Source organism: Pristis pectinata, chromosome 2, assembly GCF_009764475.1.
Source record: "Pristis pectinata isolate sPriPec2 chromosome 2, sPriPec2.1.pri, whole genome shotgun sequence".
Classification (NCBI taxonomy): Eukaryota; Metazoa; Chordata; class Chondrichthyes; order Rhinopristiformes; family Pristidae; genus Pristis; species Pristis pectinata.
This window is the reverse complement of record NC_067406.1, coordinates 81,464,240-81,536,328: the sequence shown is the minus strand read 5'-3', so window position 1 is coordinate 81,536,328 and position 72,089 is coordinate 81,464,240. Positions and strand designations below refer to the sequence as shown.

Here is a 72,089-nt window from a genome sequence, read left to right as displayed (position 1 = left end):
GGCATGGTGTTATTCTGACTGGAGGTCTGTGACCAGTTGCGTTCTGCAAGAATTGGTGCTGGGACCTCTGATATTAATGAATTCAATGAAAATATATATGAGTAGGTTAGTAAGTTTGCAGATGACAGAGATTGGTAGAGTTGTGGATAGTGTAGCGGGCTATCAAAGTTTACAGAACAGTTACAGATATGGGTGCAGAAATGGCAGATGGAGTTTAATCTGAGCAAGCGTGAGGTGTTGCACTTTATGGATGTCAAATGCAAGGGGAAATTATACAGTTAATAGCAGTATCTTAACAGCATTGATACATAGAGGGATATTATGGTCCAAGTCCATAGCTCCCTGAAAGTGGCTATGCAAATAGATAAGGGTGTATGGCATGCTTACCTTCATTAGTCAGGGCTTTGAGTATAAGAGCAAGGAAGTCATATTGCAGCTATATAAAACTTTGCTTAGGACACATTTGGAGTATGTGTGCAGTTCTGGTTGTCCCATTACAGGAAGGATGGATGCTTTGGAAGGGATGCAGAAGAGGTTTGCCAAGATGCTGCCTGGATTAGAGGGAATGAGCTACAAGGACAGGCTGGACAAGCTTGGGTTGTTTTCTCTGGAACATCAGAGGCCAAGGGGAGACCTGATAGAAGTTTATAAAAATAATGAGAGGCATAGATGGAGCAGACAGTCAGAATCTTTCCCCTCACCTCCACAAAACACACATGGTAGAAACAGCAAATACTAGAGGACATCCACTTAAGGTGAGAGGAGGAAAGTTAAAAGGAGGTGTGCAGGGCAAGTTCTTTTTTTGTCTCAGAGTAGTAGGGACCTGGAACAGGCTGCCAGGGGTAGTTGTGGAAGCAGATATGTTAGTGACATTTGAGATAGACACTTGAATATGCAGGGAATGGAGCGATATGGATCATGTGCAGGCAGAAGAGATTTAGTTTAATTTTGCAAAATGTTTTGTGCATTGTGGGCCAATGAGCCAGTTCCTGTGTTGTACTGTTCCATGTTCTATAATTCATCTGCAACTTGCCTTCAAAAAGCAGCTTGTTAAATGTAAACAAAAATTTCAAAATTTCTGATTTACAAGTGCACACCTGGATAGAAGAGAGCAAAGGTGTTCTGTTACTAATGTAGGAGAGTTATTTGTTGCAATTAGGCAGCTACAGAATTACAATTGTGCAATTTCCTTGCATGGATCTTTCACAAGGAATTTTAATCTAATTTAATCAATGTGTTTGCTGTCTAAAAGTTGATTTGCTAATTGTCCAGCTGCTGGACAGTAGAAAGTCCTGACAGCAGGAGTCTAAAAGCAATTGGCTCAGATTGTAAAATCTAGAGAAACATTTACCATCAAGTATGCAAAATCACCAATTCAATTTCAATAAATTGATTTAAAACTAATGTTCACCTAGCAGACTAGGTTAATCCATAGAAGAGATACAGGCCTCAAGTGCAAACACTAATTAGCCCTTCCTGCAGGTTGAAACACCACAGCAGGATTATGTCTTCTAATCCCAAAGGCATTTAGCTCAAAACCAAGCCACAGAAAATTTGCCTACACAATGAAGATTTCTTGTAGGTTGCATTGCAATTACCTAGAGATTTTAGGATGCAAGATGCAGGTTGTACCAATGCAAGCACTGCTTTCCAATAAACTGAAGACATCTTAATGCTTTTTACACTATGACTTGCAACAGCAGCTCTGGACAGGGAAGGAATTACCTTTTTACTTCATATAGTCAATTTACTACACTTCAATTCTAAATCAGTGTTCAATTTTTACATCCATTCTATTACTCACATTTTACTTCAGAGCAAAGTAATTCACCATGACTGCAAAACCACTGATTCAGTTTTCAGGTACAAGGAGTGACTATGCAACATTATATTTAATGCAAGTTATTTAAAACATATGACCCGATTGCAGGAGATAATCACAATGACTTCAAACATACTTGTACATCAAAATTGCCTGCATTCTGAAGAAAGCCTGCAGATTTCATACAAGTTGTCATCTAGATCACAGGTTGTGTTTTCCAGACATGCAAAAGTATCACATCCCATACCTGGTACATAGTGCAGAGAGCTATTTATTTGAAATGTTGGAAGCAAAATAGTTCTCAGTTATTGAACCACAGTACTCAGTAGTAGATAAACAGCTTTTAAAAATGGCTTATTCTTCTATTATAAAGATCCAAAATACTTGTTTGAGTTCTCATGTAACTGCCAAACTCTTTATGTAGAAAAACTGCCAATTTGGGAGCCTTGAGTATTGTGAATTGTTACAGCACAGGAGCTGGCACTTCTCTGGAACCAGTGCCAGAAAGAATTTTGTGGTATTAGAAACTGTGCTCAGTCCCTTAAATTGATTAATCAACATGTAAAATCTTTTATTGAAGTGCTTGCTTTTCTTTTTAACTGCAAGTATTCCTATATTAAAACATTAATAAATGTTCATTTTCATGGGATTCCCCCCAATGGGATTCCTGTAGTCCTTGCATCTGTACTTTGCAGTACAGATGCAAGGACTACAGGATGAGCAGGAGAGGGGGAAACTGGGTGGTCAAATTAGATATTCCTTGCCAGATACTCATCGGTATTAGGACGATATAAAATTTGTCACTCCCTCCACGCACTGCAACTCATTAATGCCAAATCAGACCATTAAGCAAAGGGAACTCTGAGCAGGTTCCTGGCCAGATTTATGAACCACTTCAGGGTGTGCTTTTTAAAAAGAAGCATCCCTTCATGAAGACCAGGCACAGTTGGAGGCCAAAAATGTTGATAACGGAAAACAACCCAAATTTGCCAGTGGCATGGGATGTTTTAGTTTATATTATCATTTAAGGCAGTTTCCCCATCACAATCTTCTTGGAATAAGGTTACTTCCCAATCTACTCCTACCATCCCTGATTAAACAAATTTGAATGGTTTGAAAACAACACCAAATTGAAAAGGAACCAATACATCAAGTTTAATAGACTGAAGTTGTATAAGCAAACACTTGTACAACATCTTTTCCAGTTCTTCAATCAATCTGAAAATAAGGTAATCAGTATTCAAGATACATTTTTATAATAGTAATCAAAACATTCTATCCTGGGAGATTAGTGATATTTGAAATGAGGATTAGTACTAATACTAATTACTAATTTCATAAGTCTTGATCATGCAGGTGAGAATGACTTCAAATTACTAACACCAGACATTTATGATCACAAGATCACAAGATCACAAGATAAGGGAGCAGAAGCAGGCCATTCGGCCCATCGAGTCTGCTCCAAGGAAAAGGGAAAATGAAATGGGGTGGGAAAAAAGAGAGAGAAAAAAAAACTATTCTAATCCCATTTGCCAGCCTTATCCCCATATCCCTTGATACCCTGACTATTTAGATATCTGTCTATCTCCTCCTTGAATACCCCCACTGATCTGGCCTCCACTGCTGTGCGTGGCAAGGAGTTCCACAATTTCACCACCCTCTGGGTAAAGAAACTTCTCCTCATCTCTGTCTTGAAACTGTACCCTCTAATTCTAAGATTGTGCCCTCTGGTCCTGGACACGCCCACCAAGGGAAACAGCCTAGCCACATCTACTCTATCCTTACCTGTCAACATTTTAAATGTCGCTACGAGGTCCCCTCTCATCCTTCTGTACTCCAGCGAGTACAGTCCAAGAGCCGACAAACGCTCATCATACTTAAGCCCTTTCATTCCTGGAATCATTCTCGTAAATCTCCTCTGAACCCTCTCCAACGTCAGCACATCCTTCCTAAGATGCGGGGCCCAAAACTGCGCACAGTATTCCAAATGAGGCCTCACTAGCGCCCCGTAGAGCCTCATCAACACTTCCTTACTTTTATACACTATACCTCTCGAGATGAATGCCAACATAGCATTCGCTTTCTTAACCACCGATCCAACCTGGTGGTTAACTTTTAAGGTATCTTGTACGAGTACCCCCAAGTCCCTTTGTACTACCGCACTATCAATCTTCTCTCCTTCTAGATAATAATCTACCCGCTTATTTCTACTTCCAAAGTGTACAACTGCACATTTCTCAACATTGAATCTCATCTGCCATTTCCTTGCCCATTCTCCTAAACTGTCTAGGTCCCTCTGCATTCTTTCTATTTCCTCTATGCTCCCTACTCCTCCACTTATCTTGGTGTCATCCGCAAACTTAGCCACACAACCATTTATTCCATCATCCAAATCATTGATGTACAAGGTAAAAAGGAGAGGCCCCAACACCGACCCTTGCGGCACACCACTAGTAACCGGTAACCAACCAGAACGAGATCCTTTTATTTCCACCCTTTGCTTCCTGCCAACCAGCCAATTCTCCCGGACGGCAGAGGAAAAATGGAAGAAATTTCTACAGGAAATAAGGACAATGCAGGACAGATATATTCCAAGAAAAAAGAAGGTTTTGAATGGAAAAAAGGCACAGATGTGGATAACGAGGGAGGTGAAGGATAAAATAAAAGCAAAAGGGGCGGCGTACAAAGTAGCAAAAATTAGTGGGAAAACAGAAGATTGGAACGATTTTAAAAATCTGCAGAGAGAAACTAAGAAGGTCATTAGGAAAGCAAAGATGAGTTACGAAAGGAAGCTGGCGGACAACATTCGGAAGGATTCTAAGAGTTTTTTTAAATACATAAGGAATAAAAGAGAGACACGGGTTGACATAGGACCAATTGATAACGGTGCAGGAGGTATTATAATGGATGATAGTGAGATGGCAAGGGAATTGAATGAATATTTTGCATCGGTCTTCACCGTGGAGGACATAAGCAATGTGCCCGTTAGTCAGGAGTCTCACGAATTGGAGCTGAGTTCAATTGAGATTAATAGGGAGAAGGTGCTTGGAAAACTAAAGGGGCTTAAGGCTGATAAGTCTCCCGGACCGGATGAGGTGCATCCCCGGGTTCTGAAGGAGGTGGCTGTGGAGATAGCAGAGGCGTTGGCGATTATTTTTCAGGAATCGATAGATTCTGGCATGGTTCCGGAGGACTGGAGGGTAGCGATTGTTTATTAACCTGTAGTTGTGCCACTAGGTCATCTACTTTATTCCTGATGCTACGTGCATTTAAATATAGTATGTTTAGACTGGTATCTGCTATTGATTTTATTGTACCTCTATTGATCAGCAGATTATCCTGACTTTCTACCTGTCCATCCTTCTTACTATCTTGGCTACCTACTATCTTAGACATGTTCGTGTAGACCTCATCCCCTATCCTAACATTCGGTGTGTTTAATTTAGTTGTAGGGGAGGGTTTAAACTGATCTGGCAGGGGGATGGTAACCAGGATGCTAGGTTACAAGATGCTAAGGTGAGGGAGAAAGTGTATAGAAACGAATCCATTGAGGATGGCAAGAATGACAGGCAGGTGATAAGTCAGGATAATTTACTGAATAATAGAAGTACAACAAATCCGGATGTTAGGATACAGAATGTTAGGATCGGGGATGAGGATGTTCGGATACCGAATGTTATCCAGCTCATTAGTTTTCTCATTTCCAATAGTGATCATGAGTCATATTGTCATCTCTTGGATCAATTCCTTCAGAAGTAGATGGCGGTGTTGTTTTCTCCGTTCTGATACAAGAATCTTGCAATAATTGCCTCAAAATGCTAAAAGATGAACCAAGTCGAGATTGTAGACGACTTCTTATGGCATCAGTAATTTTATTACCACAGTCAAACAGGACCTTCACATATTCCAAGTATGCCCTGTTAAATACAGGAATTATGCATTATTACATTTGGACCAGACAATTGCTGGCAGTTGCAATGGTTAAGTTGAACCATGTAGGATAATTTATTAATAGACTTTGCAACAAATCTGACAGTGAAGTCTTATCCATGTCTGAGATCAACATCCAGAACTCCCATTTCTCTCAAGGCAAATTCAAATTAGCCACATTGCCCACATTTGTTTGGCTTCGAAACTAGGCACCAGGACCCCAGTATGGGGGTAGGAAGGGTGGACAGAAATTCCATGTGGTGGTCCTTGTCAGTAACTTGGCCCCAAGTATAGTTGTCATGGACAACATTTTTATTACTTCAAAGCTCTGCACACAGTCCTTCCCTGAAGTCTTAGGAAGTTTGTTCAGCTGAAATTGTTAATGAACTGTATGAAGCCAAAGAGGCTCCAGTTAAACCAAACTGGGACAGAGTTGTGCATTGCATGGTTTACAAGAATCCTGGTCTATTGGGAATGTTACTCTCTAGAATTCCAAGAATTGAAGTTCCTAGGGCTTTATTCCAAATTTCACCTGAGATTATTTGATCAAAGTTCTCAGCTATGGTAGACAGACCCTCCATTGGTTGAAAATCAGGGGGAACTGCAAAGCTTAGACCTGAAATGCTGGTCATTTATTATGTCTGAGGATTTGCAAGTGGAATTGTTGTCATAAGTTGCCCAAGAATTCAAGAACTCCCACTTAAATTTCACATTACAGTTTAGGAGGCCAGTAAGCAAGCAACTTAGTGGTTGAAGTTTCTGAAACTGCTTATTTCATACAATGGCCAAGGTATTAAAATTTCAGTGGAAATATCCGGTGTTACCTGTAAACACACTTCCTAAAAATGTTTTCCCTGACCCTCAAAGTATACCATCCTATCAAATGATGTAGGACAGGATGAAGCAAGTTCTAGACAATAGTACAATTCCAAGAAACTGATATAGTGCTTGGGTGATTTAAAGCAGTGAATATATGCAATAAAATAAATATTTACTCTCCTATTTAAGAGCATTTCTTTAATATCAATCATCTTTACAAAAGCATCAACATTGCTGTTTGCTGCAGCACATATGTTATGTTCCTGGTAACATTTTGCTTGCACATTAGAAAGGATCCCTTGCATTGCGGCACATCTGGTAACACTGCAGCTGAAACTAGACTTAATCCCAGTGGTGCTGCACTTTAGTAAATCTTTGATAAATTGTTTTCCCTGGAAGGGGACAAAGTACACAAGTCAAGGCATTCCCACTTACTCTTGGTCAGTTACTACTTTATACACAGGTGTGAAGAGCAGCAGCACATTCTAACCATATCCAAATATCAACCAAGCTGAGTTTGTGATAAAGTGCTCAAAACTGACCCAACCAAAAATCCTATGATCACATGCATGTGTGCCAATTTTACTTTACATGGGCCTAGAAAATGATTGAGAAGAATGCAAGTTTTAGAACTGACTGGTTACTTTATAGCTGTTGAAGGACAAATTGTTTGATGTGACAAGTAGGCAAGACTAACCAGACTTTTTCTAGCTGAAATGGCTTTAATAAATTAGATAGTTACTATTCCAAATACTGTCAGCAGATTACATGAAAACTGAGGGTTTGATAAATCAAATTTGAAAAGCCAAAATCCCATGATGCATTTTGAGAACAAGAAGTTCAATTCAGAGTCAGCTACAATCTACCATCTGGAAAGTAACCATTGACAAACCATGCCCAACAGCAGATCTGATTGGAAATTAAACCATTGGCTCTGGAGGACCTGGAGCATTTGCTACAATTACTGCTCAAGATTGAAAAGTCAGCACAATGCACACAACCACAACCAATTTACAGCTGAAGATACTGCCGCTTGTTCATCAAACTGCCGCTTGTTCATCAAACTGCTCCTGACCATGATTGAAACAGTGTTACTGACAAAAATCAGTGGCCATGACACTTGGTTACTTCACTGTTGTAAACATTCCAGATCAGCTTTTTATAAATTATACCCACAAGTTTCCCCAGAAATATAAAGTCTTCACAAATTCACTTCATTTGTCTATCCTGGCTCCTTCCACATGTCAGTGTTTAAGAACACTTATGGAACCATACATTAATTGGGATTAAATAATTAAAGCTCAGGCAATGCTTGAAAGCTTTCAAGTAGAATACTTAGGTTAGGGAGAAAATTCCCAAATAAGGCAGAGACACCAAAGATGCATGTGCAAGAGAACCAAATAGGCATTGTTGAGGCACAGATCACAGGTAGGGGACAAAACCAAGAAGTAATTAAAAAGTGCTGGAAATACTCAGAGCACCAACTCTTTCCACCAATGCTTCTTGACCTGCTGAGTGTTCCCAGCAGTGTTATTTCCAGGATTTGCAATTTGATAAGAGAACTAAACGTTCAGGTACTGTGAGACCAATGTGGACAAATTGTGCAAGACAGAATTTTTTCTTTTAAAAGCATTTCAGCTGACAAAGGAATGCAGATTAAAAAGCTAATCATGGTTAACTGAATCAGGGGGTTACATGAACAACATGGTAGTTTGGGAGTCATGAGGGATTTCTTTGAATGGCACCTGACAACAGGAGCCAGAAAACAATGGGCTCAGATTGCAAAATCTAGAGAAACATTTGCTTCTGAGGATATAAAAATCAGCCACTCAATTTCTATAAATTGACTTAAAACTAATGTCCACCTAGCAAACCAGGTTAATACATAGCAGAGATACAGACCTCAAGTGCAAACGCTAATTGGCCCTTCCTGCAGGTTGAAACACCACAGCAATGTTATGTCTTCTAATCCCAAAGGCACCCAGTTTAAGACAAAGTTGCATAAAACTTGCCTAAATAATGAAGATTTCTTGTATCTTTAATTATAATTACCCAGAGACTTTGGAATGAAAGATGCAGGTTGTACCAATGTAAAGCACCATTTTTCAATAAACTGAACACATCCTAATGCTTTCTCCACTATAATTTGCAATAGCAACTCTGGACAGGGAAGGAATTACCATTTTCCTTCATTTAGTCAATTTACTACACCTCAGTTTTAAAATTAGTGCTCAATTCTTGCATGCATTCCAGAGCTCACTTGTGGCAAAGTAATTCATCATGACCTCAAAAACCACTAATTCAGTTTTCAAGTCTAAGGAGTGGCTATGCAACATTCTATTTAATGCAAGTCAATTAAAACAACTGACCTCATTAGAGAAGCTAATTACAATGTCTTCAATCTTACCTGTACATCAAAATTGCCTGCTTTCTGAAGAAAGTTTCTGCAGAGTTCATACAAGTTATGAAGGGCACAGCTTGTGTTTTCTAGACATGCAAAAGTATCACATCCCACATCTGGTACATAGTTTAGACAGGCATTTATTTTGACTGTTGGAAGCAGAAGAGTTCTCAATTATTGAACTAGAGTATTCAGTGACAGAAAAACATCTTTAAAAATGGCTTAATCTTCTATTATAAAAATCCAAAATACTTGTTTGAGATCTAATGTACAAGTCAGCAGGGAATAGGGATAATACAGTAATCTCGATGGCAAGAAGTTGAACCCAACTGGACATGATAAATCGACAGTAACAGAAGCAAGACAACGTATCAACATGAAGAAATGTCATTCAAGATCTTGAGGCAAGGATTAAATGATAGCCTTATTGTAGAGAGACCTTCACAGATACTGAAACAGACCTTCAATCTACCAAGCTCATGCAAAATATCAAGCCACTATCTGCAATAATCCTTACCGAATCATTTTATTGACTATAATTGATAGAATTTTACACTAATGTCGAAAGTGATGTAGTTCAATTCAGAATGACAAAGGCTGAGGGAAGGTTGGCTGTAATACCAGAAGGTATGACAGTGGCGAGGCAATGGTGAGCATTCAGAGAACAATTTGCAGCAAAGTATTCCTTAGGTACAGAACCAACACAAAATATAGTCCATACACAACTTACAGGATCAATTAAAGATGGTAATAAGTCCAAGGGAGAGATTATTAAAGTTGCCAAGGACTGGGAGCATTTTGGCCCAGGACTAAAGCACGGATAAAAAACAAGATAGAATACAAGAATAAACTGGCTAGAAACAAAAGACTCAGCTCTCATTACTATATAAAGGAAATGACAAGGGCAAATGTGGGTACATTACAGGGAAAGGAGAATAAGGAATTGGCAGTGGAATTAAGCAACTGTTTCTGTCTTAACTAAAGAAAATCCTGCCAAAATTACCAGAGAACTAAGAGTTGAATGAGAACAAGGAACTGAAGGAATTAAATTAGGTAAATCTAGAAGAGTCAGCAAAGTTAAAAGCCAGCAAATCCCAAAGGCCCATGATAAGACAAATAGAAGAAATGAAGAGGAGCCAGTGGATGTGTAGTGGATTTTCAAAAGACCATCATCAAGGGCCTGCAGAGGAGGCCAGTTGACATGATTTGAGTGCACAGTTGAAGACAATATACTGACATGGATTAAGTGGCTCAGACGATGCAAAATGGTGATAAATCTCAGACCAAAAGGCTGTGGCTGGTGGGGTAGAGAAGAGAATGTGAGGCAGCTATCAATCTGTATTAATGATTTAGCCAAGTGACCAAGTGTTCTTTTTCCAGATTCTTTGATACAAAACTCAGTGGGATTGAGAGTCAGGAATGTAGAGGCTTCAAGGGTATATGGACAAATAAAGCAAGTGACCAACAAGAACAATACAGATACAATATAATGCAGAAAAATAAGTAGTTATCCAGTCTGGCTCATAAAATCAGATGATTTTTAAGTGGAGGAATTGGCTAATATTCCAAAGAATCCTGATATCCTTGTACCCAAGTCACAAATAAATATGACTTACTGCAATTATATGGTGTGGGGAAGCTTGGTGAAACAGCACTCAGAATGTTGTGTGGAGCTTTAGTCACCTTACAAAAAGAGAAATAGACTAGCCATACAAAGTGTAGCAAAGGTTCACTAGAGTGCTTCCAGGGATGGTAGGTTTGCCATACAAAGATTAAATACACTCAGCCTATATTCAAGAGTTAAGAATGTGGAGTGGTCTCAATAAAACTTTTGATAGGGCTCAACAGGTTAGATGTAGGGAGGATGTGTCTCCTGGGTGGAAATTCTAGAACCAAGAGCTGGCCATTTAAGACAAAGATAAGAAAAATTCTTCTCAGTGCTAAAGCTTTGATATTTTTCCAAGTGGAGTATCAGCCATTGAATTCACCCAATGTTTTCTCTGCAGCACAGGATATAAGGATAGAACAGGAACATGGTGCTGAAGTAGATGAACAGCAGAACAGGCTGAAAAGGACCAAAAAAAAACACGTGCACTGATGTCATTTGATAAGTTTTGATACACAGAGCATTACAAAATAAGACTGTTTTGTTGCATATCAATGAGGATGTCAGCATCATTAGAAGTGGTGCACACCAAAATATGCAGATACTGTACTTCTAATAGTCGGGACTTCCGTCGTGAAGTAACACCATTAATGAGATAAACCCTAGTCATCAAGCAAGTCTGATTCGACCATCCCGCCCTTATTTGCAACAAGTCTGTATCCATGCACAGATCAAGCACATGGAACAAAGGGCGAAATATAGACAGGTGGGCAAGGAGAGGTCAAACGTTAACCAAGTTTCACCTTCCTTCCCACTCCTCAATGTGGAAAACCAAAAGCAGACCCATGAACACATCTCCTGCCTCAGCTCCCGCAAACCCCTGCAGCATTCCCCAGCTGTTGCCCAGTCCGTGTCCAGGACAGCCTCTGCCCTCCGCTCACCTGCACGTTGCACGTGCTGTTGCTCTTCCCCCGGGGTGTCAGCAGAGCTGCTCTCCCCCAGCGGCTCAGTCGCATCAGCTGCAAGCAGACAGCGCAGGGTGAAAAGTAGCAACAACACGCGAGACTCCATCTCCATGGCAGGGTAACACTTCAGAGAGGCTGGAAGGTTAAGTTTAGCAAAGTTTATTTTTAATCCCGAGAAGCACCCGAACAACCTATAACGTTGAGTGTTCAGGTAAGACATTTTATACTATTCCACTAAATTGTTTTCTCTGCCCCCAATTTAACTGAACATTAAAATGTACACGTGTCACTTTCAGGAACGTTATGTCTTTTAAATGACTCCCAAGGATAGCCCCAGCTTATATCGCTTTTTGGCAATGTTGTGATTCTCTTTAATGGATTCCTCAGATCTTGAGCAATCAGGGATGGGGAATAAATGCAGGCAATGCAGGTTATTGCCACATCCCTGTGAATGAATAAAAGGAACAAAGATGTCGGCTCCTGCCAGTATCACCAGTGAAGACTGTCTAATAAAAGTGGCCCTTACACCGTATTTCAGATGTGCTCTAACTAGGATTTTATCTCATTGGTTACTGATTTATTATTGTCACATATACCAAGATACAGTGAAATGCTTTGTTTGCATGCAATTGAAACAAATAATTCCTAATGTAAGTACATCGAGATAGTACAAAGGGAAAAATATATCTGAATGCAGAATTTAGTGTTACAGTTACTGAGAATGTGCAGTGCAGATAGAAAGTTAAGGTGCAAGGGCTATGACAAGGTAGATTGAGAGATCAACAGTTCAGCTTTATCATTCAGGAGGTCCATTCTGGAGTCTTATAACAGGGATGGAAGCTGTGCTTCAGCCTGGTGGTACATGTTCTTAAGCTTTTTTATCTTCTGCCGAATGGAAGGGATAGAAGAGAGAATGACGGGGTTGGGAGGGGACTTTTATTATGCTGCCTGCTTTCTTGAGGCAGTGGGAAGTGTCAAGGGAGGGGACGGTGGTTTTCATGATAGAAAGGGCTACGTTCACAACTCTCTGCAATTTCTTAATATCTTGGGCAGATCAGTTACCATACTAAGCTGGATGCATCCAGACAGGATGCTTTCCATGGTGCATCTGTAAACATTGAGGAGGGTCAGTGGGGACATGCCAAATTTCCTTAGTCAAATTTCAGAAGGGTTGATCATGCAGGTGAGAATGACCAAATTCAGTAACAGACGTTTATGGTAAACACAAGTCAAATGCAATAATTCTGTAATATCTGGAATATTTAAAATTATATCCAAGCTCCTTAGTTTCCTCATTTCCAATAATGATCTTGAGCGGTATTGTCATCCTGTAGAACATTTCCTTCAGAAATAGATGTTACTGTTGTTTTCTCCATCATGATACAAGAAGCTTGCAATAATTGCACCAAAGTGCGAAAAGGTGAACCAAGTCGAGATTGTAGATGACTCCTTTTGCATCAGTAATGCTGTTACCACAGACAAACAAGACCTTCACAATATTCCAAGTATGCCCTGTTAAACACAGGAATTGTGCATTATTACACTTGTATCAGGCACCTACTGGCAATTTGGATGGTTTTAAGTTGGACCATATAGGATAATTTATCATCAATACATTCTCCAATGAATCTGACAGTGAAGTCTTATCCATGTCTGAGACCAACACCCAGAACTCCCATCTCTCTCAATGCAAATACAACTTAGCCACATGGCTCAAACTTGTTAGGCCTGCAACATAAGCAGCACCAGCCAAGCACAACAGAAAGAGGGGTGGACTGATTCCATGTGGTGGCCCTTACCAGTAATTTGGCACCAAGTGGTAATGGAGACTAATTTATTACTTCAAAGCTCTGTGCACAGTCCTTCCCTAAAGTGTCATAACTTTCTTCAGCTGAAAGTGTTCATGGACCGTATAAAGCCAGAGGCTCAAGTTAAACTAAACTTGGATAGAGTTGGGCATTGAATCATTTAGAAGGATTTTGATATATTGAAAATGTTAGAACATAGAACATAGAACAGTACAGCACAGGAACAGGCCCTTTGGCCTACAATGTTGTGCCGAACCAATTACAGTACATTAGTAATAAAGTGCCCAACTAAACTAATCACTTCTGCCTGCATAATGTCCATATCCTACCATTTCCCTCACATTCATGTGCCTATCTAAGAGCTTCTTGAACGCCCCTATCGTAATTGCCTCCACCACTACCCCAGGCAGTGCATTCCAGGCACCCACCACTCTCTGTGTAAAAAACTTGGCCCACGCACCCCCTATCACTTAAATGCATGTCCTCTGGTATTAGACGTTTCAACCTTGGGGAAAAGATATTGTCTGTCTACTCTATCTATGCCTCTCATAATCTTATAAGCCTCTATCAGATCTCCCCTCAGCCTCTGCCGCTCCTGAGAGAACAACCCGAGTTTGTCCAAACTATCCTCATAGCACATGCCCTCTAATCCAGGCAGCATCTTGTTAAACCTCTTCTACACTTTCTCCAAAGCCTCGACATCATTCCTATAATGGAGCAACCAGAACTGAATGCAATACTCCAGATGCAGCCTAACGAAAGTTTTGTAAAGCTGCAACATAACTTCCTGACTCTCGAACTCAGTGCCTCAACTAATGAAGGCAAACATGCCATATGTCTTCTTTACCACCCTATCAACCTGTGTAGCCACTTTCAGGGAGCTATGAACAAGGACCCCAAGATCCCTCTGCTCATCAACACTGTTAAGGGTCTTGCCAGTAACAGTATACCGTCTCTTTACATTTGATCTCCCAAGGTGAAACACTTCACATTTGGCTGGGTTGAACTCCATCTGCCATTTCTCTGCCCATATCTGCAACTGATTTATATCCTACTGTCTCCTTTGCCAGTCCTCTACGCTATCCACTACACCACCAATCTTCGTATCATCCACAAACTTACTAACTCACCCATATACATCTTCATCCAGGTCATTTATACACATCACAAACAGCAGAGGTCCCAGTATGGATCCCTGAGGAACACCAATAGTCACAGATCTCCAGCTGGAATAAGTCCCATCAACCACTACCCTCTGTCTTCTAAGGGCAAGCCAGTTTTAAATCCAAATGGACAATTCACCATGGATTCCATGCATCTTAATCTTCTGGGTGAGCCTCCCATGAGGGACCTTGTCAAACCCCTTACTAAAATCCATGTAGACAACATCCACAGCCCTACCTTCATCAATCACCTTCGTCACCTCGTCGAAAAACTCAATCAAGTTAGTAAGGCACGACTTGCTCTGCACAAAGCCATGCTGACTGTCCCTAGTTAGGCTGTGGTTTTCTAAATACTCATATATCCTATCCCTAAGAATCCTCTCTAGTAACTTCCCTACCACTGATGTGAGACTCACTGGTCAATAGTTACCAGGATTATCCCTGTTTCCCTTCTTGAATAATGGAACAACATTAGCTACTTGCCAGTCCTCTGGAGCATCGCCTGTGGCTAGAAAGGACGCGAAGATATTGGTCAAGGCCCCAGAAATCTCATCTCTTGTCTCTCTCAATAACCTGCGGTATATCCCTCAGGCTCTGGGGACATATCCACCTCAATGCTCTTTAAGAGACCCAACACTACTTCCTCCTTTATCTCGAAAAGCCCTAGCATATTAGCATGCTCCACACTGATCTCCCTATCCTCCATGTCCTTTTCCTGGGTAAATACTGATGCAAAGCACTCATTAAGGACCTCACCCACATCATCTGCACCAGAACTCTAAGAATTGAAGTTACTGGGGCAGATTTCCAAATTTCACCTGGGATGGTTTGTTCAAGGTTCTGAATTATAGTAGACAGATCCTCCATTGGTTGGAGAATGCGGGGGAAATTGTAAAGTTTAGACCTGATATGCTGATTGATTATTCTGCAAGATGTTTTGCTGGTGAAATTGTTCTGTCACAAATTGTTTAAGAATTCAAGAACTCCCAATTCAATTACACATTACAGCTAGGAGGCCATTAAGCAAGAACCTCAGTGGTTGAAGTTATGGTATCTGAAATGTTTTAGATATTATGCCAAAGGCATTGAAATTCAAGTGGAAGTGTCTGGTATCACCAGTCAACACACCTCCCAAAAGTTGTTTTCCTCCTGCAACAACCCCATGGATCAGCTTGTCCTATCGAAAGTCACAGGACAGGAAACCATATAGCAATGAGGGAAGTTCTAGACAATAGTACAGATTTACTTGTTCCAAGAAACTAATTAAGTGCTTTGATGATTTATAGCAGTGAATATTTGCAATAAAAATCAATATTTACTCACCAATTTGAAGAGCATTTTGCTAAAGTCAATCATGCTTTCAAAAGCATCAATATTGCTGTTTACTGCAGCACAGATGTTTATGTTCCTAGTAACATTTTGCTTGCACATTAGAAAGGATCCCTTGTATTGCAGCATGTCTGGTAACACAGCAGCTGAACTGGACCTGATCCCAATGGCACTGCACTTCAGGAAATCTTTGAAGAATCATTTTCCCTGGAAGGGGACAAAGTACACAAGTCAAGGCATTCCCACTTCCTCTTGGTCAGCTACAATTTCATACACAGCTGTGTTGAGAAGCAGCAGCACATTCTAAGCCTATCCAAATATCAGCCAAATCACAGGTGTATGCACAAGCTGAGCTTGTGATCAAGTTCTCAAAACTGACCCATCCAGAGATCCTATGATCACATGCAAGTTTGCCAGTTTTAGTTTCTATTGACCTAGACATCAATCCAGGAAAGAATTCAAATTTTCAAGCTGACTGGTTATTCTGTAGCTGTTGATGGATAAATTGTATAAAGCCATCTCAGCTGGGATAAATTAGATAGTTGTCAGTCCAAATACAGTCAGCAGATTACATGAAAATTGAGGGCTTGATAAATCAAATTTCAAAATAAAAAATCTCATGACCTAAACTTGGAGAGCTGCAAGTCAAATTCAGCAAGAGAGTCTGCTGCAGATGCAATCTACGATCTGAAAAACCGCCATTGATAAACCATGCCCAACAGCAGATCTGGCTGGAAGTTAAACCATTGGCTCTGGAGGACCTGGTTTTATTTCTTATTACTGTTCAAGATTGAAAAGTCAGCACAATATACAAAATACACAAGACTGCACTCATACACAGTTGAAGGTACTATAGCATATTCCTCAAGCTGCTCCTGACCAGGAATGAAACACAGGATGTGTCACTGACAAACAAATCAGTGGCACTGTTGCATGCTTACTGTACTGCTGGAAACACATCCCAATAAGCTTTTATAAATTCTACCCATAACATTCCCCAGCACTACAAAGTCTTCAAATTCACTTAGTTCTTGTACCCTCTGGCTCATAGCACATGCAACAATGCTCAAGAAAATTCACAGAACTGTCTATTAATTGGAATTAGATTAAAACTCATTAAAGCCAAAAAGGGCTTTCAAGTAGAATGCATAGATTAGGGATAAAGTTCCCAAATAAGGCATAGACACCAAAGATGCATGTGCAAGAGAACCAAATAGGCATTGGTGAGGCACAGATCACAGGTAGGGGACAAGACCAAGGGCGAGAATCAATTAGAGAGTGCTGGAAATACTCAGAGCACCAACTCCTTCCACCAATGCTTCCCGACCTGCTGAGTGTTCCTTACATTGCTATTATTTCCAGGATCTGCAATTTGATAAGAGAGCTAAACCTTCAGGTACCGCTAGACCAATGCAGTTAAATAGTGCAAGGCAGGATTTTTAGCAAAATTTCAGAGGACCAAGTGATGCAGATTAAAGGCTGATGATGGTTAACCAAATCAGGGGGGTTACATCAACAACATGGTAGTTTGGGAGTCATAAGGTAATCCTTTCAATCGTGCCTGAAAGCAGGAGCCAGAAAGCAATTGTCTCAGATTGTAAAACCTAGAGAAACATTTGCTTCTGAGGAAATAAAAATCAGACACTCAATTTCCATAAATTGATTTGGAACTAATGTCCACCTAGCAGACCGGGTTAATCCATAGCAGAGGTTGAGGCCTTGAGTGTAAACACTAATTGGCCCTTCCAGCAGGTTGAACCACCAAAGCAGTGTTATGACTTCTAATCCCAAAGGCACTTAGCTCAAGACAAAACCACAGAAAACTTGCCTACACAGTGAAGATTTATTGCAGATTTAATTACAATTATCCAGAGACTTCAGAATGAAGGCGAAAGTCGTACCAATGCAAAGCACCTGTTTTTCAATAAACTGAACACATCTTAATGCTGTTTCCCCCTGTGACTTGCAACAGCAACTATCGACAGGGATGGAATCATCATTTTCCTTGATTTAGTCAATTTACTACACCTCAGTTTTAAATCACTGTCCAATTTTAACATCTATTCTATAGCTCACATTTTACTTAATAGCAAAGTAATTCACCATGACAACAAAAAAACTACTGATTCAGTTTTCAAGTCTAAGGAGTGAATGTGCAACATTTTATTTAATGCAAGTTACTTAAAAAGTCTTATCCACTGGAGGAGCTAATCAAAACCCCTGCAAACTTACCTGTACATCAAAATTGCCTGCATTCATTCAAGTTATGTAGATTACAGGTTGTGTTTTCCAGACATACAAAAGTATCACATCCCACATCTGGTACATAGTGCAGAGAGCTATTTATTTGAAATGTTGGAAGCAGAATAGTTCTCAGTTATTGAACCACAGTACTCAGTAGTAGACAAACAGCTGTTAAAATGGCTTATTCTTCTGTTCTAAAGATTCAAAATACTTGTTTCAGCTCTCATGTACAGATCAGCAGAGATTAGGGGTAATACAGTAATCTTGGTGGCATGGCGAAGTTGAAATCAACTGGACATGACAAACTGACAGTAACAGATGCAAGATAATGTATCAATGTGAATAAACACCATTCAAGATCTTTTGGCAAGAATTAATTGATAGCCTTATTGTAGAGAGACCTTCAGAGACACAAAAGCAGGCCTTCAACCTACCAAATCCATGCCAAATATAAATCCCCCATTTACACTAAATCCAACCCAGCCATTTTATTCACCATAATTGATAGAATTTTACATTAATGTTGAAAGTGATGTAGTTCAATTCAGAACTAAAGACTACAAAGGTTGAGGGATGGCTGGCTGCAGTGGATTGAGAAAAATACAGCAGAGAGTCTGACAGTGACAAGGCTATGGTGAACATTCAGAGAACAATTTGCAGCAAAGTATTCCTTCGGTACAGAACTCGACATGAAATATGATCCATACACAACTTACAGGAGAAATTAATAGATGGTAGTAAGTCCAAGGGAGATGTTATTAAAGTTGCCAAAGGTTAGGAGCATTTTGGACCAGGACTAACGTATTAATAGAAAGCAATATCAAACACAAGAATAAGCTGGCAGGAAACAAAAGACTCAGCACTTATAATTATGTAAAGGGAAAGATTACAAGGGCAAATCTGGCTACGTTACAAGGAAAGGAGGACAAGGAATTTGCAGAAGAACTGTTTTAGTCTTCACAAAATAAAGTCCTGCCAGAATTACCAGAGAACTAAAAATCTCATTAGAACAAGGAAATAAATATTTGTATAATCTAGAAACGTCAGCAAGATTAAAAGCCATCAGATCTCAAGGGCCCATAATCTGCATCCTGGAGTTTAAGTATGGCAATGAGACAGCAAGTTCCCAGTTTCCTTTCAAATGCTGTACATTATGGAACTGTTCCTGCACATTGGAAGGGAGAATAGGACTCCATTGTCTGAGGGAGAGTAAACAGAAAACTACCAGTTAGTCTGACCTCAGTGGTGAGGAGTCTATAATAAAGGATGCAATAACCAAACATTTGGGGAATAAGATTCAGCAGAGGAAGCATGGAATAATCATGTTTGACTGATCCACTGGAGTCCTTGAAGGATGTGACTAATAGAAGAAATGAAGAGGAGCCAGTGGATGTGTAGTGGATTTTCAAAAGACCATCATCAAGGGCCTGCAGAGGAGGTCAGTTGACATGATTTGAGTACACAGTTGAAGACAATATACTGACATGGATTAAGTGGCTCAGATAATGCAAACTGGTGATAAATCTCAGAGCAAGAGGCTATGGCTGATGACTTAGGGAAGAAACGAATGTGGAGCAGATATCAATCTCCATTAATGATTGAGCCAGATGACAAAGTGTTCTTTTTCCAGATTAGTTGATACAAAACACAGTGGGATTGAGAATCAGGACTGTAGAGGCTTCAAGGGTATATGGACAAGTTAAGCAAGTGGCCAACAAGAATATTATAGGTGCAATATAATGTAGAAAAATGTGAAGTTATCCAGTCTGGTGCACAAAGGCAGATGATTTTTAAGTGGAGGAATTGGCTAATATTCCAAGGAACCTGGATAACCTTGTACCCAAGTCACAAGTAAAGATGTCTTACTGCAATTCTATGGTGTGGGGAAGCTTGGTGAGATAGCACTCAGAATATTGTGTGGAGCTTTAGTCACCTTACTAAAAGAGAAATAGACTAGCCATACCAAGTGCAGCAAAGGTTCACTGGATTGGTTCCAGGGGTGGCAGGTTTGTCAGACAAGGGTTGAATATTCTCAGCCTGTATATTCAAGAATTAAGAATGTCAAGGGCTCTCATTGATACTTTTGATAGAGCTCAGCAGGTTAGATGTAGGCAGGATGTTTCTCCTGGATGAAAAGACTAGAACAAGGAGTGGGCCATTCAAGACAAAGATAGGAAAAATTCTTCACAGTGCCAAATCTTTGACTTTCTTCCAAGTGGAGGGTCATTCATTATCAATTCATTCAATAATCTCCAGGGACCACAGGATATGAGGGTAGAGACGGAGAAAGGAACCAAGGTAGATGGGCTGCCTTGATCAATGAATGGCAGAACAGGCGCTAAAGACCAAAACAAAATACTCCTGCACTTGTGTCAATTTGCAAGTTTTGGTACACACAACATTATAAAAACATCTTAGATTTGCTGTATCACTATGAGGACATCATGAGGCTCTTATGAAAACTTGCAAATACTTCTCATCGTCAGGACTTTTGCCATGAAGTAACACCATTAATCAGATAAATCCCAGTTATTAAGCCAGCCTGATGCAACCATCCTGCCCTTATTTGCAACAAATCTGTATCCACGCACAGATTAGCTACATGGTCCCAAGTGTGAAATAGAGACAGGCAGGCAAGGAGACGTCAAACATTAACCAATCCCCCCCCACCCCCCCATCCCACCCCACCCCACCCCATCAACTTACAGTCCAGAATGTCAATGTGGGAGACCAAAGCAGACTGATGAACACATCTCCTGCCTCAGGTTCCACACACCTTGCGGTATTCCCCAGCTGTCGCCCAGTCCGTGTATTCTGAGTTCCTTCTATTCTGAGGCTGTGCCCTCTGGTCCTCGACTCTCCCACTACTGGAAACATCCTCTCCACATCCACTTTATCCAGGCCTTTCAATATTCGGTAGGTTTCAATGAGACTCCCCCTTATGCTTCTAAACTCTCGTGAGTACAGACCCAGAGTATGCGGTCTGACCGACACCTTATAAAGCCTCAGTGTTACATGCTTGCTTTTATATTCAGTCCTCTTGAAGTGAATGCTAACATTGCATTTGCCTTCATTACTACTGACTCAACCTGCAAGTTAACCTTTAGCGAATCCTGCACTAGGACTCCCAAGTCCCTCTGCACCTCCGATTTCTGAATTATCTGCCCATTTAGAAAATAGTCTATGCCTTTATTCCTTCTACCAAGGTGCATGACCGGACACTTCCCTACGCTGTATTCCATCTGCCACTTCTTTGCCCATTCTCCCAACCTGTCCAAATCCTTCTGCAGATTCCCTGCTTCCTCAACACTACCTGCCCCTCCACCTATTTTTGTATCATCTGCAAACTTGACCACAAAGCCATCAATTCTGTTATCTAGATCATTACTATATAACATGAAAAGTAGCGGACCCAACGCCAACCCCTGCGGAACACCACTAGTCACCGGCAGCCAACCAGAAAAGGCCCCCTTTATTCCCACTCTTTGCCTTCTGCCAGTCAGCCAATCTTCTATCCATGCTAATACCATTCCTGTAATACCATGGGCTCCTATCTTGTTTAGCAGCCTCATGTGCAGCACTTTATCTAATGCCTTCTGAAAATCCAAGTAAACAACATCCACTGACACTGCTTTGTCTATCCTGCGTGTTACTTCTTCAAAGAAATCCACAGATTTGTCAGACAAGATCTCCCCTTCAAGAAACTATGCTGACTTTGGCCTGTTTTACCATGTGCTTCTGAGTACCCTGAAACTTCATCCTTAACAATGGACTCTAAAATCTTACCAACCACTGAAATCAAGCTAACCAGCCTAAAATTTCCTGTCTTTTGCATCCCTCCCTTCTTAAAGAGTAGAGTGACATTTGCAATTTTCCAGTCCTCTGGAACCATTCCTGACTCTAGTGATTCTTGAAAGATCACTACTAATACCTCCACAATCTCTTCAGTTACCTCTTTCAGAACCCTGGGGTGTAGTCCATCTGGTCCAGGTAACATATCCAGGGGCAGTGGTGGGACTGAAGGGGCTCTCCCCCAGTGACTCAGTTACATCAGCAGCCCCTGCAGCAGCGAGCAGACAGCACAGGGTGAAAAGTAGCAGTAACACGCGAGCCTCCATCTTCTCGGCAAGACAACACTTCCAAGAGGCTGGAAGGTTACCCTTAGAAAACTGGTTACCTTATTCCAAACAACCTGTAAACTAGACTGACCAGGTGAGACATTTTGTACTATTTTTCCCTGAATTGTTTTCCCTGCCCCAATTCAACCGAACATTAAAATGTCCACTTGCCACTTTCAGCAATGTTATGCTTTTTAAATGATCCCCACGGATAGCCCCAGCTTATATAGTTTTTCAGCAGTGTTGTGTCTCTCTTCAATGGATTTCTCAATTCTTGGGCAATGCCAAATATTGCCACATCCCTGTGAATGTATTTTTTTTTAATAAAAGGGTAGAGATGTCATCTCTTGCCAGTATCAAAAGTGAAGATCATCTAATAAAAATGGCCCTTACACAGTATTTCATATGTGGTCTAACCAGGACTTTATCTAATTGATAATTGGTTTATTATTGTCACATGTACTGAGATACTGTGAAAAGCTTTGTTTGCATGCAGTTGAAACAGATCATTCTTTATTATACAAGAGGTCCATTCAAACCATGGGATAGAAGCTGTCCTTGAGTCTGGTGGTATATCTTCTCAAGATTTTGTATCTTCTGCCTGATGTAAGGGGGAGAAAAGAGAATGACAGGGGTGGGAGGGGACTTTTATTATATTGGTTGCTTTCCCAAGGCAGCAGGAAGTGTAGACAATGTCAATGGAGGGGAGGCAGGTTTTCATGATAGACTGGGCTACGTTCACAACTCTCCGCAACTTCTTGAGATCTTGGGCAAAGCAGTTGCCCTACCAAGCTCTGATGCTTCCAGACATGATGCTTTCAATGGTGCATCTGTAAAAATTGGTGAGGGTCATTGGGGACATTCCAAATTTCCTTAGCCTTCTGAGGAAGTAGAGGCATGGTTACACTTTCTTGGCCATTGCCTCTACATGGCTGGAGCAGGTCAAGTTATTGGTGATATTTATGTCTACCAACTTGAAGCCCTCCACGTTAGCACCATTGATATAGACTTTCTGAAGACACTGACCAGCTCTTTGTTCTGCTGACACTCATGGAAGGATTGTTGTCTTGACGCCATGCTCCTATGCTCTCTATCTCCTTCCTGTACTGTAGGCATGGTAGTGTAGCGGTTAGCGTAACACTTTACAGTGCCAGCGACCCGGGTTCAATTCCCGCTGCTGTCTGTAAGGAGTTTGTACATCCTCCCCATGTCTGCGTGGGGGTCCTCTGGGTGCTCCAGTTTCCTCCAACATTCCAAAGATGTACGGGTTAGGAAGTTGTGGGCATGCAATGTTGGTGCCGGAAGCATGACGACACTTGCGGGTTGCCCCCAGAACACTCTACGCAAAAGATGCATTTCACTGTGTGTTTCGATGTACGTGTGACTAGTAAAGATATCTTATCTTGTTGTTTGAGATCTGGCCCACAACTGTGGTGCAAACCATCTCCTTAATCCCTCATGCACTAAACTTGCACAAAGGCAAACTTTCAGTTGGCATTTTTGATTACCATTTGTGTCTACTACATTTCAAGCTGAATGGAGTCTTAAGGTCTTGAGAAGGCCATTTCTAGCTTCCACAATTTAAATAATATGATTGCTCTCTTTCTTTGGACCAACTGGGATATTTTCAGTTATATTCATTAAATTTGTCTGCCACAATTTTACTCAATCAATGACTCTTTGCATTTTATGGTCTCATTTACATAACTTGCTACCGACCAATCCTTATCTCACTCTAACATTTCAATATATGTTTTGCTGTCATGTCCTTTAAGTCACTAATATAATGAATAGTTGAGGTACCATCCTGGACTTTTGTGGGGCAGTGGGTAAAATTGTGCTGATCCCAGACACTGTTTTGTGATATCACTTTGGTTACAATGAAGCTTGTGATTGTGCGTCTCCCAACTATGAACATCATCACCACTGCAACCCCTCCAAGGCTGAGTGCACTGCTGACAGTAATTAGACCACATGAACTGGGATTCGATGCCTTGCCCAAGGATCACCCTGATGAACTTCTGATAGCTTGTCCTAACAAGTTTGATTGTCAGAGAAGTTTGGAAACATTTTTTAAAAAGTGATACATTTAAAGATGCAAGAACATGCTGTTAATTAATTCAAAACAAATATTCAATGAAATATAAAAGTACTCAAATGTACCTCTGAAATGGAAGTTGACAACTATTATAATGAATGCAGTTCCTACAAGTGCATGAGTTACAGCTGGGGTAAAGACGAAGACCCAGGTACAAAAGTTGTTGAGTCCAAGGGCAGAGGGAGAGCTCAGATATGTGAATCTGATCTCTATTATGTTCCCTACATCCATGCTGCAGTTACTTGCACAAAATGTTAAATTTACAAGATCAGACAATGAATGGCAAACAGAAGTGATACTCTGTGCCTCCATTGAGGTGCACCTTGCAGCCACATGCTGAATAAAGACCACCTACTCAAACAAGAACTGTTAGCATGTGAGGTGTACTGGCTGTTGGTGGGAAGGGATTGGACAAGGGGAGATAGGCTAGAGTCAACGTCTGAGGAGACAAGTTCAGTGGGGCAAGAGCAGGCACAAACAATGGGCCTACTGGCACAATCCTGTTTCAGGATCCTGGGCAAGTGATAGTGCCCCAACCCCAGACTTCCTGCTTTGATCAGGTTGGAGACCTCCTGATGTAACAAGCTGTGTATGTGCCAAAGTAGTTATGGAGATGAACAAAAAGACCTCTGCCAATTTGAGCCTTGAGAATTGTTAGATGACAGGAGCAAACTTCTCTAAAACCAGTGCCAGAGAAAATTGTATCAGAAATTTTAATTTAGTTCTCATGGCGTCTATCCCCTACTTCTGCCACCCCCACCAACCTCACTCCAATTTTTGGAAATACATATGCAAGGAACTACAGAGGAGGGGGGAAATTGAGTGTTCAAATCAGTATTAACACAATATTTGAAAAGAATCAATCCATCCATACACCGCCACTCACAGATGCCAAATCAGACTATTGAGCACAGGGAACTCTGAAGAGGTTCCAGGCCAGAATTATGAACCACTCTAGTGTTGGCATGAAAACCAAATACAAAAGTTATCCCTTGCAATGACTCCCTTTCTTGAAGACTAGGCACAGTTGGAGCCTGAGTGCCGACAGCGGAAGATGACCCAACTTTGCCAGCTGCATGGGATTTTTTTTAATATATAAAGGAGTACATGGACAAGAAATTCTCACATCACTATCTTCTTGGAATCAGGTTTACTTCATCTACTCCTACAATTGACAATTAAACCAATGCAAATGGTTTGAAAAAACAAACACCGAATTGAAATGAAGCAATACATTAAGTTTAATAGACTAAAGTAGGACAAACAAGCATATGTACAATGTCTTACAATAAATCAGGAAATAATGCAATCAAAATGAGGGACATGGTGATAACAGTAACCAAAAAAATTTCTATCCAGGGAGATTAGTGACATTTGAAATGAGGATAAAGTACTAATTTCAGGAGTTTTGATCATGCAAGTGAACACCAGACATTTATGGTAAACACAAGTGAAATGCACTTATACGGTAATGACCTGGTATATTTAAACAAACTGATATCTAGGCTCCTGGGCTTCCTCATTTCCAATAGTGATCTTGAGTGGTATTGTCATCTCTTAGAATAATTCCTGCAGTAATAGATGCTTGTGTTGTTTTCTCCATTATGATGCAAGAATCTGTCAACAATTGCTTTAAAATGATGAAAGATGAACAAAGTAGAGATTGTAGTTGACTTCTTTTGGCAACCGTAATGTTGTTACCACAGTCAAACAGGACCTTCACATATTCTAAGTATGCCCTGTTAAGATAGGAATTATGCATTATTACGTTTGGATCAGGCAAATACTGGCTGTCATAATTGATTCAAGTTGGACCATGTAGGTCAATTTATCAATACATTCAGCAACAAATCTGATCCATGTCTTATCCATGTCTGAGATGAACATTCAGAGCTTCCATTTCTCTCCATGCAAATACAAAGTAGCCACATGACCCACATTTGCTAGGCCTGCAACATATGCACCACAAGCCAAGCATTGAGTGGAATTTTTATTACTTCAATGATCCATGCACATTCCTTCCCTAAAGTGTCACAAATTCCTTCAGCTGAAAAAGTGTTCAGGGACTGATCTAATCCAGGAGGCTCCAGTTAAGCTCAACTGGGACAAATGGCATCACATTATTTGGAAGGAGCTTGGTCTATTGGAACAGTTACTCAGAAAGGGCTGTATTCCAAATGTCACCTGGGATGTTTGATCCAAGTTCTGAACTATGGTACACAGATCCTCCATTGGTTGGAAAAATCAGGGGGATGTTGTAAAGTTCAGTCCCCAAATCCTGGCTGATTATTATGTCAGATTTTGGTAGTGAAACTGTCCTGTTACAAGTTGCCTCTTAATTCAACTACCACTTCATTTACACATTGTATCTAGGAGGCCAGTAAGCAAGCACATCAGTGGTTGAAGTTCACTATATCTGAAACATCTTTCATATTATGCCAAAGGCATTGAAATTCAAGTGGAAATGTCTAGAATCACTATTAAGCACACTTGCTAAAAGTCCCCTCACCCCAACTGCCCTAAAACCATTTGTCCTATTAAATGATGCAGGACAGGACACCAAGTGCCAATGAGGCAAGTTCTGGCAACAAAGTTGAAGCAAATAGTACAAATTTACCGATTACAGAAAACTGATTCACTGCTTGGTGGATTTGTAGCAGTGAATACAAATAATAAAATCAAAATTTACTCACCCATTTAAGAGCATTTTGTTAAGATCAATTAAGTTTACAAAAACATCAATCTGCAGCACAGATGTTATGTTGCTGGTAACATTTTGCTTACACATGAACAAGGACTCTTTGCACTGCAGCACACCTGGTAACACTGCCGCTGAATCTGGACTTGATCCCAATGGCACTGCACTTCAGGAAATCTTTGATGAATTGTCTTCCCTGGAAGGGGACAAAGTACACAAGTTAAGGCATTCCCACTTCCTCTTGGTCAGTTACTACTTCATACACAGGTGTGAAGAGAAGCAGCAGCACATTCTAACCATATCTAAATATCAGCCAAGTCAGATGCATGCACGAGATGAGCTTATGATAAGTGCTAAAAACTGACTCATGCAAAAATCCCATGATCACATCCATGTGTGAATGTTACTGTTCATGGGCCTAGAAATGAATCTAGGAAAGAATTCAAGATTTAAAACTGACTGATCATGTTTTAGCTGTTGACGGACAAATTGTTTAAAGTGACAGGTTGGCAAGACTAACTAGGCTTTGATTAATGCCATCTCTGCCAGATGAAATCAGATAATTACTAGTCCAAATAGTCAGCAGGTTACATGAAAATTGAGGGCTTGATAAATCAATTTTTGAAAGGTGAAATATCAACCTAAGTTTGATGAACTGCAAGTACAATTCAGCAAGAGAGTCTGCTGCAGGTGCAATCTTCAATCTGGAATGCAGCCATTGACAAACCATGCCCAACTGCAGATCTGGTTGGAAATTAAATCATTTGCTCTGGAGGACCTGGTAGTAATTCTTATTACTGCTGAGGATTGAGAGTCCACTGCTGTAGACATGTTCCAAATAGCTTTGATAAATTCTATCCACTAGTTTCCCCAGCACTACAAAGCATTCACAAATACACTTAGTTCTTACACCCTGGCTCATACCGCATGCAACAATGTTCAAGAACATGGAAAATTGTCCATTAATTGGGATCAGACTAAAGCTCAAGTCGAGCCAAAATATCTTCAAGCAGAATATATAGTCAGGAAGAAAGTTCCCACATAAGGCATAGATACCAAAGATGCATGTGCAGGAGAACAGAACAGGGATTGAAGCACAGATCACAGGTATGATCAAGATGAAGGGTGAGGAGCAAAAATTAGAGAGATCTGGAAATACTCCGAACACCAACTCTTTCCACCAATGCTGAGTGCTTCCAGCATTGTTGTTATTTCCAGCATCTGCATTTTAATTTAAAGGAACTGAACATTCAGGTACTGCTGGACCAAAGTGGTCAAATAGTGTGCAAAAGGATCTTTACTAGCATTTCTGATGACCAAGTAATGCAGATTAATGCCTAATCATGGTGTATCACAACAGGTTGATAGGTTGAAGACATAGTCAATACAAATTGATGTCATTAAAATTCATCTGCCACTTACATTCAAAAAGGAGCTGGATAAATTTGAAACTTCAAAGCTACTGAATACCAAGTCCACATCTGGATCATAAAGATACAAGGTGTTCAGTTATTAGAGAGTTGTTTGTTGCAATCAGATAGCAATCAAACTCCAATAGTGACATTTTCTTGCATGGGTCCTCCACAGGGAATTTTAATTTTACTTCAACATGTTTGCTGTCCAAAAGTCAATTTCCAACTTCCCCAGCTGCTAGACAGCAGCAATTCCTTTGAATGGCACCTGGCAGCAGCAGCCAGAAAGCAATCGGCTCAGACAGTAAAATCTAGAGAAACATTTGCCACTGAGGATACAAAATTCAGCTGCTCAATTTCCATAAATAATGTCCACCCTGCAGAGCAAGTCAATTCATAACAGAGATGCAGGCCTTGAGTGCAAACGTTCTTATTGGCCCTTTCAGCAGGTTGAACCACCACAGCTGTGTTGTCTTCTAATCCCAAAGGCACCAAGCTCAAGATAAAGCTGCAGAGAACTTTTGCCTGTATAATGAAGATTTCTTTAGATTCCATTACAATTATTCAGAGATTTGGGAATGCAAGATGCAGGATGTACCATTGCAAGCACCCCTTTCCAATAAACTGAACATATCTTAATGTTTTCTCCACTGTGACTTGCAAAAGCAGCTCTGGACAGGGAAGGAATTGCCATTTTCCTCCATTTATTCAATTTACTACATCTCAATTTAAAATCCTTGCTGAATTTTGACATCACTTTAATGAGCAGAACTTGCTCAATAGCAAAGTAATTCAATACAATCACAAAAACTATTGATTCAGCATTCAAGTTGAAGGACTGTGCAACATTTAATATATCTGACCCCACTGGAGGATCTAATCACAATGTCTCCAAACTTACCTGTACATCAAAATTGCCTGCATTCTGAAGAAAGTCTCTGCAGATTTCATACAAGTTGTCATCTAGATCACAGGTTGTATTTTCCAGACATGCAAAAGTATCACATCCCACATCTGGTACATCATGCAGACAGGCATTTATTTCAACTGATGGAAGCAGAATAATTTCCTCAATTATTGAAAAAGATACTCAGGGGTCAAAAAACAGCTTTAAAACATTGCTTAATATTCTATTATGCAGATCAAAAATATCCATTTGAACAGTTAGGGACAAATCAGCATGCAACAGGGATAATACAGTAATCATGGTGGGGTAACTTGAATTGGACATGACAAACACAGTAACAGATGCAAAACAAATTCATGTATCAATGTGAAAAGCTACTCAAGACCTTCTGGCAAGGATTAATTGAGAGCCTTATTATAAAGTGATGAGAGATACAGTACAGAAACAGGCCTTGGACCCATTTACACTCATCTTAAACACTACTTAAGAATTTTACATTAAAGGTGAAGGTGATGTAGTTCAATTCAGAACCAAAAGAAGCTACCAAGGTATGAGGGGAAGCTGGCTGTGGTGGATTGAGAACATTACAGGAGGAATGACACCAAATTTTTCCTTAGTTACAGAACCCAAAATAAAAAATGGTCCACATGCAACTTACAGGAGAAATTAAAGACATGGTAAATCCAAGGGAGAGGTCAAAGTTGCCAAGGATGGGAGCATTTTGGATCAGGACTAAAGTGCTGATAACAGGAAGACAGAATAAGAAAAAGTGGCAAGAAACGAGACTCAGCTCTTATAATTAAGTAAACTAAAGGCTACGAAGGCAACTTTGGGTACTTCACAGGGAAGGGAGAATTTATAATAGTGAATTATTGCTGTGCACTGGAAGGGAGAATATAACTCCACTATCTGAGGGAGAGAAAACAGAAAACTACCAGTTAGTCTGACCTCAGTGGTGTGGAGTCTATAATGAAGGATGAAATAACCAAACACCTTGGAGAATAGGATACAGAGAAAGCATTTTTTGACTGATCTACTGGAGTCCTTGGAGGAAGTGACTCGGAGCAGATAAAGGAGAAGCCAATGGATGTGCATTTGGGTTTTCAGGCTTTAAAGGAGGACCTGTACAGGAAGCCAGTTGACAATGAGAGTACACAGTTGAGGGCAATATACTGACATGGATTGAGAAGTGCCTCAGCCAATGCAACATGGTGATAAATCTCAGTGAGGGACTGAGGTAAGGAGGTAAGGAAGTAAAATGTGTGGGGGCATCTATCAATCTGTATTAATGATTTGGCTAAGTGACCAAGTGTCTTTTCCACCTCCAGATTTGTTGATACAAAAGTAGGTGGGATTGAGTGTCAGGGAAAAGAAGGGGCTTCATGGGATCTGGACAAGCTCAGTGAGTGGGCAAGAACATTGCAGATGCAAGATAATATAGAAAAATGTGCAGTTATCCAGTCTGCTGCACAGAAGCAGATTTAAGTGGCAGAATTGGCTAATGTTCTAAGCTACTGGGATAGTCTTGTACCCAAGTCACAAGCCATGATGCGGGCACAGCAAGTAAATAACAGAAATGCCTTGTGTACATTCAAGGGCCAATATGCCATCTTACAGCAATTATATGGGAGGGCCTTTGAGAGACAGCACCTGGAATGTTGTGTAGTGTTATGGTCACCTTATTATAAGGCAATAGACTAGCCATACCAAGTGTATGGAAGATTCACTGGATTGGTTCTAGGGGTGGCAGATTTGCCAAACAAGGATTAAATATACTCAGCCTATATTCAAGCAATAAGAATGTGGAGAGCGCTCATCAAAACTTTTGATAGGGCTCAACAGGTTAGTTGCAGGGACGATCTCTCCTGGCTGAAGAGACAACAACCAGGAGTAGGCCATTTAGAATCAAGGTAGGACAAAAATCTTAATGCAATGTTAAATCTTTGACATTCTTCCAAGAGAAATGGAGAATCAGCCATTTGCTTTGAATGAATACAATAGATTTCTTGAACCATCCGATGAGGATAGTGCAGGAAAATGATCCGAGGTAAATGGACCGACTTGATCAATGAACAGCAGAACCGCTTCAAAAGACCAAACATGCACTTTTGTCGTTTGGTCTGTTATTTTTTAACTTGTGCATTAAAGTTTGTTTTGCTGTATCACCATGAGAACACCACTTGGTGCAAAGGACAAAATAAAGGCACATGAGCAATGAGAGATTACACGTTCACCAAGTTAATTTCCCAATAAATCCACCCAACCAACCTGCAGCAAAACTAGAATGTCAACGTGGGATACCTAAAGCAGTCCAGTGAACACACCTCCTGCCTCAGGTCCCGCACAGTATGCCTCAGCTGTCGCCCAGTCCGTGTCCGGGACAGCCTCTGCCCTCTGCTCACCTGCACGTTGCGGGTGCAGTCGCTCTTCCCTCGGGGCGGCGGCAGAGCGGCTCTCCCCCAGCGGCTCAGTCACATCAGCAGCCCCCGCAGCAGCGAGCAGACAGCGCAGGGTGAAAAGTAGCAGCAACACGCGAGCCTCCATCTCCACGACAAGACGACATTTCAGAAAGGCTGGAAGGTCACATATGGCGAAGTGGTTATCATATTAAGAAAAGCACCCAAACAATCTAAAAACTAGAGTGCTCAGGTGAGACATTTTATGCTATTTCCCGAAAACTGATTCCCAGCCCCAATGCAACTGAACCTTCAAATATACACGTGCCACTTTCAGGACTGTTGTGCCTTTTAAATTATCCCCAAAGGATAGCCCCAGCTTGCATAGATTTTCGGCAACTTTGTGTCTCTCTTCAATGGATTCCTCAGTTCTTGGGCAATTGGGAATGGGTAATACATGCAGGCAATGCCAGATGTCCCGGATGGTGAGGATCCTAAGTGATGGATGCCACCCTCTTGAGACACCACCTCTTGAAGATGTCCTTGATGGTGGGGAGGGTTGTGCTCATGCTGGAGCTGGCTAAGTCTACAACCCTCTGCAGTTCTTGTGATCCTGTGTATTGGAGCCACCGTACCAGGCTGTGATGCAACCACTCAGGATGCTCTCCAACGTACATCCATAGAGATTTGCAGAAATCTAAGAGTGAAGTTAACATGCAGGCAATGTTACACCACTGATTGAATGTATTGAATTCTTATTAGATACCAGGGCTGAGCTAATGTGTAGAACCAAAACCATTGCAAAAAATGCAAAGTACACTGACCAATATTTGCAGAGATGCACATGGTGCTGGAGGACAAAGTGACTCAAACCAAAAGCCGACCAGTTGAAGTGCAGCTTGGTCCTCGTCTACAAAAAATACAATTTTGGTTGGGAGACATCTCACAACCTCTGCTTGGAATGGATGTTTTGTTGACCTGAAATTCCAGCCTTGAGTTCGTGAAGGGGAAGGTTGACAGGAATCTGAAGTGTTTGGTCGAATCTGAACTAACAAACCACCCAATGTGGTCAAAAGACAAAAATGACTGTGGCCTGCTGGAAATGGACTCTGTCTGTCCCCAGAACATTCAATGCAAAGATGCATTTCACTGTGTGTTTCGATTTACATGTGACTAATGAAGAAATCTCTCTCTCTCTCACACATTTACAGGTAGGTGCCCCCATGTACTAAGCAATATCCTCTCAGCAAAACATCTATGGAAGGTATTTCACCTGCGGTTAATCAGCTTGGAGGAATTCTTGTCAAAACCCACAGTCCATCAAACAGTCCAGTTTGGCCTGTTAAGAAAGTGAATAGCACCTGGAGATTGACAGTGGATTATAGGGTTGCCAATCAATGCACTGACATTAACCCTCTAGCAGCCAACCTATCAACCATTTTCAGTGCAATGAAACCATCACACAAGTGCTTGACAGTCATTGACATGGCCAATGGGTTCTGGTCTGTCCCCCTGCTGCCTGAATGTCAACTGTGGTTGGCTTTCACAGTCAACGGACAGCAATACCAGTGGACGAAGCTGCCACAAGGGTTCCACAACAGGCCAACTGCCTACCACATGGCTCTAAGGCAACATCTGAGCAACTTTCCAACCATTGATTTGACCCTTATAGAATAAGTGGATGTCTTGATTGCATCTGACACTGCACATGAGCATGAATGCGATGTATTCTCCTTACTCGGCTATATGGCAGCAATTTTGACTCAAGAACATGGAGACCAACAGCGTCCCATTAGCTATTATTCTGCCAAATTGGATAATGTAGCACTAGGAGGGAGTTCGTGTTTGCAAGCAGTACGAGCAACTTATCTGACAGTCATGGCTGTTTCCAGTATTGTACTTGATCAAGTCTTGAATGTTCGATGTCCTCACTCTGTACACACCTCACTGGCAATGAATACAGCCTTAAGTAATGGCTGTTCGGTGGTCCAAATGGTCCACTGTTCTTGAGGCACCTCACATCGGTATCCAGTGAGTGAGTCCAGTGAACCCAGCTACATTGTTGCCGTTGAGGGACTATGATGACCATGACAGTGCAAAGATAATAACATGCCATGAAGATGCAAACCACCTCAAAGAAATGCCCCGACCAAACCCAGATCTCATTCTCTTCACAGATGGCTCCTCGATGATTGAAGGAGGAGTCAGAATGCCGGATGGGCTATTGTCTCTGAAGCTGAAGTGCTGGCATCAGGACAAATGGCTCCTGGTACCTCTGCACAACAGGCAGAACTAAAAGCCCTTATTGAGGCCTGTTAGATAGCAGAAGAAAAATCAACTAACACTTACACAGACTCATGCTTTTGATGTTTTTCACGATTTCGGAAATCAATGGAGGCAAAGGGGAATTTCTTATGGCTGTAGGAACAGCAATCAAAACTGGCCAGTTGGTACAAGAATTAATGGATTTTAAACAATTGCTGTGAGAAGTGTCTGTGTTGAAATGTAAAGGCTACTCCAAAATGGACAGAGTTGAAAGCCACAGAAATGCATTAGGTGATGAGGCAGCAATAAAGGTAGCACAGGAAGGAATGAAAAGAATAAATGAAGAGAATTCGACCACTAAAGTTGTGAGAACAAGCATGAACTCCCTATCACAGACAAACATACAGGATATTCGAGAAATGCAAGCTCAATGCTCTAACAAAGAGAAGCGGTCCTAGATGGAGAAAGGTGGGAAATTGAACAATGACAGAGCATGGAGATATGACACAAGTCACAGACTGTTAGCCCCAGCCATGTTGCTTCCTTATTTGGCACAGGAGATACACTGCCAGGGACACATTGGAGTGGAAAAGATTATCACAGATTCTCCCAATGGTGATGGAATCCAAAGGTTATGTCACAAGCCTGACAAACATTGGAAAGATGCATGACGTGCCACTCCCAGGGACACACTGGAGTGGAAAAGGTGACCATAGATTCTCCCAATGTGATGGAATCCAAAGGTTATGTCACAAGCCCGACAAACATTGGAAAGATGCATGACGTGCCAGAAAACAATTGATACAGATCAGTGCAGAGCGGTAGTATCATTTCCTCCTCACTGACAAACAGCACAGGTGTACCTCAAGTATGCGTGGTTAGCCCAATGCTGTCACTAATGACTGTGCAGCTAGACACAGCTCAAACTCCGCCTATAAATTCACTGATGACACCACTGAGATCAGCTGGTTGAGTGGTGTTGCAACAACAACCTCGCACTCAATGTCAGCAAGACCAAGAAACTGATTGTGGACTTCAGGAAGGGGAAGTCGGGAGAACGTACACCAGTCTTCATTGAGGGGTCAGCAGTGGAAAGGGTGAGCAACTTCAAGTCTCTGGGAGTCAACATCTCAGAGGACCTATCATGGGCCCAGCACATTGACACCATCACGAAGAAGGCACATCAGTGGCTCTACTTCATTTGGAGTTTGAGATTTGTTATGTCAGCAATGCACAGGATCAAAAGAGGCTACAGAAGTTTGTAGACTCAGCCAGCTCAATCACGGGCACAACCTCCCTGCCATCAAGGACATCTTCAAGGGGTGGTGCCTCAGGAAGGGGGCATCCATCATTAAGGACCGTCACCATCTGGGACATGCCCTCTTCACATTACTACCATCGGGGAGGAGGTACAGGAGCCTGAAGACCCACACTCAATGTTTCAGGAACAGCTCCTTCCACTCCGCCATCGGATTTCTGAAAGGTCAATGAACCCACGAACATTACCTCATTCTTCCTCTTTTGCACTATTTATTTATTTTTGCAACTTGTAATAATTTTTATGTCTTTATGTCTTGCACTGTACTGCTGCTACAAAACAACACATTTCATGACCTATGTCAGTGATAATAAACCTGATTCTGATTTTGATGCTGAAAACAAACCCAGGAGCAGCAGAAAAGCTGCAACAATTAAGTGCTCCAGTGCCACCTGGGCTATTATATTGCACCTACAAGTGGATTACATTACACTACCAAAGTGCCAAGGATACTTGGACGTACTGGTAATAGTGGACAAGTTCTCAAGGTGGGTGGAGGTTGTTCCAGCAAGAAAAGCCACTGCCACACATACAACAAAAACTCGTATCAAGGACTACATCACGAGATGGGGATTGCTGTGTCGAATTGACTCTGACAAAGGGACACACTTCACTGGAAGCGTATGTCAGGAGTTATGCCGACTGATGAACATTGAACATTCCTTCCACTGTCCACATCATCCAGAGCCATCAGCACAGGTGGAACAGATGAGTGGAACTATTAAACAAAGACTGACTAAGTATCACGAGGAGGGTGTACCATGGCCTACGGCCCTCCCCATGGCCTTATGCAGCATCAGCATAGCCCCAAACAAGGCGGCTAGATGAAGCCCCTTTGAGGTGGTGACACCAATGTCATTACCCAGAGCTATTGACCTCAGAGAGGCTGATGTACACATTAAGCTGTCTGTCATAGTTGACTGTTGTGTGATACTGACCCAAGTTGTTCAGTCTGCTTCTCAACAGGTTTCTGCCACCTGCCACATTAACCAATAATGGCAAAAGAATTTTCATCTACAGATGCAACTTTAGTGTATAGAGGATTATGGAGATGGTTTACAACATCATAGAGGGTCAGATCTGAAACAACGATGAGATAGAGTACAGGAAGGGGATGTGAAACCGAGTAGCATGGTGTCAAGACAACATTGTTTCCCTCAATATCAGTAAAACAAAAGAACGGGTCAATGACTTCAGGAAGCAGGGCAGAGTACATGCCCCCTGTCTGTATCAATGGTGCTGAGGTGGTGGTTGAGTTTCAAGTTCCTAGTGTAAATATTACTAATAAATTGACCTGGTCCAGCCACATAGAAAATGGGCCAAGAAAGCACACCAGTGCCTCTACTTTCTTGGAAGGCTATGATAATCCTGCATGTGCCCAATGAACATCAACTGTTTTTACAAAAGCACCAGAGAAAGCATTCCTTCTAGATGCATCACAACTTGGTATAGCAACTGCTCTGACCAAGACCTCCAGAAGTTGCAGAGGGATGTGAACAAAGCCCAGTCTATCAGGAAAAACAGTATCTCCTCCATTGAATCTGTCTACATTTGCTGCTCTGGGAAAATACAAGAATGCAAGCCCCCTCCCACCCTGGTCATTCTCGTTTCTCTCCCCTTTCATTAGGCAGAAACCAAAAGCGAGAATACATACCAGCAGGCTCAAGAACATCTTCTCTCCCACTCTGATAAGACACTTGAACAGACCTCTTCTAAGGTAAAGACGAACTTTTGATCTCTCAGTCTACCTCATCATGGTCCTTGCATCTTAACTGTCTAACTGCATTCTGTTACTATAACACCGCATTCTGATGTAATTTCCGTTTGTACTACCTTGATATACTGTGCTTATGCATGGAATGATCAGTTCGATGGCATGCAAACAAACCTTTTCGCTGTATCTCGGTACATGTGACAACAATAAGCCAATTAGCAATTAGCTACAATGAGATAAAGCCCAAGATAGACCACATCTGAAACGCTGTGTAAAGGACACATTTATTAGACAGTCTTCACTAGCAGGAGCCGATATGGCTGTCGTTTTCTTTATATTCATTCACGCGGATGTAGCAATAACCAGCATTGCCTGCATTTATTACCCATCCCTAATTACCCAATATCTGAGGAATCCGTTAAAGAGAAACACAACGTTGCAGAAAAGCGATACAAACTGGTGCTATTCTTGGGGATCATTTTAAAAGCAGAACATTCCTGAAAGTTGCACGTGTATATTTGAATGTTCGGTTGATTTGGGGCGTGGGAAAATAGTATAAAATGTCTCACCCGGGCATTCCAAGTTACAGGTAGTTTGGGTGCTTCTCAGGATTAAAAAAAAACTATTTCAGACCTAATCTTTGATTCTCTCTGAATTGTCACCCTTCCATGCAGCTGGAGGCTCGCGTGTTGCTGTTACTTTTCACCCTGAGCTGTCTGCTCACTGCTGTGGGGGCTGCTGATGTGACTGAGCCGCTGGGGAAGAGCCGCTCCGCCGCCGCCGCCGCCGCCGCCCTGGGGGAAGAGCGACTGCACCCGCAACGTGCAGGTGAGCGGAGGGCAGAGGCTGTCCCGGACACGGACTGGGCTACAACCGGGGAATGCTGCAGGGTGTGCGGGACCTGAAGCAGGAGATGTGTTCACCGGTCTGCTTTGGGTCTTCCACATTCTAGTCTTTCTGCGGGAGGTGTTGAGATAATGGAGGCGGGTGGGGTACTTCCGAAATTAGCTTGGTGCCTGTGTAATCTCATTGCCCGCCTGTTTTTATTTTGTCACTTACACCATGTGGCTCATCTATGCATGGAGACGGAGTCGCTCAAATGACGAAAAGGATAATAGCATCAGGATTGTTTGATGACGAGGGTTAAGTCGATCTGAATGTTATTCGTTCATGGCACAAGTTCCGACTATGGATAGTAAACTCGTGTTTCAGTGTGTGCCAGGTCGAATGATTGTTTTTATGGTGAGCAACAAAACCTGTGTATGATTACTCCGGCACTCAAGTCGTTTGGTGTGTTGTATTTTGTTTAAGGTTCACTTTTAGCCTGTTCTGCTATTCATTAATTAAAGCCGTCCATCTACCTCAGTGCCTTCCCACACTAATAACATCCTATCGTTCTAGAAATCCATTTACTTTAATGAATGCAATACTATCTATTCATCCAGGAGAGATTTTAGTTCTTGGCCACTCTCTAATCTTGTTCATATCCCCTTTTGAAACCTCTACCACTAGGGAAACCTGACTCTCAATCCCAACAGCTTTCGTATCCCCAAATCTGGGGGAGGAGGGGAACACCAGGTTATTTAGTCAAATCCTTGCAGGTCGGTTGCTGCGCCCACATGTTCCTTTGCACCACCTGCCCTGGCCTCCCACTCAGATTTATCACCATTTTCCATTGTCTGAGCCACTTCTCAATCCATGTCAGTACTTCCCTTGAACTGTTCTCTAATTGTGTCAGCTGGTCACTGAAAGACTGAAAATCCAAATATACATCCACTGGCTTCCCCCTTATCTATTCCATCAGTTGCATTGTCCAAGGACTCCAGTGCATCAGTCAAACATGATTATTCTATACTTCCTTTGCTGAATCTTGTTCTCCAAGGTTTTTTATTGTTGCAGCCTTCACTTTAGACTCCCCTCCACTGTGGTCAGACTAATTGGTATTTCCCTGTTTTGACCCCCCTCAGACAGGGGAGTTATGTGGAATGCAGAGTTGTACATAAGTATTTGGATGTATATTTTGGATCTGCTTAATATATACTTTGTTTTAATACTCAGTGGTAGAAAAACAGCATTTTTTTGATAATTGAGGAAACCCTTCTGCTTCCAACAGTTGAAATAAACTCCTGTCTGCACCAGGTATCAGATGTGGGATGTGATACTTATGCATGTCTGGAATACACAACATGTCATCTAGATGACAACTTGTATGAAATCTGCACAGACTTCAGAATGCAGGCAATTTTGATGTATGGGTAAGTTTTTTTTTTGGAGACATTGTGATTAGTCACTCCAACTTGAATACTGAGTCATTCATTTTTCTGGTCATGAATCATTTTGCACCTAGGTATAATTTCAAACATCAAGACTGAGCCCTAATTTAAGATTGAGGTGTAGTAAATTGACTTAAAGGAGGACAATTGTGATTCAGTCCCTATCCACAGTTGCTGTTGCAAGTCATAGTGAAGAAAACATTAAGATATCTTCTGCTTATAAAAAGGGGGGCTTGGAATGGTACATGTGTCTTGAATTCCAAAGTTACTAGGATTGGAATTAAATGTTCATTGTGTGGGCCAAAGTCCTCTGCTGCTTTTTGAGCTGGGTGCCTTTGGGATGAGAAGACCTAACACTGCTGAGGTGTTTCAAACTGCTGGAAGGGCCAATTTGAATACTTGCACTCAAGGCCTCAATCTCTGCAATGGATTAACTTAGTTTGCTAGGTGGACATTAGTTTTGAGTCAATACATTCAAACTGAATAGCTGATGTGGTTAGAATGTGCTGCTGCTTCTCTTCACACCAGTGTATGAAATGGTAACTGACCAAGAGGAAGTGGGAATGCCTTGACTTGTGTACTTTGTCTCCTTCCAAGGAAGACAATTCATCAAAGATTTCCTGAAGTCAGTGCCATTGGGATCAAGTCCAGATTCAGCAGTAGTGTTACCAGATGTGCTGCAGTGCAAAGAATCCTTTTTCATGTGCAAGGAAAATGTTAACAGCAACATAACATCTGTGCTGCAGCAAACAGCAATATTGATGCTTCAGTGAACATGATTGATCTTAACAAAATACATTTGAATGAGTGAGTAAATATTAATTTAAACTGCATGTTGTCACTGCTACAAATCAACCAAACACTCAGTTTGTTGGAATAGGTGAACTTAGTTGCCTCATTGGCACTTGATGTCCTGTCCAGCATTTAACAGGACAATGTTTTGGGGGCAGGTGGGGAAGAGTATTATGGAGTGTGCTTGCTTTCAAAACCAGACCTTTCCACTTGAATTTCAATGCCTTCAGCATAATACAAAATGTTTCAAAGTCAGCTTCAACCACTGAGATGCTAGCTTTTGGCTTGAGTTACAATGTGTAATTTAAGTGGGAATTCTTGTTCTTAAGCAATTTATAAGAGAATGACTTTAGCAAAAGCAAAGCTCTGACTTGATAAACATTACAAGACTGAACTCTGCAGTTCCCCCTGACTTTTTTTCAAGTCAGTGACAGGTCTGTCTACTATAGTTCAGAACTTTGATCAAACAATCCCAGGTAACATTTGGCACACATTCCTAGCAACTTCAATTCCTGGCGTTCTGGTGAGCCACACTTCTGATAAATCCTTCCAAATGATTCCATGCCCAACTCTGTCCCAAATTAGTTTAATTGGAGCCTCTGGCTTTGAGTCCATGAACACTCAGCTGAAGAAACTTGTCACTCTTTCAGGGAAGAACTGTGCATGGAGCTTTGAAGTGATTTTAAAATCACACCACTACCACCTGGAGCCAAGTTACTGAGCTTCCAACCCCCCCCCCCCCCCCCACCACCACCACCACCACCACAATGCTTGTGGTGCCTATGTTGCAGACTTAACAAATTTGTGACATGTGGCTAATTTGCATTGAGCTGAGACTCCTGGATGTTCTTCTCAGACATGGAGAAGTCTTTACTATCAGTTTTGTTGCTGAATATATTGATCATTATCCTACATGGTCCAATTTAAACCCTTTAACTGCCATGAGTTGCCTGATCCAAATGTAATGTATAATTCCTGTATTTAACAGGGCATACTTGGAATATGAGGTTCCTGTTTGACTGTGGTAATGACATTACTGTTGCCATAAGAAGTTGTCTTCAGTCTCGACTTGGTTCATCTTTGAGCATCTTGAGGGAATTAGTGCAAGATTCTTGTACCACAATGGAGAAAACAACTATTACTGAAGGTTTTGTTCTACCTGATGACAATACCACTCAAGATGACAATTGGAAATGAAGAAAATAAGGAGCCCAGATATGGGACTAATGTTGTGCTATACAATGAGAAGGTATTAGTACACTTGACTTGTTTGTCATGAATATCTGGTGTTCATGAATTTTGAAGTTGTCCTCTCCTGAAATTGTACTTGGTCCTCATTTCAAATGCCATTAATCTCCCTGGATGTTTTCAGTTGCTATTAGCACATTCTACCTCAAGTTTTGACTTCATTATTTGCAGATTTATTGCAAAAACTAGAAAAATGTTGTACAAATATTTACTCATGCATCTTTATTCCATTAAACATGATGTACTGGTTGATTTCAATGTGGTATTGATTCTTTTCTAAACTATTTGCATTGGTTAAATTGGTAGTTTTTCAGCTGGCAAAACTTTCAGACCTGCAACTGTACTAGTCTTCATGGGGAGAGTCATTGCAAGGGATAATTTTGCTTTGGAAGGATGTGGGATTGGGTCACAATTCTGGCTTGCAACCTGCTTGGAGTTCCCTGTGCATAATGCTCTGATTTGGCATCAGTCAGCTGCAGTGTATGGAGTGACAACTTGTTTTGAACAGAACAAATCAGATATTCCTTATTTGATATTTGAACAGTGTTCCCCTCCCATGCTCACCCTTGAGTATTCCAGCCATTGGGGGGTAGTGTAGACTCATTCACTATTGTTGCAAACATTCATTGCAAAAGTATGTTTAGGTATTTCAATTGTTGCAACATGCATTTATTTTGAATTAACATTTTCATTGTCTTCAAATCTGTCATGTATTTTAAATATTTCCGAATCTTCATGACAACCATGTTAGTTGAGACAAATGATCAAAAGTTTCTCAGTGTAATCCTTGGGCAGGGTGTTGATTCCCATTTTGTGTGATCCTATTACTGCCAGCAGTACACTGTGGATTGTGGTGGTGATGTTTGCAGTTCAGAGCCACAGTCACTAAACTTGGTGCAACCAAGGTTGCAAATATGGCACAGACTAGGATCAGCACAATTTAGCCCATGATCCCAGAAAAATCCAGCAAGGTCCCTCAGCCATTCATTATGTTAGTGACAGTGAAACGTGTATTAAAATTTTCTGGAGGTATAAGGATTAGTAGGTAGCAATTTGTCTAAATGAGATCATAAATTGGGAAGGGTCACAGATTGAATAAACTTGTAGAAAACAAATTATAATGAATGTAAGTATGGAGACATTGGTCCAAATAAAAAGAACTAGTATATTTAAATTTTGAAAACAAGTAGCCTGCTCATGATCTTTGGGGGCTCACACTAAAATGTAGTAGAAACAATATTACTCAAATACCAACAGAACATTTGTCTTTAACTGCAAGTTAAGTGCATCAAGCATTAGGGAGATGGTTTACATCAATGTAGTGAGCCAAATCTCAGTGAGGTGGAGTATGGGAAGGAGAAAGAGAATCTGGTGCTATGGTGTCAAAACATTAAGCTTTACCTCAATGTCAGGAAAATGAAAGAGCTGGTCAATGACTTCAGGGAGGAGTACATACCCCTGTTTGTATCAATGGTGCTGAGGTGGCTAAGAGCTTTAAGTTCCTTGATTATAAACGTCATCAGTAACTTGATGTGGTCCAACAACATAGACACCATAGCCAAGAAGCACACCAGCACCTTGACTTCCTCAGAAGGATCAGGAAATTCAGCAGGTCTCCAAAGACTGTCACCAATGTTTACAGACACATGATGGAAAGCAACTGCAGGAAAAATTCACTGAGTTAGCTCCAAGGATGGCAGTTTTGCTACACAAGGATTGAATGTACTCAGCCTTTTTTGAAAGTTAAGAATGTGGAGATAGCTCACTGAAGCTTTTGATAGGGCTCAACAGCTGCAGGGGGCATATCTCTCCTGGATGTAAAGACTAGAACCAAGAGTAGGCATCTAAAACAAAGACTGGAAAAATTCTCCACTTAGTGCCAAAGCCTTGACTTCTAAGTGTAGTGTCAATCATTATCCATTGAATTCATTCAATGCTTTGTCGGAACCTTGGGATACGAGGATAAAGCTGGAAAATGGCACTGAGGTAGATGGGCTGCCTTGATCAATGAATGGCAAAACAGGTTCAGAAGGACCAAAACAAAACTACTCATGTACCGATGTCATTTTGTGAGTTTTGGTGTAAACAGCATTACAATCAGTGTTTGTTTTCTGTATCATAATGAAGACAGCAGCATCATTAGAAGTGGCACTTGTGAAAACATGCAAGTACTTTTAGTAGTTAGGACTTCTGCCACACATGAACACCACGAATCAGATTATCACTATTCATCAAGCAAGCCTGATAGAAGCACCTTGCCCTTACTTGCAACGAGTCTGCATCCATACGTCGATCAGCCAAGTGGTGTCAAGGGTGAAATAGAGACAGGTGGGCAAGTAGCAGTCTACCATTAACCAAGTTAGAAACATAGTATCCACCCCCACTCCTCAATCTGCAGAAAAACACACCTGGCAACATGGGAGACCTAAAGCAGACAGGTGAACAAATCTCCTGCCTCATGTCCCCCACAATCCTCAGCTATTGCCCTGTCCATGTCTGGGACAGTCTCTACCCACTGTTTACTTGCACGTTGCACCTGAACTCGCTCTTCCCCCTGGTGGTGGATTGGCTCTCCCCCAAGGGAAGGTAGGATGGAGTCAAAGTATGAGGAGGTAAGTTCAGTTGGGCAAGAACAGACAGAAACAATGGGCCTACCAGCAGAGTCTTGTTTGTGGATCTTGCATGAGAGAGCCCCCAACCCTGCACTTGCTTCTTCTGTCAAATTAGAGATGTGATCAGATCTCTGTAAATGCTGAACTGCTTATGTAGTAGAACTGAAAGACTTCCACAGTTTGAGAGCCATTACTATTACAAATTGTTAGAACACAGGAGTATGCATTTCTGGAATAAATGAGAGAAAGAATTTTGTTGTATCAGAAACTACCTTCTGTCCTCTCAATCAAGTAACCAATGTGTAATTTTTAATTGAAAAGTGTGCTTTTGTTTCCAGTTATACATATTTCTGTATTACATAAATTTCATATTCCTGGGTTAACCCTCTAAACAACTTTGTAATGCAGTTATAAGTACTGTAGGATAATCAGGGAGGGGGAAAGTAGGTGTTCAAATCAAAAATTCCTTGTGAGATATTTATTTTTGCATTAACAATATCAAAATTGTCACTCTCTCCATGCACTGCAGCTCACTGATGTCAAATCAGACCATTAAGCACTGGGAACCCTGACAGGTTCCAGGCCAGAATTATGAACCACTCCACTGCATGCTTTAAAACACAATGCAAAGGATAGTTTTTGTAATAACTCTCCAATTCTTGAAGACCAGCACAGTTGCAGCCTCAGTGTTATGACAAGTGAAAATTCCCCACATTTGCCAACTGCATAGCTTTTGTTTAAAAGGTTTTACATGTTCAGCTCAGACAGTGGCACACTATAATTTTGTTGGAATAAGTTTCACTTCTTCTACTCCTAGAATCCCAATTAAACCATTGCAAATGATTTCAGCCAAAAAAAGGACAAAATATTTGTTCCTTCTCAATTAAAGTTTAATAGACTAAAGTTGCGTAAGAAAACCTTTGTTCAACTTTTCCTGTTCTTACAATAAATCTGAAAATAATGATGACATTTGAAATAAGGATCAAGTACTAATTTCAGAAGTTTTGATCACACAGGTGAGAATGACTTCAAATTCACTAATTCCAGACATTCATGGTAAACAATTCAAATGCACTTGGACCACATCATTACTGAATACCACAACAATATTTGAACAAACCCATATCTAGACTCCTTAGTTTCCTCATTTCTAATTGTCATCTAATTGAACATGTCCTTCAGAAATAGATGGTGTTATTTTCTCCATCATGATACAAGAATCTTGCAATAATTGCCTCAAAATGCTGACTGATGAACCAAGTCAAGATTGTAGACAGCTTCTTCTGGCAACAGTAATGCTGTTACCACAGTCAAACAGGATCTTTCCATATTCCAAATATGCCCTGCTAAATAGAGGAATTATGCATTATTACATTTGGACCAGACAACTAATGGCAGTTGCAATGGTTTCAAGTAGACCATGTAGGATAATTTATGATTAATACATTCTGCAACACGTCTAATTGTCAAGTGCTATCCATGTCCAAGAAACAGCCTCAGGTATCATTTCTTTCATAGGAAATCAGCCATGTGTCTCACATTTGTTGGGCCTGCAACATTGGCATCACAACCTCTGTATTTGTGGGTGGTTGGGGGAAGAAGGGGGTGTGCTGGGCTTTCCCGGTAACGTTGCCCCCAGTGTTAATGGAGAGTAAATTTATCATTTATGGTTTGAGCACCTTCCTTCCCTAAAGTGTTACTAGTTCCTTCACTGTCATGTATAGAACACAGTGAGAGGCTTCAGATAAACTAATCTGGGACAGAGTTGTGCATTGTAACATTTGGAAGGATCTTGGTCTATTGGAAATATGGCACCAAAATTCTAGGAATTGAAGTTCCTAGAGCTGTATTCCAAATTTCACCTAGGATGCTTCGATCAAAGTTCTGAGCCATGGTAGACAGACCCTCACTTGGTTGGAAAAACAAGGGCAATTGCAAAGTTCAGTCCTGAAATGTTGGTTTATGTCAGAGCTTTAGCAAGAGAAATTGTTCTGTTCCAAACTGCGAAAGAAATCAAGAACTCCCACTTCAATTACACATTTTATCTGAGAGGCCAGTAAGCAAGCAGCTCAGTGGTTGAAGTTACGGTATCTGAAACATCTTTCATATTATGCTGAAGACATTCAAATTCAAGTGGAAAGGTCTGGTTTTGACAGTAAGTACACTTCATAATACTGCTCCATCACCTGCCCCAAAAACAGATTGGCCTATTAAATGAATCCATGTGACACCAAGTGCCAATGAGCCAAATTCTGGCAACAAAGTTGAGGCAATTAGTACAAATTTACCCATGCCAACAAATGGATTCAGTGTTTGGTTGATATATGGTGGTGAGTACATGCAAAGAAATCAATATTTACTCACCCATGTAAATGCATTCTGTTAAAGCATCAATATTGCTCTTTGCTGCAGCACAGATGTTATGTTGCTGGTAACATTTTGCTTGCACATGAACAAGGATCCTTTACACTGCAGCACATCTGGTAACACTGCTGCTGAATCTGGACTTGATCCCAATGGCACTGCACTTCAGGAAATCTTTGATGAATCGTTTTCCCTGGAAGGAGACAAAGTTCACAAGTCAAGGCATTCCCACTTCCTCTTGATCAGTTACTTCCTACAGGTGTGAGGAGAAGCAGCAGCACGTTCTAACCATATCCAAATATCAGCCATGTCACAGATGTCTGCACAATCTGAGGTTGTAATTAAGTGCTAATTCTGACACATGTAAAAATCCGATGATCACATATGTGTCAACGTTACTGTTCATGGGCCTAGAAATCAATCCAGGAAAGAATACGATTTGAAACTGACTGGTCATGTTATAACAGTTGATGGGCAACTTCTTTAAAGTGACAGGTAGGCAAGACTAACCAGGCTTTGATTAAAGCCATCTCAACCAGATGAAATCAGATAGTTACTAGTCCAAATACAGTCAGAAGGTTGCATGAAAATTGAAGGCTTGATAAATCAAATTTCAAAAGCCAAAATCTCAGCCTAAATTTGAGGAGCTGCAAGTCCAATTCAGCAAGAGAGTCTGCTGCAGCCAGAAGCTTCCATCTGGAATGCAGCCATTGACAAACCATACCCAACAGCAGATTTGGTTAGAAATTCAACCGTAGGCTCTGGAGGAAGTATTTCTTATTAATGCTCAAGATTAAAAACACTGCACAATATACAAAATGCGCAAGACTGCACCCTCTTACAGCAGAAGTTCTTACAACTTATTCCTCTAGGTGTTTCTGACCAAGATTTAAATAAAGGATGTGTCACTGACACAAATCAAATCAGTGGAAATTTTGCATGCTTAATCCACTGCTGTAAACACATTCCAATTAGCTGTGACAAATTCTATCCACCAGTTTCCCCAGCACTGCTATGTATTCACAAATGCACTTGGTTCTTGTACCCTGGCTCATACCACATTCAACAATGTTCAAGAACATGGAGTACTGTGTCCAGTTCTGGTTGCCTCATTATAGGAAGGATGTGGAAACGTTGGAAAGGGTGCAGACGAGATTTACCAGGATGCTTCCTGGATTGGAGAGTATGGATTATGAGGAGAGAATAAGGGAGCTAGGGCTTTACTCTTCAGAGAGAAGGAGGATGAGAGGAGATATGATAGAGGTATACAAAATATTAAGAGGAATAGATAGAGTAGACAGCCAGCGCCTCTTTGCCAGGGCACCAATGCTCAATACAAGAGGGCATGGCTTTAAATTAATGGGTGGGAAGTTCAAGGGAGATATCAGAGAGAGGTTTTTCACCCAGAGAATGGTTGGTGCATGGAATGCGCTGCCTGGGGTAGTGGTGGAGGCAGATACGTTGGTCAAGTTCAAGAGATTGTTAGATAAGTATATGGAGGAATTTAGAATAGGGGGACAAGTGGGAGGAAGGGGTTAGATAGTCTTAGGCATGGTTTAAAGGTCGGCACAACATGGTGGGCCAAAGGGCCTGTATTGTGCTGTATAGTTCTATGTTCTATGGTTCTATGGAAAATTGTCCATTAATTGTGATCAGACTAAAGCTCAGATTAGATCCAAAAAGAGCTTTCAAGCAAAATATATAGTAAGGAAGAAAGTTCCCAAGTAAGGCATAGACACCAAATATGCATGTGCAAGAAAACAAAACAGTGATTGGTGAAGCACAGATCACAGGTAGGACCAAGACTCATGGTGAGGTATAAAACAATAAGATCTGGAAATACTCAGAACACCAGCCCTTTCCATCAATGACACCTGACCTACTGAGTGCATCCAGCACTGTTGTTATTTCCAGCATCTGCATTTTAATTTGAGAAAACTGAACATTCAGGTACTGCTGCACCAACATGGACAAATAGTGTGCAACAGGATCTTTACTAGCATTTCCTATGACCACTTGATGCAGATTAGAGGCTAATTATGGTATAGCACATCAGGTTCTTAGGTCAAGGACATAGTCAATGCAAATTGTTGATATTAAAATTCATCTGCCTCTCGCCTTCAAAAAGCAGCTGGTTAATAAAAACAACTTCAGATATATTGAACAACCAAGTAATTTTATTTCTTTGAACTGTACTATTCCCACAAAACAATAAATCTCACGTCATAATAGTCAGTGATAGTAAACCTGATACTGTTCATCAAAGTATAGGTCAGACGGTCAGTCTCTACCAGCAAGCATGGAATATAAAGAACTTGGCCACATGCTCTTCCTTTATACTGCAAACTGGTCTAAACCAGTTAGATCAGGAAACCTGTGAACAGATTCTGTCTGAGTTACACTTCAGTGTTACAGACAATGAAACTACAGAAGTATAGAGCCAAATATACTGCAAGTTACTGAAAGTTTACAGACAAATAGATGTTTATGCAAACATATAAGCAAGCGTAAAGAAAGCTAAAACTACAAATAAAACAAGAAAAACAACTATCTGGACCCTCATCCAACAGAATATGATAGATATAAGATCCACAAATCTGAGCTCTCCTGCCTTTGGACTCAACAACTTTCAGAACTGGGGCCTTGTCATTGTACCAGTCACACACCTGCCAGAAACAGATTCTTTATAATAATTCTCAGCTTCATTTTAAAGGTACATCCAGATGTTTTAGTATTATATTTTATTGCATATTTATGCTTTGATTCAATTAGCTGTAGTTTCATACGTCTTTAAATAAATGTATTACTTATTTTAGTTGATATATTTGATTTGACTATTTCCAACTTCCTCTGTTGATCAAGCAAGTTCATAAGACAAGCTAGCAGAAATCCATCAGGGTGATCCTTAGGCAGAGCAGTGGTTCCCACCTTGTGTGGTCTAATTACTGCCAGCAGTGCACTCTGCCTTGTGGAAGGGTTGTGGGGGTGGTGATGTTCACAACTGGGAGCCACAATCTCACAAAATTCAGTGTAACCAAGGTGACAATCATGACATGCAGGCTGGGATCAACAATATTTTACCACTGTCCCACAACAACCCAGGATGGTGCATCAACTGTTCATTTTATTAGTGACTTAAGGTCATGGCAGGGAAAGATATATTCATATTTTCCAGTGAGTTAAGCATTGGTGGGTCACAAGTTGTGTATATGAGATGATAAAATACAAGGGGTCATTGATAGATTGAGTAAAATTGTGGAAGACAAATTTAATGAATATCACTATGAAGACATTCAAGTTGGCTAACATGAAAGGGATAACATATTTAAACAGAAGTGGCCTTCTCAAGAAGTTCAGGGGTTCATTCACACTAAGATTCAGTGGACACAAAAAGTATTCAACAATGCCAGATGAATCTTTACCTTAAAGAGCAACGTTTAGCGAATAAAGGATTTGGGAGGTGGTTTACACCACTATTTGGGCCAGGTTTCAAACAACAATGAGAGGAATACAGAAAGGAGATAGAGAGCCCAGTAGTATGGTGTCAAGACAACAAGCTGTTCCTCAATGTCAGCAAAACAGTGGAACTGACCATTGACTTCTGCAAGCGGGGCAGAGTACCCACCCTGTCTGTATCCATAGTGCTGAAATGGAGCTACTTGAGAGCTTCAAGTTCTGAGGTGTAAATACAACCAATAACTTGATGTGCTCCAGCCATGTAGAAACTGTAGCCAAGGAAGCACACCAGCACCTCTACTTCCTTAGAAGGCTCTGGTAATTCTGCATGTCCCCAATGAAATTCACCAATTTTTACAGATGCACCATAGAAAGCATCCTATCTGAATGCATCACAACTTGGTATGCCAACTGTTTTGCACCAGAGCTCAAGAAGTTGTAGAGAGTTGTGACCACAGCCCAATCTATCATGAAAGCCGACCTCCCCTTCATTGACTCTGTCTACATTTGCCACTGCCTTGGGAAAGCACCAAATATAATTGAAGTCCCCTCCCACCCTGGTCATTCTCTCTTCTCCACCCTTCCATTGAGCAGAAGATACAAAAGCTTGAGAATAAGTACCTCCAGGCTCAAGGACAGGTTCTATCCCGCTGCTATAAGACTCTCGATCAGACCTCTTCTACTATAAAGATGAACTTTTGTTCTCTCAGTCTACCTTGTCATGTTCCTTGTATCTTAACATTCCAACTGCTGCACACTCTCTGTTGCTATAACACTGTATTCTGCATTCTGATGTGTTTTCCTTTTGTACTGTGTTGATGTATTTATGTATGGAATGATCTGTTTGATGCCGTGCAAACAAACCTTTTAACTGTATCTCGGTACATGTGACAATAATAAACCAATTAGATAAAGCCCTAGTTAGACCACATCTGAAGCACTGTGTAAAGCCACATTTATAAGACAGTCTACACAGGTGATACTGGCAGGAGCCAACATCTCTGTTCGTTTTTATATTCATTCACGGGGATGTGGCAATAACCAGCATTGTCTGCATTTATTCCCCATCCCTGATTGCCCAAGAAGCGAGGAATCCGTTGAGGAGAAACACAACTTTACCCAAATGCTACTCTTGGGGATCATTTAACAAGCAGAACATTCCCGAAAGTGGCACGTGTATATTTGAATGTTCAGATGATTTGGGGCGTGGGAAACAATTTAGGGAAAATAGTATAAAATGTCCCACCTGGGCACTCTAGCTTACAGGTTGGTTGGGTACTTCTCGGTATTAAAAAAAACTTTTTTAAATCTTTAATTCTCTGAATTATCACCGTTCCGTGGAGATGGAGGCTCGCGTGTTGCTGCTATTTTTCACCCTGCGCTGTCTGCTCGCTGCTGATATGACTGAGCCGCTCCGCCGCCGCCCCGGGGGAAGAGCGACTGCACCCGCAACGTGCAGGTGAGCGGAGGGCAGAGGCTGTCCCGGACACGGACTGGGCGACAGCTGGGGAATGCCGCTTTAGCTCTTCCACGCTCTAGTTTCCCTGTAGTTCAGAAATTAACTTGGTGAATGTGCGATCTATTATTGCACAACTATCTTAATTTTGTGACTTGCACCAAGTGGCTATTCTATGCATGGATATATGCTTTTTAAATTCTTTTCGAGCCTGTTCTGCCGTCCATCGATCAAGGTAGTCCATCTGTCTCTACCATTTTCCCGCACTGGCTACATCCTATCGTTCCAGAAATCTATTGAATTCATTATTGAATACAATACTATCTACCAGTAGTTCTTCTCTCTTCAGCCAGGAGAGAGATATTTTAGTTCTTAGCCACTCACTAAAGTTGTCTGTATCCCCTTTTAAACCTCTTTCCCAGACTCTCACACCAGGTTTTGTATCGCCAAATCTGAGGGATGTCAGTGGTAGAGGGGGAGGTGGGGTGGGAAACATAAGGTTATTTAGCTTGATCTTTGCAGATTGATGGATGCCCCCACACACTTTCTTTCCTTGCATCACCAACACCAGCCTCCCACTCCATCATCATTTTACATTGTCTGATCCACTTCTCAATCCATGTCAGTATATTGCTCTGAACTGTTCTCTCATTGTCAACTGGCCACCTGTGCAGGTCCCTGAAAGACAGAAAATCCAATGATACATCCACTGGCTCCCCCTTTTCTATTCAGATGTGCATTGTTGAAGGATGCCAATGGATCAGTCAAACATTGTTCTATACTTCCTCTGACTCCTGTTCTGCAGGTCTTTCATTGTTGCAGCCTTCACTATAGGCTGCGCTACACTGAGGTCAAACTAACTGGTGGTTTCCTGTTTTCTCTCTGTCAGATAGTGGAGTTGTGTTGAATGCCAATTGGTACATTAGTGCTCAGATGTATGTTTTGGATCTGCATGACAATCTTTGTTTTAATACAGTCAGTGGTAGAAAAAATTATTGTTGTTTGATAATTGAGGCAACTCTTCTGCTTCCAACAGTTGAAATAAATGCCTGTCTGCACCACGTATCATATGTGGGATGTGATATATTTGCATGTCTGGAAAACACAACCTGTCAACTAGATGACAACTTGCATGAAATCTACACAGACTTTCTTCAGAATGCAGGCAGTTTTGATGTACAGGTAAGTTTAGCCACATTGTGATATGTCACTCCTTAGGCTTGAATACCTAATCACTTTTTAGTCATGGTGAATTATTTTTCAATTGGATAAAATTTGAGATGGGGGATAGATGTCAAAATTGAGCCTTGACTTTAAAATCAAGGTGTCATAAATTGACTTAATAAGGAAAAGATTATTCAATCCCTATCTGGAGTTGCTATTACAAGTCATCTTGGAGAAAGCATTAAGGTGTGCTTGCAATGGTACATCATGCATCCTGAATTCCAAAATTTCTAGACAATTGTAATTGAATGTTCATTGGCAACAGTTCTCTGCAGCTTTGTCTTGAGCTGGGTGCCTTTTGGATTAAAAGAAATAACACTGCTATGGTGTTTCAGACTGCTGGAAGAGCCAATTTGAATGCTTTCACTTGAGGCCTCAATCTCTGCTATGGATTAACTTGGTCTGCTTGGTAGAGATGTTTTAAGTTGATTTATGGAAATGGAGTAGCTGATGTGATTAGAATGTGCTGCTGCCTCTTTTCACACCTGTGAGGTAGTAACTGACCAAGAGGAGGTGGGAATGCCATGACTTGTGCTCTTTGTCCCCTTGCAGGGCAAACAATTCATCAAGGATTTCCTGAAGTGCAGTTCCATGGGGATCAAGTCCAGGTTCAGCAGCAGTTTTACCAGATGTGCTGGTAAGAAAGGATCCTTGCTCATGTGCAAGCAAAGTGTTACCAGCAGCAAACAGCAATATTGATGCTTTAGTGAACATGATTGATCTTAACAAAATACTCTTGAATGGGTGAGTAAATATTGATTTTTTTTTTATTGCATATAGTCACTACTATAAGTCAACAAAGCTCCTCAATTGATTTGTTGGAATGGGTGAAATTGTAGTGTTTGCCTCAACTTTGTTGCCAGAAATTGCCTCAATGGCACTTGGTGTTCTGTCCAGCATGTAACAGGACAATCAATTTTGGGCAGGTAATGGACAGTATTATGAAGTGTTTACTGGCAAACCCAAACCTTCACACTTGATTTTCAATGAATTCAGCGTAATATAGAAAATGTTTCAGGCAGTGAACTTCAACCACTGAGGTGCTTGCTTCCTGGCCTCTGAGCTATAATGTGTAATTCAAGTGGGAATTATATTTGAGCAATTTGTAATAGAACAACTTCTCCAGCAAAAGCAAAGCTCTGATCTTAAAAACAAAATTACAGGACTGAACTTTACAGTTTCCCCCTAATTATTTTTCAAGTCAATGACAGGTCTATGTACCTTAGTTGAGAACTTTGATCAAACAATCCCAGGTGACATTTGGAGTACATCCCTTGCAAATTCTACTCCTGGAGTTCTGGTGAGCCACACTTTTGATGGCCAAACATTCACCCAAATGATTCCATACCCAACTCTATCCCAGCTTAGTTTAATTGAAGAGTCTGGCCTTGAGTCCATGAACACACTCAGCTGAAGAAACTTGTCACACTAGGGAAGGACTGTGCACAAACACTTGAAGTGATTTTTAAAATCACACCATTACCACTAAGGGTGAAATTACCAGGCCCTCCCCATCCCCCTATGTTTGGTTTGTGGTGCCTTTCTTGTAGGCCAAAAAATAATTGTGGCATGTGGCTAATTCTCATTGAGATGAGACTTCTGGATGTTAATCTCAGACATGGAGAAGACTTTGCTCTCAGTTTTGTCACAGAATATGTTGATTATCCTATGTGGTGTGACTTAAATCCTTTAACTGCCATGAGTTGCCTGATCCAAATGTAGTGTATAATTCCTGTATTTAACAGGGCATACTTGGAATATGTGAGGTTCCTGTTTGACTATGGTAGTGACATTACTGTTGCCAAAAGAAGTCGTCTGCAGTCTCAACTTGGTTCATCTCTTAGCATTTTGAGGGAATTATTGCAAGATTCTTGTACCACAATGGAGATGATGACACCAGCATCTATTACTGAAGGATGTGTTCAAATTAATAATCATGCAACTCAAGATGACAATTGGAAATGAGGAAACTAAGGATCCTAGATATGGGACTAAATGTTGTGGTATTGAAGTCATTCTATCCTGAAATTATACTCGATCCTCACTTCAAATGCCACTGATCTCCCTGGATGTTTTCAGTTGCTATTAGCACAATATTCATCCCAATTTCTGATTGCATTATTTCCTGACATTGGATGTACAAATGTTTGCTCATGCAACTTTATTAAACATAATGTATTGGTTCACTTCAATTTCATGTTTTGTTTCTTTTCCAAACTGTTGGCATCGGTTGAGTTGGTAACTTTCAGCTGGCAAAACCTTCAGGGTGCATCTGTGCTGGTCTTGGAGAGTGATTTGCAAGGGCTAACTTTGCATTGTTTAGAAGCACACATGAGAGTGGTTTGCAGTTCTGGCCTGGAACCTGCTTGGGCTTCCTTGCAGATAATGGTCTGATCTGGCATCATGTCTGAACATCTCAGTTGCAGTGCATGTGAGAACTTTTGTTTTGAACAGAACAAATAAGATATTCTTTGCTAGATACTCAAACAGTTTTCTCCTCCCCTGTTCATCCTCCAGTATTTAGACCTGCATTACAATATTGTTGGGAACAAAAGATTGCTTGATGTTGTAATATAGAATTGCTTGTGTTTAGGCAGAAAAGCAAATTCTAATACATAGATCACATTAGGATTTGATTTGAGTGACTGAAGGCAGTTTTTAATACAAGACAATTGTTTATTCACTAGCTCAGGAGAAGTGCATGCTCCTGTGCTCTATCAATTGGCAATACCCAAGGTTCTCAAACTAGAAGTTGTTCAGTTCTACTACATAAACAATTCGGCATAGAGATCTCATCAGACCTCCAACTTGATAGAAGATGCAAGTGCAGAGTTGGGGTGCTTTCTATTTACCCAAGATCAACAAAAAAAGGCAGTGCTGGTGGACCTACTGTTCCTACCTGCTCTGTTGCCCCAGTGAACAGATCTTGTACCCTGACTCTATCCTGCCTCCTCTGGTCCATCCAGGACACTACATGCTCACACTTGTTGCATTGGTCTTTATTTGCCATGTGGTTGCAGGCTGCTCCTCAGTGGAGGCAGAATGTATCACTTCTGTTTACCAATCATGTAGAAATTCATTCTGTTGAAGTAACTGCATCAATGTAGGGAATGTAATAGAGATGAGATCTGTACATTTGAGCTCTCCTTCTGCCCTTGGACTCATATCATACCTGGGACTTCATCTTATTCCAGCCATGCACCTGTAGGAGACACATTAATTTCAAAATATTTTGGGGTATTTTAATAGTTTCATTGTACATTTGTTGTGAATTAACTACAGTTTCATGTCTTTAAATGAATGTATCATTCATTTAGGAATGTTTCCAAATTTCTCTAATCAAGCCAGTTGATAGGACAAACTATCTGAAGTTTATCAGAAAAATCTTTAGGCAGGATGTTGGTTTCCATCATGTTCTTATTATGGCTAGGTACTCTCTGCCTTACGGATGGATTGTGGTGGTGATGTTTGCAGTTCAGAGCTACTGTCACAAAATTCAGTGTAACAGAGGTGGCAAACGTGACATAAACTGGGATCAGCACAATTTTACCTGCCGTCCACACAATCCAGGATGGTGCCTCAACTATTCGTTATACTAGTGATTTAAAGGACATGACAGTGCACCATATCGTCAAAGTTTCCAGCAGCATAAGGATTGGTGGGTAGCAAGTTGCCTAAAGATATCAGGAAAGGGTCATTGAAAGATTGGGAAATTCTGGTAGATAAGTTTTAATGAATATAATTATGAAGACATTGAAGTTGGTCTAAATAAAGAGTTAACTAGTATATTTAAATCGTGTAAAAGAGTGGCCTTCTCAGGACCAAAAGGGGTTCGTTCATGCTAAAATGTAGCAGATACAAAATGCCAACAGACTATTTGCCATGAAGTGCAAGTTTGGTGCATAAAGTATTAGGGAATGATTTACATCACCGTAGTGAGGCACGTCTCAAACGATGACGAGGTGGAGTGCGGGAAGCCTCTCGGAAGTGTCGTCTTGCCGTGGAGATGATGGGTCACGAACTACTGCTACTTTTCACCCTGCGCTGTCTGCTCGCTGCTGCTGATGTGACTGAGCCGCTCCGCCGCCGCCCCGGGGGAAGAGAGACTGCATCCGCAACGTACAGGTGAGCGGAGGGTAGAGGCTGTCCCGGACACGGACTGGGCGATAGCTGGGGAATGCTGCAGGGTGTGCGGGATCTGAGGCAGGAGATGTGTTCACCGGTCTGCTTTAGGTCTCCCACGTTCACATTCTAGTTTTTCTGTAGATTGAGGGGGGAACAAAAGTAAATTGATGAACATGTAATCTCTCACTGCCCGTTTCTCTTTATGTTGTCATTTGCACCGCGACTATTCTGTGCGTGGGTACAGGCTTGTTGCAGATACGGGAAGGATGGTAGCATCAGGCTTGCTTGGTGAATGGGGTTAAGTCGATCTGAAAGTTTTGAGAAGAACGTCGAAGATTTGCCTCCAAATGAAGAATTTTTCCTATCTTAATCCTAAATGGCCGACTCCTGGTTTCAGTCTCTTCAACCAGGAGAAAAGTCCTCCCAGCCACTAAGCTGTTGAGCCCTATCAAAGATTTCAATGAGGTCTCTCCACATTCATAACTCTTCATTTCATATCAGAGTTTCTTCATTTCATGTTTGTCAAACCAGCCATCCCTGGAATTGAACTGGTGAATCTTTGCTGCTCTTGGCATGGCTAGCCTATTTCTTATATCTCTAAACAACATTCTGAATGTTGTCTCTCCAAGGCCCTCAATCTAATTGCAGTAACAAATCTTGTTTACATTCGAGAGCCAACATACAATTTGTGTTGTTTACTTGCTGACCTTGCATCTTGGCTTGTGATTTGAGTACAAGAATATTCAGGCTTGTTAGAACATTAGCCAATTCTGCCACTCAAATCTGCTTTTGTACAGCAGACTGGATAACTTCACATTTTTCTACATTATCTTGCATCTGCTATGTTCTTGCCCACTCACTTAACTTGCTTCCATATTCTCTTGAAGCCTCTATTTTTCCCTGACTCTCAGTCCCACCTAGTTTTGTATCAACAAATCTGGAAAAATAACACTTGGTCACTTAGTGAAATCACTATTGCAGATTGATAGCTATCCCCACACACTTCCCTACCCCACTATCCACAGTTTCTCAGAATTAGAATTATCACTTTATTTTGCTTTATCTGAGCCACTTCTCCATCAGTGTCAATATATGGCCTTCAACTGTAATTGTGTCAACTGGCTTCCTGTGCAGGTCCTTCTTGAAATTCTGGAAATAGAAATATACATCCACTGGTTGCCCCTTCATCTGTTTTATTCATCACATCCTCCAACAACTCCAGTGGATCAAACATTCCATGCTTCCTCTGCTGAATCCTATTCTCCAAGGTGTTTGGTTATTGCATCCTTCTTTATAGTGTCCTCACCACTAAGGTCAGATTAACTGGAAGTTTTCTGTTTTCTGTTTCCTCTCCCTCAGACAGTGGATTCATATTCTCCTTTTCAATGTTCAGGAACAACTTCCCATTATAAATCCTCCTTTCTCTGTAATGTACCCACATTTGCCCTTATGTAAAGGAAAAGAATATAAGAGCTAGTCTTTTGTTCCTTGCCAGTTTGTTATATTGTTTAGCTTTGTATCAACACTTTAGTCCCAGTCCAAAATGTTTCCAATCCTTGGCAACTTTAACCTCTCCCTTGCATTGGCCACATCTTCAATTTCTTTTGTAAGATGCATATGGAGCATTTTTCATGTTGGATTCTACACCTCAGGAATACTTTGCTGCAAATTGTTCTCAATGTTAGCCATTGCCTGTCCCTTGTCATACTTTAGGGTGTATTTTTCCCAATTCACCACAGCTAGCTTCCCCCTCGTACCTATGTAGTTTCTTTGGTTCTGAACTGATCACTTTCAACATTAATGTAAAATTCTATCAACTATCAACAAGAAGTTGGAATTAATGTAAATGACTGCTTACTGATTGGCATGGACTCAGTGGGTCCAGGGCCTGTTTCTGTGTTGTATCTCTGAAGTTCTCTTTACAACAAGACTCTCAATTAATCCTTGCCAGAAGGTCTTAAATAGCTTTTCACACTGATACATAAGTTTCTCTTGCATCTGTTACTGTCAGTTTGTCATGTCCAGTTGATTCAAAGCTTTCCACACTGTAATAACTGTATTATCCCTGTTGCACGTTGATTTGTCCAGCTCTGCTCAAATGCATATTTTGTATCTTTATAATAGAATCTTAAGTAATGTTTTTAAAACTGTCTTTTTCTAATACTTTTTTTAATACTAGTGGTAGAAACAGCCTCTTCTGCTTCCAACAGTTGAAATAAATGCCTGTCTGCACTGTACCAGATGTGGGATGTGATACTTTTGCATGTCTGGAAAACACAACCTGTGACCCTGATGACAACTTGTGTGAAATCTGCAGAGACTTTCCTCAGAATGCAGGCAGTTTTGATGCACTGGTAAGTTTGGGACATCATGATTAGCTCCTCCAATGGGGTTGGATGTTTTGCATAATACACATTAAATAAAATCTTGCTTAGTAACTACTTGCACTTGAAAACTGAATTGGTAGATTTTGTAGTCATGATGAATTATTTTGCTATTGAGCAAAATTTGAGATATAAAATGAGGGTTAAAATTGAGGTGTAGTAAATGAGGGCTGTTGTGTATTCTCCCAAATTCTCCTTCCTGAACTCCACAATAAAATTCCTTGGTCTTGCTGATGTTGAGTGTGAAGTTGTTACGGCAATACTCAACCATCTGATCTCTCTCTCCAGTGCACCTCATCTGAGATTCTACCAACAACAGTGGTGTAATCAGTGAATTTACAGATGGTGTTTGAGCTGTGCTTAGCCACAGTCATGTGTATAGACAGTAGAGCAGTGGGCAAAGCACACATCTTTGCAATTTATTGTTGCCTGATTGCAACAAACAACTTTCATTAATAGCTACATGGTTCTGCTCTCATCAATCCAGGTGATGACTTGGTTATTCAGTAATATTGAGGTTTATTAAGATTTAACAAGCTGCTTTTCAAAGACAAGTGGCAGATCAATTTTAATGTGAACAAATGAATTTTGGTATCAACAATTTACATTGACTACCATGTCTTTGACCTACCAACCTGATGTGGTGTACCATGATTAGCCTTAAATGTCTTTCTCTCTCATCTGAAATGCTATAAAATATCAGGTGGCACATGAATTGATCAGTGGTCCAGAGGTACCTGACTGTTTAGTTCTATTGAAAATTGAACTGCTGGTCCTGGAAGTAACAACAATGCTGGAAGCATGCAGCAGGTCAGTTTGCATTGGTGGAATGAGTTGGTTTTCTGAGTATTTCCAGATCTTTCTCTAATTTATTTACACCTCACTGAGTCTTGATCCCATCTGTGACCTGTGCTTCACCAATCCCTGTTCAGTTTTCTTGCACATGCATCTATGCTGTCCATGCCTTATTTGAGAATGTTCTCCCTAACCTATGTATTCTGCTTGAAAGCTTTTTGTCTTGATTTGAGCTTTATTCTAATCCCAATTAATGGACACTTTGGCATGTTTTTGAACATTGTTGCATATAGTATTAGCCAGGGTAGAAGAACTAAGTGAATTTGTAAAGACTTTGTGGTGCTGGGGAAACTTGTGGGTAAAATTCACCTAAGCTGATTGGAATGTGTTTACAGCAGTGGAGTAAGCATGCAACAGTGCTACTAGTTTGTTTTTTGTCAATGCAGCATCCTGTGTTTCAATCTTGGTCAGGAGCATCTTGAGGAATAAGCTGTAGTACCATCAACTGTGTATGGGTGTAGTCTTGTGCATTTTGTATATAGTGCTGACTTTTCAATCTGAGCAGTAATAAGAAATACTACCAGGTCCTCCAGAGCCAATGACTTAATTTCCAACCAGATCTGCAGTTGGGCATAGTTTGTCAATGGCTGTTTTCCAGATTGAAGATTGCAACTGCAGCAGACTCTGTTGCTGAATTGAACTTGCAGTTCTTCAAATATAGCTCATGAGAGTCTGACTGAAAATTTGAGGTTTTATCAAGCCCTCAGTGTTCATGTAACCTGCTGACTGTATTTGAAATGGTAACTATTTGACTTATTTCTAGCTAAGATGGATTTAATCAAAGTCCTGATAGTCTTGCCAAACTGTCACTTTACACAATTTGTCCATCAACAGTTATGAAATAAGCAGTGAGTTTGAAAACTTGAATTCTTTCCAGGACTGATTTCTCAAAAAATGAAAGTTAAACTGACACATGTGCATATGATGTGATTTTTTTTTAAGATATGTGCTCAAAATCAACCTGACACAAGCTCAGTATGAATCTGTCACTTGGCTAATATTTGGACATGCTGCTGCCTCCCTATGAACCTGTGGGAAGTAGTAACTGACCAAGAGGAAGGGGAAATGCCTTGACTTGTGTCCTTTGTCCCCTTCCAGGGAAAACAATTCTGCAAAGATTTCCTGAAGTGCAATGCTGTCAGAATCAAGTCAAGTTTCAGCTGCAGTGTTACCAGATGTTCTGCAATACAAAGGATCCTTTCTACTGTGTAAGCAAAATGTTACCAGGAACATAACAGTTGTGCTGCAGCAAACAGTAATATTGATGCTTTTGTAAACATGATTGAACTTGACAAAATGTTCTTCAAATTGGTGAGTAAATATTGATTTTTATTGCAAATTTTCATTGTTATGCATCACCCAAGCTCTGAATCAGTTTCTTGGAATGGATAAATTTGTTCTACTGTCCAGAACTTGCCTCATTTGCACCTGGTTTCCTGTCCTGCATCAGTTGATCACCCAAAACATTTATAGTCGGGCTGGGAGAGGAGGTGAAATAACTTTTGGGAAGTGTGCTTACTGGTGATACTGGACACTTCCACTTGAATTTTAATACCTTCAGCTTAATATGAAACATGTTTCAGATACTGGCAACTTCAACCACTGAGGTGCTTGCTTACTGGGCTCATAGCTGCAATGGGTAATTTAAGTGGGAGTTCTTGAACTCTTAGGCAATTTGTGACAGAATCACTTCACTAACTAAACCTCTTGCAGAATAATCAGTATTTCAGATCTAAACTTCACAACTTCCCCCTGATCTTCCAACCAGTGGAGGATATGTCTACCATAGTTTGGGTTAAACATGCCAGGTGACATTTCAAGTACAGCCCTGGAAACTTCAATTCTTGGAAATCTTGAGTAGCATTTCCAATATACCAAGATACTTCCAAATGATGCAATGCCCAACTCTGTCCCAGTTTAGTTTAATTGGAGCCTCATTGGTTTCATACAGTCCATGAACATTTTCAGCTGAAGAAACCTGTGACACTTCAGGGAAGGACTGTGCACAAAGCTTTGAATACTTGGATGTGGTGCCTATATTGCTGGCCTGACAAATTTGGATAATTTAAATTTGCATTGAGAGAGATGGGAGATCTGAATCTTGATCTCAAATGCGGATAAGACTTCAATATTGGATTCATGGTGGAATGTATTGATCATCAATTATCCTGCATGGTCCAACTGAAAACCATTGTATTTGCCTGATTCAAATATAATAATGCATAATTCCTGTAGTTAACAGGACATACTTGGAATATACAAAGGTCCTTTTTGACTGTGCTTACAGTATTATTTATGCCATAAGAAGTCACCTACAATCTCAAATTGGTTCATCTTTTATCATTTTGAGGCAATGACTGCAAGAATCTTGAATCAAGAAAACAACACCAGTACCCATTTCTGAAGGAAATCTTCTACAAGATGACAACACCACTCAAGATCATTATTGCTAATGAGAAAACTAAGAAGCCTAGATATTGTTTTGTTAAATATACCAAATCACTGCTGGATAAATACACTTCACTTGTGTTAACGATAAATGTCTGGTGTTACTGAATTAGAAGTCCTTCTCACCTGCCTGATTTTAAAAACTCCTGAAGTTAGTAACATTTCAAATAAGGATCAATTACTAATCTCCCTGTACAGAATTTTTTTTGATTATTACAATGTACCTCCTACAGATTGCATTATTTCCAGATTTATTGTAAGAACTAGAAAAGATGATGTATAAGCAAACATTTCTGCAATGTTAAGCCCTTTAAGCTTGTTGTATTGGTTCCTTTTGAATATGGTATTTTGTTTTAAAACCACTTGTTTTGGTTTAATTGGGAATTGTAGGAGTAGATTAGGAAGTAACCTTATTCCAAGAAGATTTTGATGGGATCCTGTCTTAAATGACAAGACAAACCCAGTACAGGTGATCTAGTCAATAATATAGAAGAGGATACCAAAAGTTTTTCGGATACATAAAAAGTGAAAGAGGCAGGAGTGGACATCAGACCACTGGAAAATGATGCTGGAGAAGTAGCAATGGTGATCAAAGAAATGGAGGACTAACTGAATAAGTATTTTGTCAGTTTTCACTGTGGAATACACCAGCAATATTCCAGAAATCCGAGAGATTTGGGGGAAGAAGTAAGTGCAGTTGCTATTACTAAGAAGAAGGTACTTGCAAAGCTGATGAGTCTGAAGGTGGGTAAGTCAACTGGACCAGGTGGACTATATCATGGGGTTTTTAAAGAGGAAGCTGAAGAGATTGTGGAGGCATTAGTAGTCACTTTTCAAGAATCACTAGAGTCAGGAATGGTTTCCGAGGACTTGAAAATCAGAAATGTTACTCCATTCTTTAGGAAGGGAGGGAGGCAAAAGAAATTATAGGCTGGTTAGCCTGACTTCAGTGAGTGGTAAGATTTTAGAGTCCATTATTATGGATGAGGTTTTGGGCTACTTGGAAGCACATGACAAAATAGGCCAAAGTCAGCATGGTTTCCTGAAGGGGAGATCTTGCCTGACAAATCTGTTGGAATTCTTTGGAGCAGTAACAGGCAGGATAGACAAATGAGTGTAAATGGATGTTGTTTACTTGGATTTTCAGAGGCCATTGAAACCTACTGAATATTGCAAGGTCTGGATAGAGCAGAAGTGGAGAGGATGTTTCTAGTAGTGGGAGAGTTGAGGACCAGAGGGCAGAGTCTATGAATAGGACATCTCTTTAGAACAGAGATGAGGAGGAATTTCTTTAGCCAGAGGGTGGTGAATCTGTGAAATTCATTGCCACAGATGGCCGTGGAGGCAAGTCATTGGATATATTTAAAGTGGAGGTTGATAGGTTCTTGATTAGTGAGGGTGTCAAAGAATACAGGGAGGAGAATGGGGTTGGGAGAGAAAAATAAGTCAGCCATGATCAAATGGCAGAGCAGAGTTAATAAGCCAAATGGCCTAATTCTTCTATGTCTTATTGTCTAAAACATTCCATGCCAGTGGCAAATTGCAATTGTTCTCAGTAGTCAACATTTCCAGTTTTAGCTCTGCCCCGTCTTCAAGAAGGGGAGACACATTGGAAGGAATAATTTTTGCATGCTTTTCAAAGCACGTAGTAGAGTAGTTCATAATCCTGGCCTGGTACCTGCTCCGAGTTCCCAGTGCTTAATGGTCTGATTTGGTATCAGTGAGCAGTGAAGGGAAAGAATGACCATTTTTGTCTTAATACACATCAATGAGCATCTAACAAGGAATATTGGATTTGATCACCCAATGTTCCCCCTCCCCTGCTCATCCTGCTTTGCAAAATTGGTGGGGGGGTGCATTGATGCCATTCATGTCTAATGTTGTAAATTTAACTTTTTTTTTTGAAGTAACTGCAGCATAGGTAGGGAATGTAATGGAGATCAGATCTATCACTTCCATCAATATCAGCAAAACAAAAGAACTGGTCATTTACTCCAGCAATCAAGGTAGAGTCATTGCACCTGTCTGTATCAATGGTGTGGAGGTGGTTGAGAGCTCCACCTTCCTAGTGTAAATATCACCAATAAATTGACCTGGTCTAGCCACTGGAGCCAAGAAAGCACACCAACACCTCTTCTTCCTTGGAAGGCTATGGAAATGGAAAATTTTCATGTCCCCAATGAACCTCACCAGTTTTTACAAATGCACAATAGAAAGCATTCCTTCTGGATGCAACACAGCTTGGTATTGCAATTGCTCCGTCCAAGACCTCCAGAAGTCACAGAAAGTTGTGAACATAGCCTGCTCTATCACAAAAAACAGCCTCTCCTCCATTGACTCTATCCACATTTGCCATTGCTCCAGAAAGCACCAAACATAATGAGTCCCTTCCCACCCTGGTCATTCTCGTTTCATGCAGAAAAGAAAAACGAGAATACATACCAGCAGGGTCAAGAACAGCTTCTATCCCACTCTGATAAGACACTTGGCCAGACCTCTTCCATGATAAAGCTGAACTCCTGATCCTTCTGTCTGCATTGTCATGGCTCTCGCGTCTTAACTGTCTAACTGCACTGCACTCCCTCTGTAACTGTAACACTGTATTCTGCATTCTATTTTTTTAACCTTTTGTACAATCTTGATGTTTTTATGATTTATGAATGATCTGTTTGATGACATGCACGCAAACCTTTTTTCACTGTATCTCGGTACATGTGACAATAATAAACCAATTACCGACAATTAGATAAAGCCCAGGTTAGACCACACCTGAAGCACTGTGTAAAGGTTACATTTATTAAACAGTCTTCACTGGTGATACTGGCAGGAGCCGACATCACTGCTTTTTTTTGTTGTTCATTCACGGGGATGTGGCAATAACGGGCATTGCCTGCACTTATTACCCATCCCTGATTGCCCAAGATCTGAGGAATCCGTTAAAGAGAGACAACGTTGCCGGAAAGCGATGTGAGCAGGGGCTATCGTTGGGGATCGTTTAAAAGGCACAACATTCTTGAAAGTGGCACGTGTATATTTGAATGTTCAGTTGAGTTGGGGTGGGGGGAAACAATTTAGGGAAAATAGTATAAAATGTCTCACCTGGGCACTTTAGGTTACAGGTTGTTTGGCTGCCTCTAGAAGTAAAACAAAAGCACCTTTGTTAGATAGAACCTTTGATTCTCTCCAAAGTGTTACCCTGCCGTGGAGATGGAGGCTTGTGTGTTGCTGTTACTTTTCACCCTGCGCTGTCTGCTCGCTGTTGCAGGGGCTGCTGATGTGACTGAGCCGCTGGGGGAGAGCCGCCCCGCCCACCCGGGGGAAGAGCGACTGCACCCGCAACGCGCAGGTGAGCGGGGGTCAGAAGCTGTCCCGGACACGGACTGGGTGACAGCTGGGGAATGCTGCAGGGTGCGCGGGACCTGAGGCAGGAGATGTGTTCACCGGTTTGATTTGGGTCTCGCAGGTTGATGTTCTACTTTTTGCGCAGGTTGGGTGGGGGGAGAGGGGGTTGCAGGGAGGAGTGGTTTGGAAACTGACTTCGCGAACGTTAATCTCCCAATGCCCTCCCTGTCTTTTTTCCGTCTACATCAAATGGCCAACCGATGCATGGATACAGGCTTGTTGCAAATAATGAGGATTGTAGAATCGGCATTGCTTGATGAATGGGGTTATGTCGATCTTTCTATCGTTCATGGCAAAAGTATCTATTACGTAAATACACGTTTTAGTGTGCCACGTCGAACTTTGCTGGTTTTCTTATAGCCATACAACAAACTATGATATTGTTTCTTTTCGCGAACGTATTAAAACACGTCAAACGACTTCAGTGCAGGAATGCAATTATTTTTCTCTTGGTCCTTTTGACCTTGTTCTGCGGTTCATTGATCAAGGCTGTCCGTCTACCTCGGTGCCATTCTCTCGTACTGTTCGCATAACGAAATCTATTGAATCCATTTCAATCTCCGCTCCCCTTGAATGTCAAAAACTTATTTCTTTTTTTCCTTCCTCAATAGCCTACTGGTGGCTGCCCTCTCTTCAGCGAGGAGAGAGATCTTCTGTACAACTAACCCGTTAAACCTTATCACAAGCTTCAATGAAGTCTCTTCACTTTCTTAACTCCTGAAGATAGGTCGAGTCACTTGTATGGCAAACCTAGCATCCCTGGAGCCAATCCAGTGAATCTTTACTGCACTTCGTATGGCAAGTCTTTACCTGTTTTTAGTAAGGTGACTATATAACATTGAGTGCTCTCTCTAGAGCCCCGTCCCCTCTTTTCTTCCCAAACCCCAAATAACAGCAGTAAATTGGCATGTTGGCCCTTGAATATATACAGAAGACATTTGTGTTATTTGCTTGGAGTGCCTGCATCTTGGCTTGTAACTTGGGTACAAGAATATGCAGGTTCCTTAATACACCAGCCAATTCTGCCACTTAAATCTGTTCTTGTGCAACAAACTGGGTAACTTCACACTTCTCTACATTGTTGCATCTGAAATTATCATTCCCACTCACTTGGATTGTCCATATCCCCTTGAAGCCCCTACCTTTCCCAAACACTCAATCCCACCTTGTTTATTATCAAACTGGGGAGAAAAAGAATGTGGTCACTTAGCCAAATCAGTATTGCAGATTGATAGCTGCCCACACACACTTCCTTGCCCCACGAGACACTGCCTCTATTCTTGAGATTTGTCACCATTTTGCATGGTTTGAACCACTTTTCAGTCCATGTCAGTATGTTGCCCTCAACTGTGTACTCTGAATGCTGATTGGTACATAAGTACTCAAATGCATATTTTGGATCCTCATACAGAATCTTAAGTAATGTTTTAATAGTGGCAGAAAAATAGCTTTGTTTTCAATAATTGAGGCAACTCTTCTGCTTCCAACAGTTGAAATAAATGCCTGTCTGCACCAGATTTCAGATGTGGGATGTGATACTTTTGCATGTCTGGAAAACACAACCTGTCATCTGGATGATAACTTGCATGAAATCTGCACAGACTTTCTTCAGAATGCAGACAATTTTGATGTACAGGTATGTTTGGAGACATTGGGATTAATCACTCCTTGTAACTGAGTACTGAATCAGTAGGTTTTGTGGTCATGGTGAATCACTTGGCAACTGGGTAAAATTCTAGATCTAGAATAGATGTCAAAATTGAGCCCTGATTTAAAACTGGGGTGTAGTAAATTGACTTGATGAAAGAAAATGGCACTCCCTTCACTGTCCAGAGTTGCTGTTGTAAATCATAGTGGAGAAAGCATTAAGATGTGCTCAGTTTATTGAAAAGGATCCTTGCAATGGTAAATGTGGCATCTTGAATTTTATACTCTTGATAATTGTAATTGAATGTAAATGTTCATAGTGTCAGCAAAAGTTCTCTGCAGCTTCTTCTCGATTTGATTAGAAGATACTGCTGTGAAGGGCCAAATGAATGTTTGGACTCAAGGCCTCAATCTCTGCTTTGGATTAACTTGGTCTGCTAGGTGGACATCAGTTTTAAGTCAATACATTCAAATTGAGTAGCTGATGTGGCTAGAATGTGCTGCTGTTTCTCTTGAACCCTTGTATGAAGTAGTAACTGAGAAAGTGGGAATGCCTTGTGTACTTTTCCCCTTCCAGGGAAAATGATTCAAGGATTTTCTGAAGCGCAGTGCCATTGGGATCAAGGCCAGGTTCAGCAGTAGTGTTACCAGATGTGCTGCAGTGCAAAGGATCCTTGCTCACGTGCAGGCAAAATGTTACCAGCAACGTAACATCTGCGCTGAGACAAAGAGCAATATTGATGCTTTAGTGAACATGATTGATCTTAAAAGTACTCTTGAATGGGTGAGTAAATATTTATATATTTTTTTATTATTGCATGGAGCCACTGCTATAAGTCAACAAAGCTCAAATCAGTTTTTTGGAATGGGTGAACTTCTAGTATTTGCATCAACTGCATTGGCACTTGGTGTACTTAATATTTAATCGGACAATCTGTTTTGGGGCAGATGAGGGAGTGGTTTTATGAAGTTTGCTTACTGGCAAAACCTGACCTTTCCACTTGAACTTCAATGCATTCAGTATATTACAGAAAATATTTTGGATAGTTAACTTCAACCACTGAGATGCTTGCTAACTGTCCTCCTGGCTAAAATGTGTAATTCAAGTGGGAATTCTTATTCTTAAGGAATTTCTAACAAAACAACTTCACTTACAAAAGCAAAGCTCTGATCTAATAAACCAAAATTACAGGACTGAAATTTGCATTTTCCCCTATTTTTTTTCCCCCTAAGTCAATAGCAGGTCTGTGTACCATAGTTCAGAACTCTGATCAGACAATCTCAGGTGACATATGGAGTTCATCCCTTGCAACTTCAATTCCTGGAGTTCTGGTGAGCCACATTTCTGACGGACAAACGTTCAACCAAATGATTCCATGCCTCACTCTGTCCCAGTTTAGTTTAACTGGAGCTTTTGGCTTTGAGTCCATGATCACTTTCAGCTAAAGAAACTTTTCACACTTTAGGGAAGGACTGTGCACAAAGATTTAAAGTTATTTAAAAAAATCACTACTACCACTAGGAGTGAAATTACTCAACCCTCATCCCCCAATTCTTGTGGTGCCTATGTTGCAGACATAACAAACTTGTGACATGTGGCTAACTTGCATTAAGTTGAGACTCCTGGATGTGAATCTCATACATGGATAAGCTTCTGCTATCAGTTTTGTTGCTGAATATATTGATCATTATCCTATGTGGTCCAATTTTAAATCCTTTAACTGCCATGAGTTGCCTGATCCAAATCTAATGTGTAATTCCTGTATTTAACAGGGCATACTTGGAATATGTGAGGTTCCTGTTTGACTGTGGTAATGACATTACTGTTGCCATAGGAAGTCATCTGAAGTCTCGAATTGGTTCATCTTTGAGCATTCTGGGGGAATTATTGCAAGATTCTTACACCACATTGGAGATAACAACATCAGCATCTATCACTGAAGGACACATTCAAATCAATGATCATACCATTCAAGATGACAATTGGAAATGAGGAAACTAAGGAGCCTAGATGTGGGACTTAATGTTGTGGTATACAGTAATGAGATGGTATCAATGCAATTGACTTGTTACTAATCTCCCTGGATGGTTTTCATTGCCATTAGCACAATGTACCTCTGAATTCCAATCACATTATTTGCAGGTTTATTGCGAGAACTGGTAATGATGTTGTACAAGTATTTGCTCATGCATCTTTATTCTATCAAACAATGTATTGGTGCACTTCAATTTGTTTTCTTTTCCAAACTATTGGCATTGGTTGTATAGGTAATTTTCAATTGGCATAATTTTCATTTGACAAAACTTTCAGGCTGCAGCTGCTAACTTTAGTGGGGAAGAGTCATTGCAAGGGATGCTTTTTGCATTGTTTGAAAGCACACATGGGAGTGGTTTGAAATTCTGGCCTGGAACTTGCTTGGTGTTCCCTGTGGATAATAGTCTGATCTGGCATCAGTTGCAGTGCATGGAGTGACAACTGTTTTGAACAGAACAAATCACATGTTCTTTGGATACTTGAACAGTTCTTTCCACCCCCCCCCCCCACAGTTAATCCTCTAGTACTTAGACCTGCATTACAAAATTGTTGTGAAACACAGGAAAGCTGGGTGTTGTAATATAGGAATACTTGTCTAGAAACAAAAGCAAGCTCTTCAATAAATATTACATGAAACATGATTTGAGTGACTGAAGGTGGTTTCTAATGCAAGAGAATTCTTTGGCACCACTTCCAGGGAAGTGCATGCTCCTGTGCTCTATCAATTGGCAATACTCAAGGTTCTTAAACTAGAAGTCTCAATTCTACTACATAAACAGTTTGGTATTGAGAGATCTCATCAGACCTCCAACTTGAAGATCCAAGTGCACAGTTTGGGCACTTTCGTTTCAACAGCAACAAACAAGACAGTGCTGGTAGACCTACTGTTTCTGCCTGTTTTTTGCCCCACTGAACAGATCTCATTAGCTTGACTGTATCCTGCTCCCCCTTGTCTAGTCCCTTCCCCACCTACAACTTAGTCACCACACATGCCAATAGTTCTTAGAGTAGTTTATTCTTTGACTTGTGGTTGTAGGCTACTCCTCAGTGGATGTTGTGTAGCACTTGTTTGACCTTGATGCCTAATGTTATACTAACATTCTGAAGTAATAGCAGCATGGACTGAATGTAAGAGATCAGAACCACACATCAGAACACTCCCTGCCCTTAGACTCACCTTTCATAGGTCATTATCTCTACCCCAGCAATAACTCTTGCACCCATTAGAACTGCATTTATTATAATTATCAACTTCCATTTCAAAGGTACTTTAATTTCACATTTTCTTGTCCAAATAGCTGCAGCAGAGATACAAGGAATGTAACACATTCTCCTCCTCAGACATGTCTGTTTTTCCTGGGTCCTTTACTCCAGCCATGAACATGTAGGAGACATTCATTATCATTGTTGCAAACATTTTTCTCAAAAAGTCTATTCAGGGACTTTAATTCCTTCATTTTACATTTGTTTTGAATTAACAGCAGTTTTGTAATTTTAAATCAGTCATTTAGTTTGATTTTATTTCAAATGTTTCCAAATCTCTGATGACCATGTTAGTTGGTAGGGCAAATAATCAAGTTCAGAGTAATCTTTGGGCAGGGTGTTGATTCCATCTTGTCATCTTATTACTGCTAGCAGTGCTTTCTGCCTTGTCTATGGATTGTGGTGGTGAAGTTGCTCACAGTCCAGAGCTAAACAGTCACAAAATTCAGTGTAACCAAGGTGACAAACAGGACAGGTTTGGCTCAACATAATTTCACCCACTCTCCCACACCAATCCAGTGTGGCTCCTCAACCATTTATTATATTAGTGACTTAAAGAACATTACAGTGAACCAATATATTTAAATTTTCCAGCGATATCAGGATTATTGGGTAGCAAGTTGGCTAACTGAGATAAAATGGAGGTCACATGGTGAGTAAAACTGTAGAAGACAAATTTTAATGAACTATAAAGATGTTGGAGTTGGCCCAGGAAAAGAACTAGTATGTTTAAATTATGAAAACTAGAACTGGCCTGCTCATGATTTTCAGGAGTTCATTCATACTGAAATGTAGTAGACAAAAAGTGTTACCAAAATGCCAAGGGAATGTTTGTCTTTAACTAAGTTGAGTTCATAAAGCATTAGGGAGATGCTAATTGTTTAACCATAATTTGTAACTATTGTTTACAGATGCACCACAGAAAGCATCCTATTCAAATTCACAGCTTGGTATGGCAATGGCTTTGCCTGTGGCTATGCAAATTCTAAGTTTTGACCACAGCCCAGTCTATCATGAAAAACAGCTTGCACTCCATTGACACTGCCAACACTTCCCACTAGCTTGTGAAAGCAGCCAATGTAATAAAAGTTGCCTCAGACCTTGGTCATTCTTTCTTCTCCCTCTTCCATTCATCAGCAGATACAAACGCTTGAGAACACGTACCACTAGGCTCAAGGACAGCTGCGACTCCACTAAGGTACTTGAATGGATTTCTTGTATTAGAGAGATGAACTCCTGATTTCTCAATCTACCTCATCATGGCCCTTTCACCTTAACTGACTATCTGCACTCAGTAACTGAGATTTTATTCTGCTATTGCTTTTTCTTCTGTACTAACTCACTGTACATATGGATGGAATGATCTGTTTGGATGGCATGCAAACAAAGCAGTCATTGCATCTCAGTACATGTGGCAACAGAAAAACAATTACCAATTAGATAAAGCCCTCGTTAGACCACATCTGAAGCACTGTGTAAGGGCCACTTGAAT

The 72,089-nt window shown here is 40.8% G+C and overlaps 1 protein-coding gene across 3 annotated transcripts; it reads left to right on the top strand.

Moving 5' to 3' along the window:
* The first annotated feature begins 37,598 nt into the window (after positions 1-37,598).
* Positions 37,599-41,581, top strand: LOC127585781 (stanniocalcin-1-like). Of its 3 annotated transcripts, none has more exons than XR_007958601.1 (4): positions 37,625-37,841; positions 39,127-39,268; positions 39,884-40,093; positions 41,067-41,525. XR_007958601.1 is itself a non-coding variant. In XM_052043475.1 (4 exons), exons 1-3 carry the CDS (start codon positions 37,682-37,684, stop codon positions 40,057-40,059), a joined length of 474 nt encoding a protein of 157 aa, XP_051899435.1. In that variant the 5' UTR covers positions 37,625-37,681; the 3' UTR covers positions 40,060-40,093; positions 41,067-41,525. The 3 variants fall into 3 exon arrangements, 2 of the variants coding, with proteins under 2 accessions (XP_051899448.1, XP_051899435.1); XM_052043475.1 differs by having other exon boundaries at positions 39,888-40,093; XM_052043488.1 differs by lacking the exon at positions 39,884-40,093 and having other exon boundaries at positions 37,599-37,841; positions 41,067-41,581.
* The last annotated feature ends 30,508 nt before the right edge of the window (positions 41,582-72,089 follow it).

Bases quoted from the DNA above. Each gene is read 5' to 3' on its own strand.
- LOC127585781 (XM_052043475.1), top strand. From the start codon at position 37,682: ATGCAGCTGGAGGCTCGCGTGTTGCTGTTACTTTTCACCCTGAGCTGT. The intron at 37,842-39,126 runs GTGAGCGGAGGG...TGCTTCCAACAG, and splicing joins ACTGCACCCGCAACGTGCAG to TTGAAATAAACTCCTGTCTG. The intron at 39,269-39,887 runs GTAAGTTTTTTT...CTTCCAAGGAAG, and splicing joins CAGGCAATTTTGATGTATGG to ACAATTCATCAAAGATTTCC.